This window comes from Lepidothrix coronata, unplaced genomic scaffold (genome assembly GCF_001604755.1).
Source record: "Lepidothrix coronata isolate B3197 unplaced genomic scaffold, Lepidothrix_coronata-1.0 Scaffold158, whole genome shotgun sequence".
In the NCBI taxonomy this organism is placed as follows: Eukaryota; Metazoa; Chordata; class Aves; order Passeriformes; family Pipridae; genus Lepidothrix; species Lepidothrix coronata.
In genome coordinates this window covers 9112-81200 of record NW_016690338.1, presented here as the reverse complement: position 1 = coordinate 81200, position 72089 = coordinate 9112, and the positions used below count along the sequence as shown (strand labels likewise).

The 72089-nt window shown below is 39.5% G+C and overlaps 1 protein-coding gene across 1 annotated transcript; it reads right to left on the bottom strand.

Annotated features, from left to right (window-relative positions):
* Nucleotides 1–17434: 17434 nt before the first annotated feature.
* On the bottom strand, nt 17435–46493 carry MARCH11 (membrane associated ring-CH-type finger 11). Its single transcript, XM_017829064.1, has 4 exons — nt 46203–46493; nt 45076–45231; nt 25012–25204; nt 17435–18142 (listed from the first exon to the last, which is right to left on the bottom strand). The coding sequence occupies exons 1-4, from the start codon at nt 46491–46493 to the stop codon at nt 17820–17822; spliced, it is 963 nt and encodes a 320-aa protein (XP_017684553.1). The 3' UTR covers nt 17435–17819.
* Between the last annotated feature and the right edge of the window lie 25596 nt (nt 46494–72089).

The window sequence follows — 72089 nt, the reverse complement described above, 5'->3', positions numbered from 1 at the left end:
AAAGGCTGAACTAGGAAAATTTCACTATAAAGCATTAACTGCATATATAAAAGAGGAGCTAGGGCCTTGCTTTCCATTATTTCAGACTATTAAATGCTGAAATTTATTCTCCAAATGTTTTGATTTTTTTTTCTGGTAGCTAAAACAGTTGATATATCCTTTGCAAGTAAAGGCTGGTTTGTGTGGAAAAATCTGGCAGCTGATGACAACATAAAATTAATTTACTTTTGTGCATAAATGTTTTACTGCAGAAGAGTCATCCTGGATCATTAACCAAGCTGAACGATTTATGTGAAAATGATAAATGTTCGTGCTGAATTGGGGTGTTTAGGATAGTCGTTGAAGGCAAGACCAGTTATCATTGCTAAGCAACACTACCTATTAAAATAAAAGGTAGGGATGCCTTTTCTATCCTTAAAATATGAAGAAGGATTATCCTCGTTTATTTTGTAAGAAAAAGGTGCTAATGGGCTTATTCTGAAGAGAAAATTTCACATCTCTCCTTCTTCATCCTTTCTAATAAGATTAAATTCTCTTAATGAACAAAGTGGTCAAATTTATATTTCACTTAAATAGTAGATATTACCCTAAATAAAGCCACATGTTGTCACAGCAGTGTTAGATTAAAAGCTATGGTTCCTATGACAGTCCATTCTCATATTGGGAAGTTTAAATCAGTAGGAAAAATTATATCAGTTATTTTGATATAATAATTATTTACATTAATACAAAAAGTATCAATGAAAAGATATTTTATATTTAAAATACCAAATTTTACAAGTGTCAAATAGCAAATATAATAGATATAAGAAGTCTTCTGGTTGCATGGCTCCTAAGTGTTCATGACAATTTTGAAAATTAGATTCTACTGTTTATATTTCTTTTATCTTGGTCTGTGGACCTTCTGCTGCCTGTGTCTTGCTGAGAAAGACAGCACCTCTGAGTGCAAAGGAGAATTCTTCCAAAGACCTGCTGTCTGGAGGCAGTGGTCCTTGAGCAGATCCTTGGAGTCTGAACAACCTTTTCCCTGCTGCAGATGGCATACAATGGTTCGTTTGAATTTGTCAGGTTTTGAAGGAAAGGAGTACATGGATTTTGTCAGATTGATTCAAGACAATGTTTGGGTGAGAACTTGGGAGGTTTAGTTCCAAATGATTTCACAGATTGCACAGAATATTCTGAGTTGGAAGGGACCCACAAGGATCATTGAGTCCAACTCTTAAGGGTATGGCCCATACCGGGATTGAACCCGCAACCTTGGTGTTATTAACACCATGCTCTAACCGACTGAGATTGTGGTTCTGTATTGTAAATAACTAAATATTTTTGTAGTAGCACACAAAGTTTTACAGTTGGGGGGGCTTGGACTTCATTGCTCACCCCGTGTGAAAGCAGCACATTCAGTACATGCATTTACCTTCATCACGTTTTCTGAGTATTGACATTAGTTAATGTAACAGCTCTTGATTTTCCTGGAATGCTCCTCTGTTTCCTCGTACCCTGACCAGATTCAGAATACTGATGACTCTCTTATACTGAGACATGTAGTTACTTCTTGGCCCACTATTATTGATAACATATGTCTCAGTACTATAATCTAGTTCTCTGCTGCACTGGCAGCCAAGAAATGTGGTGCTTCAAGATCAAAAATATTGCTGGATTTGCTTTTGAAAAAGTTTTTTTCGGATGAAACTATTTAATTCCCCATGAATTGTGAAATGAGATCAGTTTCACTGACACAAAACTAAAATATTTTCAAAATTATTTTAAAACTTTTAAATGCTGGACTTTCCATTTTGGCTTGGATAAAACCTGTGTTATGTTCCTTTCCTTCCAAGTCTGACCTTTTTCTGACCAGCCTGACCAGCTTCCCTTCAAAAACATCTCCATTCACTGTTCGAACAAAACCACTTAAAAACAATTCAATGAAATGACAGCAGCTTCCAAATAAAACATTTGGAGTTCATCAACATGTATCACATTACTGGGTTTAGTATGATTCATTTGGATGTATAGCTCTACTCTGCAAACACTTTTAAAAATTGTTTTCTCCTAATTCAGGTTAAAACAAAATTCGAAATCTGCAGTGTTTTAGGGAAAATGGCATTAGCAGATTCATGTTGGCTCTTTCCAGGAGACATGGCTTGCTGTGCTCAACCACTCAGTGCTCCTCTTTCATGAATGGCATACACACACACACACCCACACACACACACCGCGCACACACACGCACACGCACATCCCTCACCTGGGCGAGCACAGAGTGATCCATAAATGAATCTTGCAGAAAGGTCGGGGCAAATCACAGGCAACTATAGGAAAGGGGATCAAGCCGCTGTCAGATTTTACAGGTTCCTGCAGAATGGGATCTTTTCATGGCAAAACAAAACCCAACAAACAGCCATGGCTACTTGACAACTGTGCCTTCATACTTCTGATATCTTTTCAGTTTCCTTTGTGATCCTGACCCCCTGTTAGGCTAACACTGAGTTCCTAGTCCCTCTCTACAATTGCCCACCATCCTGGCTTCTCCTGGAACTAGCTCATAAAACCAGCTCATTTAATACAAATGTCCCAAAGTGAAAATAAAATCCCAGTCTGATAAAACTGAGAGAAGGAGCAGCTGAAACCTGCCTCTGCCACAGCCCGGACTTACTTGGGCCGGGGCTCAACCAAGGCAGTGCTGCTCACTGGGGCAAGGGCTCCATCTGCGGGATGGACCCGCATCCATTCCTGTATCTTACCTGCTTGTGAAAAAGAAGAGGAAAACCCTCAGGTTTATTTCTTTCTCCGAATGCACTGTGACTTACTGTTGGGCTAAAACACATTGCCTACAAAACCCACATAGAAAAATTAACTCTGAATTCATGTTCCAGTAGTGAGCTAAGCAAGCCAGGCGCTGCCACAGCGGTGATGCTGGTGGGGAAGGATTTTCCTTTCTCTGATGTTGAGTTACTACATCTTTAGGGCTTGCCTTAAACCAGTACCTGTACAGGTTATCTGAGCATTTCATGTGTAAGAGCAAACTAGGAATGCTCCTGTTCTTGTTCTCCCCTTCTATCTGTATTCCTACTCTTTTTTTGTTTGTTTGTTTGTTTGCTGTTGCCATACATGCAAAACATGGGCATTTGGTATTGTACCTGTCAGAAGGAACATGTCTTCTGTATATGACCCCTACCATGGCTGAATCTGTCCAATGTCACTCAGCGGCAGTGGCAGCTGGCATTCCTAGATAGTTTTACAGTGGGAGAGCAGCTGAATGTTGATGCTCCTGGAAATGCCTAGCAGGGTGAACATCTTCTCACAGCAATTCTTCATAACAATCCAGCAGGCAGTTCCCTGTTACTTTTTTTTTTTACTACCTTATGCAATTTTTCTGAGAGTTGTCATCTTCTAAGTTAACATATGGCCAAGTGCAATCCCGCTGTTCAGCAGAGAAGAAATGTAGCTCACTGATAGCTGGAGTATCTTCTGCCATTATGAAAACAATGGTGTTTCATTTCTAGGGACAGAAACCTCCACTCCATAGCTGTTTTCTGTTATTTCTCTCATCAGCTAGTGAAGGGACCCATCCATTACCATCTTGGATGATCTTAATGGGCTTTTTTTTATTCTGTCAAAGATCTGAGCTCAGCTCCTTGTTGATAAGAGGATGTTTTGTTCAAGGCCCCCACACAAGGACCTGCATTTTGCAGTCTAGGCTTCACGGAATCCCCACTTTTAGTTTGTAAAAATGATTCCTTTGGGCTTTAGAGGCTATAAATCCAGTGATCTCTTTACATAGGAGTCCTCCTATAACTTGGTAAATGGTTTAGCATGAGCCCAAGGTCCAGTGACTCTGGGTGAAACATGAAACAGTGCTGTAATTTGCTGTCTCAGTCTGCAAAACAAAAAACTAAAAAAAAAAAAAAAAACCAAGCCTATGAAGTCAGTGTCCTTATAGCCACAGGCAGCAAAATCCAGAGCTATCACAACTGATTACACACAGGATATTCAGTTTTCAAACCATATTCTCCTAGCTGGTGCTGTGCCAGCTGAGTAGAGCAAGCCCTTAAAAGCCCAGACAGACTCCCTGTCCCTTTTCTAGGAGGCTGTGCTGCTCTTCGTCGTCATTCAGCTAGTTGCTGGCTGATCTGCTGATGCTGCACATGGCCTCCTGCCAGCCACTGGTCGGTCCAGGAGCAGGGTTCCACGTGTACACAGAGGGACCAAGCCAGTGTTTGCTTTTGGGGGTGTGTAAAGGGCTGCAGCATGTCTTGCATTTCCATCCAGATATTTCTCTGAGTGCATTGGTGACTTAGTCAAGAGATGGATACTGAAATGAGGTTTCCCAGGCCATTCTTCCAAGAGGATTTTTATTCCTTCAAGTAGATAATGTATTTCTACCAAAAATAAAGGTAAAAACCTGGTAAGTAGCCATGGCTGATGCATAAAAGTTGTAGCTTTTTACCTGAAGTATTAATAGGAATCTCTTGTGCCTTAACAGCCATCCTTTTAACTCCATGTATTATTGCAGCTGACCAAAAGATGTCTCCTAATTATTAAGCACAATGCAATTCACTCTGAGTTTTAATAGGAAAAGGCCTTTCCTTGCTATAGCAGGTCAGTTTATGAATTATACTGTGTATTCTTTTCTGGTTTAAGGTTTCTTATGAGACCCATCACAGAAAAGGTAGGAAATCCTTTTGCCGCTGTCCCTCAGTGTAGGTAACTGCTTGCTTCCCCTGTAAAACGTCAAGGCTATAACCATTAGCAGCGTCACTGCACCATTTCCCCCCTAGTGTTACCGAAGTAAACATTTCCATAATAGGTATCCCGAAAGCTCTCTAGGGAAGAAAAGTATGTATTGTAATGTGGGAGGGTTTCCTTTGGTTGCTTTCAGCACTGTTAACAGCATGTCCTTGCCATGCTCTGATTAATTGCCCCGCTTTTATCATGATTAGCACATTTACCATTAGGCTGGCCAGCTGTCAAGCTAAGCTCAGTCACAGCAGACAAGCACTAAATGCCTTTGTGATTTTACAGCTCTAACTGATCATCTCAAGATATAAGGTCCAAGTCTTCCAGCCTTGCTTATTCGGAACACAAAATATCACATCCCCTTGCAACTAATGGTACTGGCTTAATTAACCTAACTTAAAGAGGCCATTGCACAAAAGTAGAATTGAATAAATTTTCTTATTTTTAAAGAACGAATTGTATGCAATTTAGATAGCGGGCTTGCTTATGCATCCAATATTCAATTACATCTGGTTCTAGAGGAGAAAACACCTATCACACAAATTGGGTATCACTTTGCCTACTTCTGAAATGCAAGAGGAATTGGGGACACAGGGGAAAGGGGAGCAGTTTTTCTTACAGGTCTTTGCATCACTATTTATCACTGCTCTCACAATGGAGAGAGCAGACACTGCTGCCATCCAGAAGCATCATTTGAAAAAATCCAAAACTTACCCTTTCCTTTTCTTGGTGACGGGAAATGAATTCTGTGTCTTACCTGAGATGATCCTGCTGTGATTTGAGAAAGTCTAAATCTACATTAGGTTCCAGTCCCTGTATTATGCAGAAGCTTGGCTTTATGGACCACCTCACCTGGTGCTGCTTGTCCATGTTTTTTGTCACTGCCAGTAATGATAGAATTCTTCTTTTCAGGCAAAATGACTGTAGAATGTGTAATTATCAAGGTTAGATTCTTTTTCAGATTTCAGGGAAAAACAGATGTGGGCATAGACACTGGGAGCCCAGTCCAGATTTCATAAGGAACCTCTTAGTCATCAGGTAACTCAATCTGCTTGCAGACTGCAGAGCCTGAGCTTGGATTCGGAAATAACATCAATGAAGGGAGCTCCTTTGTGGCAAATTACCCATTTTCCTGTCATCTGTAGCAAACCTCCTGTCTACACTACCTAGAGCTCAAATGTCTCTTTGAAACACTTGGTTTATGGGGGCAGGGAAGGAAGGCTGCAGCGCATCACTTAGCACATTATCTTCTGTTGCTGTCTACTGGTTTGTCTCTTCCTCTCCTGAAATGTGAGCTCTGTTGGACAAAGTGGTCTCTGACCACTTTGAAAGAATACATGAAAGAATAGATTTTCGATACCAGAAAAGCAGTTACAGTCTAGGTGTAATAATTCCAACTTCTAGAGATTTAATATATATAGGTTGAAACAGCCTAAAAAGCGTAATATAGTTGATGTAGCACAAGTATTTCACTGTCCCAAAGTAGCTGGTATGCAGGTGGTTCAAGTTTCACAGTTGTTGCTTGGTAAAACTTGTTAAGACCCAAGCTCATTTCAAGAGGGACAACAGATGCTTTCTCTGATTAGAGAGAGGTGACTGACACGGTTTTTACTAAGTAAGGAACATGGGAGCCTTTTCTGGGTTAATTAAGCGAGAGTTAAGCCCTGGTTGTCACTATTGAAAGTCACTTTTTTCCTTTTTGGTACATGCCACCATTCAGGCTTTTTAATCTTCTATCTTCCTTCAGAAATGATGGCCAGCAATTACTGGTGGATCTGGAGTGCACACATAGGGAGACTTTCATGAGATGCTCCTGCTCTTCTTTTTTCATGGTCAGAGTCTGGCTCTGAGCTCAGGTTCCTACAGGTGGATTTCTGTATTTCTTGGTCCTCTTTAAATAAAACTTGCACTTAAATATACTGTGATTTAATGAATGCTCTCTAGAAAAATCAAACTTCTCCTTTGTAGTATTTCTCTCTTCTACTTTAATTTATCCTTTAAACAGCAGTATACAATTCACTGCAGTTAATCTGTAGACTTTATAGTGCAGAATAGGACAAATGACTGCTCACAAATAGATATAGTTATCCCCTTTTCCAGATACCATCGAGGCAGATTTATCTAACTCGCAGATGCGATCAAGGAAAGATTAGACCATAAGTGTGAATGGATTGCCCAGAAAAGCTGTGGATGCCCCATCCCTGGCAGTGTTCAAGGCCAGGTTGGATGGGTCTCTGAGCAAGCTAGTGAAAGTTGTCCCTGTCCATGGCAGGAGTGTTGGAACTAGATGATCTTTAAGGTCGCTTCCAACCCAAGCTATTCTATGATTTTTTTTTTATACAGGTGGAAAAAAAATGTAATCATAGCATGCTTCTGCTCTGTGTTCTGGGTTAAAATAGCATTATTGCTTGCTTTTGTATAACAGCAGCATCTCCGGCTTTAATTTTGCAGAGGAAACTTCTCCATCACTGCTGATGCTGAGATAGTAGGTACAATGTAAGTCCAAGACTAATAGCCCAGAGCAAACGTGAAAGGTTGCATAGAGGAGTCAAAGTGCTGATGTTTCTATGATTAATAATCACCTGCTGCCTGTTCCACTTTACCAAATGCTACTGAAAATAATGATGTACCTTCAGCATAATGAATTTCCCTCAGCTCATCTGAAAATCTCTTTATCTGAGTATTTTGGCTGTCTTCCACTTTGGCTGAGTAGAACTGTTTCGTCATTGTGAAATCACTTGAGAATTTGATTTGCATGGGGCAAAAGGAAAAAACAAAAATCAGAAAGAGCAAATGACAGCTCAGCTTGAAAGAGACTTCATGTAAGCAGAGAGGCCCAAACTGGTAAAAGCTAAAATGATACAGGGTCTAAAGTATCTTTGTAAAATCCTTTGTTCAGAAACATGCCTTTCTTTTATAAAGGAAGGCTCTATAAAAATGTTTAGGGTTTTCTCCTTACCAAATCCATCCTCAAAATTTTGATCACTGGCTTTATATTTTCTTTTTAAATTTCCTTCTTGATCAAAATTATTACATTTGAATGTGTGCAGTAGAACCAGAATTTCAATACACCTGTGTGTTACTATAAAATCTGTACTACTGAATCTGGTTATGTTTTTCTACACTGTATCTTTATTTATCAAATTAACTGTATTCAAGCCAGCATAAATTTCTGGATTGGTGTTTGGTACAAGTTTAGTATTATCCCAGAAATTTTAAGTGAGGATGCTGCTATATAACATTACATTATGTTACTTTCAGGTAGGCTTTAAAAGGCCCCGATTGAATACTCCTTGTGATATGCTATGTATGCAGAGAGAGGAAGCTGTATATTAAAATAAAAAGATCTAAGAATCTAAACTCTAATCTAACTACATAAAGGGTAGTACATCTGGCACAGAGGAGCAAAGTGAATAAAAAGTCCTCACTAGAACCAGGGTGAAAGCCTAGTTTCCTGTTTGCCATTGTCCCTTTCCATCAATAACTGTTTTTTTTGTGCTAACTTGGCTACTTCTCAGCTCAACTGAAGAGACTTTGAGCCTTATCTGTAATTTCTTCAGCTAGTTGATTCAAACTGTCAACTTACTGGCCTGTGCATGGAGAGAGTGAGGGAATATTTGGGTATCCTTAGGCTTGAAGTCACTAATGTGGTAAGAAAGCAGTCTGTCCATTGCCTGGGAGCTCAGTATGTCCTTCTTTGCAGAGCAAGCCTGTCTCTGGCTGGTGGCAGTGATCCCATCAGATCCAGCAACACCCTGAGGACTGGGCTTTCCATGCAGTCCCACTCCTGGTGAACATCATCCTCACAAGCTGTTTTTGAATCCCTGGAGTGCAGCAGTGAAAGGATGCAGCACTGCAGCCATCACAGCTCACTGCTGCTGCTGAAGGGCAGCACATAACAATGGTTCTGGGCAGGGGAGGGTACAACTTCTGTCTCCAAGAAATCTGTTACAAGTAACTTTTCTTTTTCCTTCTGGTGGGGCCACTACGTTTTTCCAAGATGAACGAGGTGTGCTGATGAGAAGGGAAAGGCAGAATGGAGAGATGTAGAAAAAGAACAAAGCCTGTTCAGCTGAACTGTGCAGCAGGTGGTCATGTTTTCAGTGCTTATGAGGGGACAGCTGCTGGCCTCTGATGGTGTTTGTAGGGCACAATGTGTCTCAGCTCTTGAGGTTGCTGTGGCATGAGTAGAGTCCATGTCAGCTGAGGAAACGGGACAATGCTGACATGCAGTTCCCTAACTACAGCATTTAGCCCATCTAGAGGGTGCTTAGGAAGAGACTGTCTGACCCCTACTACTTCCACTGGCAGGGTGACAGCACAAGAGCTGAGTGCTAAACAGTGAGTTGTCCTACCATGCTAAGAGTACACCTTTCAATAAGTGAAGCACAGGGTGTCTGGGGCTTTGCTTGAGCGATGGGTTAGAAACTGCCACAGAAAGCATGAGACTTTGGGAAAAGCACAGGAAAACTAATTAATCTTTATGAATGACTGGAAATGGTGGATAGGTCATTAGGGGCCGTTACTTGCAGAGACTGTTTGCATTGTTTAAAAAGTGTTTTAATTGATAAACAAAATGAAGCCCACTTTCTCCAGTGAAGTAAATGGGGGTTTTATTAAATATGTAACACCCAAATTAATATCTTACGAAGGTGATAAACAATTGATGTGAGGGTAAATGTTGAACAGGCCTCTCAGAAACTCTTGTTTCATGGACAAATGCCAAGTTGTCATTAGCAGCAAAGTGAAATGTGGATGTCTGGGAGTGAATGATAGCCCAGATGTGTTTAGTGGGAACGAATGTCCCACCTCAGTGTGTGCTGAATGTAGCTTGAAATGTATTGCTAATATCAGCCCATGTACAGAAGACTTTCCATTTCAAAGTGTAAATTCTCATTCTAAAGTTCATGAATAGAAGCTGATTCTGCCTGGGGTGGGAGACAGCAAAGTCTAACAGGTAACACTACCCAGATGCAGCCAGTCTGTGCCTAGATGATAGATTTCCTTGTCTTGTTAGATCAGTAGATCAGGGACCTATTGCACAAAACATATTATATTAAAATTATTTGTACCTTTTTTAGATTTAATTGCTTTCTTTGTAAGAGACATGAAAGAGTTTTATTCAGGGATGCTCCTGGATAGGAGAAATGCAGCTGATACTGAATTTCTGTCCCTGCCCCAGACTCTTGCTACTATTCATTTTGACTGGTTGCATTAGAAAAAACAAATCCAAGTGCGTCTGTGCATCTACACAGAGGAGTTCATACATTTGTGCCCTATGTTAAAACTGTTTTTCTTATTCAGGTTACTGTGCAGTGTATGGGTTGTGGTGGGCAGGAGGGAGGATGGCTGCCTGTTTGTCAAGCCCTGACCACAGCTCTCTGGCTGACCTGACCCTAGGAGAAGGAAGGGACACACCTTCCTCAGGGGCAGCTCAGCTGACAGGGATGTGTGAAATGGAGCAGAAAGGTGAAGAGGGGCTGAGACCTGCTGCAGGCATGCCAGCAAGGACTTACCAGAGGCCCCTGCCTGCAGCAGAGAGCAGAGCCAAAGTCACCCCCAGCAATGACAGTGCCTGCTGAGGCTTCTGAGGCTTCCAAGGCTTCCACAGACTGAGTTGGTTCCCAGGCAGCTGAGCTGAGAGTCAGTGCTGCCAGGTGAAGCCTCACTTCATGGGCATGGCAAGGGGAAACATCATTTACATTCAGTTTGTCTCCTACAGTGCAGTTCAGTTTTCCCCTCTTCAAAGACTTAGCTGCTCCAGCTCAACATTTTGAATTCTAGCACGATTTGGATGAGGTACATGTGGTTGCTTTGATATGCTCCCTTAGAAAAACAGTTTCCTGGTTTTGGTTGTATTTTTCCCCTCATTTTTTTTCAAATAGGAGACATTAATTAACTCAAATTAATTAATTTGAAATTTTTTTTCAATACTGGCAGGGCAAAAGTTAAAAACAAGGGAAGGCAGAAATACTCTTTCCTCAAGAACTAGTGGTCAGGCCTAGAAAATAGGACTCTTGGATTAATTATTCAACATAGTTTTTGCTTTCAGAAGTTTGGCTGATCTTTTCCAGTGTCATGTGTAAGACAAAGTGAAGTTTCGGGCTGGGAAGGAGCAGTGGATGCTGAAGGAAGTTCTCTGGGTCACCATGCCATCATTGTCCAAGCCCCATTCTTTCACCGTAACTCTTGCTCCTCTGGTGACGTCTTGCAGTGGAGAGTCCAAGTTGCAACGCAATTCCTGAGGAGGTAACAACAGTTTACTTTGCAGTCATGATGATTCCGTGATACCTTATGAAGGGATTAAAAAAATTCCTGTCCAACTGCTGTGGCTTGGTCTGGAGTGTCATCAGACTGGCAGAGTTCAATAAACATGCTTCTTGTTTCTTCACAGTGCTTTTTGAATTGCTGAATTTGATTTACACACCAGACCAGGATAATGCCGATGATGCCTAGTTTCAAGATGAGAATATGTGAAAAGTTTTATTTAATATTACATGATTTGTTTTAAGAATAAGTTGAATTTTAAATATAATTCCAAAGGAAAGAAATGAGAACCCAGGGAGCTGTTCTGCAGAGCTCCCATCATATCAGCTTTCTGTTGTCAAAAAACTGTTTATGAAGCAGACTTTTTTTGTTTCTATTGGTTTTCTTATTGATATTCAAAAGAATTGTTGAATGTGTCTAGTCCAGGGACTTCTGCTGAGTTTGTCTCCCCAAACTGTATACCTCTACTATTAATCTATTTGTTTTAAGGTTATTTGTTATAAGGTATGTTGTATGTTATAAGGTAAATCTATTTGTTATAAGGTATGGGTTGTTTGGTTTGTTTTTTACTTTAAACATTTTTGAACCTTATATGTACAGTAGTGACTGGAAATGGTTTTTCCTGGAGAGTCTTGGAAAAACTGTGTTTCAGCACTTAGAGTTTTGAGGTAGTGATCTTTAGTTTAAGCAACCAACATACTTCACTGAATGAGCAGAATTGGATTCCTCCTTGCTTTCAAGGTGATGTGAAGGCGGCCTGTTCCATGTACAATTCTTGCTATTTCTACTGTGTCCCAAAACAGAAAGTCAAAAGTTGCCCTTATGCTGCCTGTGGTCTGTTGTCTTACTGTCAATGGGGACTAATGCAAGGGAAATGGAAAAAAACTGACTTTCCAGGATGGTGATGCAAGCCTTCAGCTTGTGCTACATCTTGATTCTCTCTGACTTGTGGTTTTAATATTCAAACAGGATGGTGACTGAAATGCAGGTCTGACATGAGGTAAGGGCAGCAGCATGGGATGGACCACATTACTGACCATGAGGTCAGGGTGAGGGAGGGGACTTAACTGAAATACCTCAGGGGAGTTTGGGGAGGGCAGAGCCTGTTGCTGCTTGGGGCTGTGAACCTCCCTGTCACCTGCTGGAAGGGCAGCATGTCAGGATGTCAGGACAGATGCAGGAGGATGTTTCTGGAGGGTATCAAGGAAAACTTGATACAAGGCCTGATTGGGCCATCCCATGGAGTCACACTGATGGATCCGCTATCCCTTCCAAGGAGGCACCACCAAGGGAGGTGGTGACCCATGGCAGCCATGGCCCAGGAAATGAAGATCCTAAAGGGGAGGGAGAGAAGGAGGGAGGGAGGAGTCTTGCAGAGCCCAGACATGGGACAACCAGGTGAGCAGCTGGAAGCCTGTGCAGGAAGTGGGCAGCTGAGATGACACAAGAGTAGCTCTGAAGGGTGAAGGAGATGAGGGGAACCGCTGGTACCTTGGAAAACAACCAGGTGTATCAGCAGCCCAGCTCAGCTAAGCCAAGGACTCATGACAGACCTCCGCTGGAAAATGACCACATAGAGGAGGCAGAAGACCCTGAGATTAGCTCAGTTGGTTAGAGCATGGTGCTAATAACACAAAGGTCATGGGTTTGGTGACTGTATGGGCCATCCACTTAACAGTTGGACTCAATGATCATTTTGGGTCCCTTACAACTCAGAATATTCAGTGATCATTCTGAAAGGAGGACATTAGAAATATCGCCCAGACTTGCAGGGTTGGGGTTAGGAAAGCCAAATATCAGCTGGAACTGGAAGGGACATCAAGGGCAAGACAAACAGCTTCAGCCTCTGCATGAGCAGTAAAAGGCCAAACAAGGAGCTGTGTGCTCACTACTTAGTGTGGTGAGTGCTTTTGTGCCAGTGGACACAGAGAAGGCCAGTGTCCCTAATGCCTTCTTTGTCTTCACCACCAAGTTCTTACATCCTTTGGTGCTTTCCAGTGCCCTGGGCTATCTGGGCAACCCAGTACAGGAAAGACATGAAGCAGCTGGAAAAAATTCATTAGAAGCACTTGCTCTGTGAGGGGAGACCGAGGGTTGAGGTTTTGGTTGGCCTTGGAGAAAGCTGCTTCAGGGCAGCCTGCCAAGACCCCTCACAAGGGGTTATCAAGAAGACAGAGCCACGCACTTCCCAGTGGCATTTTATGGGAGAATGAGAAACAGTGGATGTAAGCTGTAACAGGAAAAGAGGTGGGATAGAGGGAAATACTTTTTCACTCTGGGGACAGGCCAGAACTGGAGCTGGCTGCCCAGAGAAGCTGTGCAATTTCCATCCTTGGAGATTTTTAAAACCTGACAGCTTAAATTCCTGAGCAGCCTGGTCTGACCTCAGAGCTGACTCTGCAGCTTGGACTAGATGTCCTCCCATGGGTCCTTCCAACTCGAATTGTTGTCTGTGATTCATTCCATGAATATTTTAAAACTACCTTGAACTTCTAGCTAAATTTATTTCTGATCTATTTGTGTCCTTGAGTTCTTCTGCTGTCTTAGGCTTGTCCTTTGCCTAAAATAAGTTTTATTCTGCAATGTATTAACTGAGAACAAAAACATTCGCTCTCAACTTCTGTTGATCAGAACAAGCTCTTCTAATTCCTCGCACCCCCCACCTTCCCCAGTAGGGACTGGAATAGAGTCTCTGCTCCTTTTTCATCCTAATATCCCCGCTCTGCACCTGTTCTGATTTGAATTCATCTTCTTGCATTTAGGTGATAACAGCACTACATAAATCCAAATACAAGGTTAATGAAGTGTTCATATCCTGCAGTAGGCACTCTTACTACTGAAAACATTTTGCAGGACAACACAATTTCATTATTTTTTAACAACTGCACCCTGCCCATACTAATCCTGTCACTGTTTATAATTTCCTGGTCTTTGTTTCTACATACAGAAATACATAAATGCAGACATATGCAAAATTATTGTGCCATAGAAATTAACGATGAGTAATCCTACTGTTAAAAAGGCTTTTCTGATATTAACCATGAACATTTCTCTTACTAGCAATTTTCATTACTCTTACTTAGACTATTTTTTTCCCCTCAGAAGCTGTTAAGTGTTCTAGACCCAGGTGTCTTTCAAATATTTGTACACAAAAACTTTGTCCTCTCTTAAATTACATCTTTTGATCTTTTCTGGTGAGTCTTTTTTCCCCCCAGCACCCCACTTATGTAAATGAAAAGATTTCTTTGCAACAAAACATTTTCATTTAGTTTTTAATTTTGTTTTTAGGATCCTGTAAAAGGACCACTGAAATGTTCTTTAAATCCCAGAGATCACAAGTAGCTAAAATGTATGAAACATAACCTTTAAGTATATTGATCACAGAATATCTTATTATACTTGTATTAAAAGTGCTTTTTGAGATACTAACTCTGATCTCAATTTGGTCAAGTGGAACTGTGGTCCTTCTGGGAAAGCAGCCCTCATTTAAGTAGTAATAATTCCCAGTGATATAGCAGGTTTCCCAAGTCATAGTTTCATCTGCTATTTCTCCACAAATTCCTCCTTTGGGAAATTGTTTAAAGATAATCTAGAACTTAATTCTCATAGTTTCTCAAGGAGATTGCCTGTCGTACACTGGTAATTTGCCATGCACGAGACAAACTGGCTTTTTTGAGATAACATTTTGCTGTTCATGTCTTATGTACTGCTTTTCACATGAATTGTGAGAGCAGTAAGGCATCTGTAGATTTAGTAAGTCTAAATTAGAGTTTGTGAGACTATAACACAGAATGCTGAGGCCTGTGTGGAGTTCATTGGATAAATATTTATGAATATATAAGGAGCTTTTAGCGCCAATGCTTAAATTATTTCTAACTACTCCCTTCCGAGTGTAGTTACAGAGGCCTCCTGTGTCTGATCTTGGCACGTAAGCCTCTTATAAAGGCAAGGCATGCACTGGTTGCAGCACCATCCTGTTGATCCATGACAGGGAATTTTCCAACCTCAGCGCTCCATCTCTTGCACAAAATAAAATTCTTCAACCATTGGATAAAGTTATTTTGGAGCAGAAAGATGTTTACCTGTATACTGGGGAGACATGTGGGGGTGGGAGGTGGAGGGGTGACCTCTGTGAGGATAGCCTGGGACTACGCCAGACACAGCCTATCCCAAGCAGAGATTTCCCTGTGACCCTGGAGAGATCCTGGTGCAGCAGCCCATGGGGAGGACCCTGCTGGAGCAGACATCCACACCAAAGCCCCTGAAGGACACACCACAGCAGGTGGGCATGCCCTGAAGGAACTGTTGCCTATGGAGAACCCATGCTAGAGGAGGTTCCTACTGACGGACTGCAGCCCCCGGAGAGGCCCCAGACTGGAGCAGAGAAGTGTGGGGAGGAGGAAGGAGAGGCATAGAGAAGCTGTTATAGACAGAATGCAGACTGCTGTTCCTCATCCCCCTGCGCTGCTCAGTGGGGAGGAGGTAGAGGAGCTGAGAGTGAGGGGAGGAAGCTGAGCCTGGGAAGAAGAGGGGTGGATGAAAGTAAGGTGTTTTAGGTTTTTTATTTGTTTCTCACCATCCAATTTTTTTCTAGTTGGCAATAAATGAAAGTCATTTTCCCCTTGCTGTCTCTTTTTTTTGCTTGAGGCAATAATTGGTAAGTGATGCCCTTGTCTTTTTCTAGACTTACAAGATTTTTCATCATATTTTCCCCCTCCCTTCTGTTGAGAAGGGGGAGAGAGAAACTGCATGGGGATCTAACAGCCGGACAAGGTCAACCCACCACTCCATCCTTGACCCAGTTCTCTTCAACATCTTCATTAACAACTTGGGCGCAGGACTCAAAGGAATACTGAGTAAGTTTGCCAATGACACTAAATTGGGAGGAGCTGTTGATTCCCTTAAGGGCAGAGAGGCCCTGCAGAGAGACTTCAACAAATTAGAGAGATGGGCAGTCACCAACCCATGAAGTTTAATCAGGGCAAGTTCTGAATTCTGCACATGGGATGGGGCAGCCCTGGATGTGTGGTACAGACTGGGGAACCAGAGCTTGGAGAGCAGCACTGTGGAAAGGGACCTGCAGTGCCCTGGCAGCCAGGAGGGCCAGCCATGTCCTGGGGGGCATCAGGCAAAGCATCGCCAGCCAGTCGAGGGAGGGGATTGTCCTGCTCTGCTCTGCACTGGTGTGGCCTCACCTTGACTATTGTGTGCAGTTTTGGGCACTGCAAAGTAAGAAAGCCCTTAGAGAGCATCCAAAGGATGGCCACAAGGATGGTAAAGGGTTTGAAGGGTAAGCTGTATGAGGAGTGGCTGAGGTCACTTGGTCTGTTCAGCCTGGAGAGAAGAGGAGACTGAGCAGAGACCACACTGCAGTCTACAACTTCCTCATGAGGGGAAGCAGAGGGGCAGGGCAGGCACTGATCTCTTCACTCTCATGACCAGTGACAGGACTCAAGGAAATGGCACAAAGCTGAACCAGGGGAAGTTTAGGTTGGATATCAGGAAAAGGTTTATCACCAAGAGGGTGGTTGGGCAGTGGCACAGGCTCCCTGGGGAAGTGGTCCCAGCACCAAGCCTGTCTGAAGTCAGAAAGTATTTGGACAAAACTTTCAGGCACAAGGTGTGATTTTTGGGGAGTCCTGTGCAGGGCCAAGAGTTGGATTCGATGATCCTTGTGGGTCCCTTCCAACTCAGCATGTTCTGTGATTCTATGATTCTATGAAACTGTTTTAAATAAGCTAGTGCTCTCAGAGTAATTTCAGCTCTACTTTTCTGTCTCAGTCTTCTACAGGCTTAATTAACTTGAAAATTATTTCCATTTCAATTTGATTAAATTATATTGGAATTTATGCCATGGAACAGAAACAAGAGAAGCACACTTCACAGTGTTGATTATCTATCATGATATTGGCTCATTTTAGTATGATTTGTTACCTGCATTATTTCTACTTCAGTTTCTATTTGGATTTATTATTATTCCAGAAGCTGTAATGCACTTTTTTTTTAATTTTTAAAAATGGATATCAATGACCTAGAGTCAGAATGGTACTAAAAATTCACAGGTTGCTAATTTCAGCACCACTGCTTGGAAGGTAACATCATTTCTGTGCACAGACACAGCACCAGCACTCTGCAGGTCTTAGAGACTCAAGAGGCAGTGCAAGACTCTTCCTCTGTCTGTGTCATACTTGTGCCTGACATCTTGCATGGACATCTGGGAGAGCTAAAAGAAAAGAAGACTTCCCATCTTCCCTTAGGTTTTGTAAAGCAGCCACTGGACTTCCTTCTTAAAGGCAAAGGACAATATATCCCTTACTTACTTTCACACACCTGAACTGTGCTACAAACAACAAAAAAATAAAGACAGAAAAGGAAGAATACTTGACTTGTGTCAACATTCTCCTTCTTTTTGGAAGAACATTGTCCAGTTTAATCCTCGTGAAAGTGGAAAAAATAACAGTAGTGGATTGAAGCCAGAGTTTAAGAAAATACATTTAAATATATCTTTTTACTTAAAAATTAATTTCTTCATCATTCAAAGACCTAAGAGTTATGTTATATACACCTCAGGTACAAAGTGAGAAAAGATCCAATAAAAAGCAAGAGACTTGTATAAAAAGCAAGAGACTTTTTTTTCCCCAGAAAAATGTATTTGTGTTTTATCTGATCATATAAAAAGCATTAAATTTTTTAAAAAAGTGTATATATTTTTTCAAGTGTTAATGGTTTCCCCATTCATCATAACTACATTCCAAAGTCCTGTAACACCAGGGCACATTATCCTTATCTGTGTAGCACAGTGAGCATAATCTTTACACTGAGGTGACTCTCATCACTACTTCCCCAGAGCAGTTATCCTCCGATGAATCTTCCTGAGGTCTCATGCGGTTGAACAGATGTAACAACACATAGCCACACTGAAATCTTGGTGAGGTTAACTGTGTTGGATGAACTAAACTTCTGTTTCTAAACGCAGTCAGTGGTAACCACAATGTCCTTCCTGCTGAGGATTCTCCTCTATTGCTCTCCTCTATGTCCGTGGCTTTATCATAATTTAACACATCCCAGTGTAGATTCACAGCCCTCCAGCGCTTAAACACTCGATAAACAGATGCACCTTCATGTACTATCAGTCCTGAAATTAAGGAAAGGGAAAAAAAAGAGTTTGTACAAAATATTTTGAGAGTAAATAGAGAACTAACACATTGTAACAACTGGTAATTTCCAAAGGCTATTAAATTACTTGTAACATTAATAATTCAAACAAACTGTATATATGCAATGTAACTGGTTATTTATGTTTTTGGGAGGCAGGAACATGCAGAGGAAATAAAATTGTTCTGAATAAAAGCTCAACATAATCAATACTAGAATAATCTGAGCATGCCTAACTAAATAAATTATTTCGATTTAAGTAAACCCATGCAAAACTGGCAGATTTGGAAATTGACTGTTTATGCTACTGCTGCCCTTGTTCATGGTAAGTACTATTTATTTACTGAGATTTATACTGGTTTAAGTATATCTTTAAGTAGGTTAGACCTTCTGTAAGAAACAGGATGGTCTTCAATTTGCTTGAGTGTATTGTAGAATTCAGTACAGATACAGAGAAATTTAAATGCTTTCAGATTCTTATTTCAACTCAGGAGCACAGAAGATTTGTGAAAACCTGAAATAGCTGTAAGCAGAAAGACTTTCCTGTCTTGCTTCAGTAGAACAAGAAGAGATTAAATTTTATTATTAACTATGATGAGCATGGTAAGGATGATAAGCTTTCTTCTTTCTCTTCGATATTCAGCAGGAAAAAGTTGAGAATCATCTTTTTGTTGAGACCCAGGAAATCTTTTAAAAGGTTCTTCAAGGAAAATACAGATTTTCTGGAGTCCTCAACAGACCAATCCAATTATGAATTTCCATGTAGCTAATATTTATGCCTATTGTATGCATTCTGGCAATTTATTTAAAGAAGTGAAGCTCTTCATTTTTTGTATGTATGTATATATTTATACTCTTTATGTGTAAGTAGTTCATATATGGATTTACTGGAGAGACACATAGGGCTTCGGCCTTCTTACTAGTTTTTTCCTCAATCAGTCTGGTAACTTATATGGTTCTGAGCAATGTCTCATGTTTTCTCTGGCTCCCTGCTTTGGGAGGAGAGCAATCTGCCTAGCCAAAAACATTTATAAATCTTTTGTCCACTGTGATTCTTGTCTAAAATTTTTCTATACGTGGCCACATCTATATGATTGGTGAGGTCACAGGCTATAGTCCTTTATGCCAAGAGATTGTCTGTTACCTCTTTCTGCACAACAAAATTGTGATCTAAGTGTCTGAGGTCCTTTAGCTTGGTTAACCAACACCAGAAGGGAGTTGTTCAAAGAAAGATGACACAGGCAGAAAGGATGATAAAAATATTTACATGAACAGGAAACCTCAGATTCAAGTGCAATGATTTTCAGATAGCAATGCCTATTCTAATACGTTTAAAGATCATTACACTACAAGATGGAGAAACACAAAAATTTCTTTCAGAAGGACATGATAGCAAATGCAGCATCTCTGTAAGGCTTTCAACTTGCCCAGAATTCATTGAAGCATCCAATGCAGAAAAAGTAACACAATATAAGCTTAATTAAATAGCAAACATTCTAAATGTATTTTGTAACAGCATAGCCTTTTAGTGGAATTTTTTCTTGATTGCAAGATTTCTATCTTCATCTTCTCAGATACAGATAAAGCAACCTGTCCTAAAAATTTAACATATCAATAATAATCTATTAAATACATAAATGTACCTTCAAGACTGGCTAGATTGTCTTAAAAAGAATAAATGTGTTTGATCATGTACAGAATCTACAAACCAAATAAGCCATGGCTTTACCACTGTGACGAAGATACACCCTTTTTTTTTCCTGTTGGATTTCCTATAAAATGATAAAGGAGATGAGAATAAGGAGATGAGAATAATCCTCCTCTGCCTGTCAGTGTAACATAGCATTATTTGGCCCAATTTCTCTCAACACTATGATAAAGGAAAACTAAAAGAATCTATTTACTCCAGTGTGAAGATACATGCCTGCACTCCATTGGAACCTGAACAAGATATTTCAGAATAGAGAGCGAAGCATTTGAAAAAGCATCATTGAGGTACATGAAGTACATTGAAACAGTCAAAAGTATCCTCCCAAAATTACAACAGAAAAAGTCATAGGACAACTTCTTTCAGAGAGATCTTTTTTACTGGTTTGGATCTTTCAGGATTTATTGAAATTATGTTTTCAAAGTTTTTCAACTTTTGCAAGGAAAAGAAATTTTCCGTACAATGGAAGCTGTCAGTCACATATACTTTAAAAAGTTACCGAACAAAGGATCAACTATTGCAAGGCTTGAAATAAAGTTGTCAGATTTGGCAATGCTAAAGGAGAAAAGGAGCACTTTCATAATTCCTCTCATAAAAGGTTTTATTTCCCTTCTGATAGAACTAGAGATTGAAAAAGACCTATGTAGAAGAGGCAAAAGAACTGGGGGTGAGGTGGGGAAGAAAGCTCTCAGCAACAACAGTTCCAAGACCACAAACAAGAAGAAATCTGGATAAGGTTTAAATGCTGGAGATTTTCCAGGTCCAGAGAAGGTCTGATGCTCAAAATATAAGTATTTAGTCACTGAAGTGGAGCTGTAAGAAAACGGCAAAGAATCTCCTTTCTTCCTGTAGAAGTTCCACAGCAAGGATAAATTCATAAAAAATACTGGTGTGTTCCAAATACCATGATTTCAACAGCGCAGAGAACATATTGCATAATTGTAGGAAAAAAATTTACTTCTTTGACTCAGATGATCCCAAGAAGAAGTGTCAGAATTCACTACTATTAGCTGTTCTGATGTTCTGTCCTATTAATATCTACAAGGAACAGAATTTTAGGATGATGGACCCATCAAAATATCCACAGATTCTAAGACGACTTTAGGTTTTATCTCTAAGATGTAGAGACTGTAGTGGGATCCAGACAATAGGATTATGGAGAATCATAATTTTATTTTCTTTCCAAGTACTGTGAGATTCACTCTATTTAAAGAATTTCTTACCCTGAGTTACAAGATCACTTGAAATTTTTCATACTAAATGGCTTTACAAGTAGGCTACTTGTCTTACATCATTCAGTTTTGATGGTATTAGGTTACAACTTTATCTTATTTATCACACTAATCTTACTTAGAGTCATTTAGGAATGGTCCTCCCAGAAACATCACAAGATCTTACCAGGGAATAAAAGACCCTTTTCAGAAATAGACTATCTCTGGACAAAATGCCACGTCTTAACACTATCCAAGGGCCCACAGACATATTAAAAAAAAGTCATCAATTGCTCAAAGCATTAAAGTGAAACATGTCCTCTCTAAAAATAGTAATATAACTCTTTATAAACTATTTAGAATTAGATTGGGGGGCGGGGGGAAGACTTTCTGAGTAAAGATACATAAAGTGCAGCTAGATGTGTTCATTGTAAGGAACTTCAGCCTGCACATTTTTACAACTAAGGAGCTACATAAACGTTGCTAGGCATCAGGTTCCTTGGTGGGGAATAAAGAGGCTTTCAGAGGGCTACTCACACCTTGCATTGGCTCCCATCTCTTAACTCCCTTGCCATAGTCATGTTTCCAGTGCAATGTTACAATCTCTTTTCATGCTGTAAAGGAACTGCACTGTTTTTCTGTGATTGGAAGTTAGCCGTTATTATTTGTGAGGTATTTTGTTCATGGCAGAACCATTTATAACTAGTAGTTGTGACTATTTTCCAGTGAAAATGTATAAAGTTCTATGACTTTTCTGTTATGAGAAATAATTTTTAGGTCTACAAAGTAGAATGACAAAGGCTTGATATCCTGTCCTTTGGTGGCTAGATAAGGGATTTATATTATTCATTCCTTTCATATTAACCCATGAATTCACTCCCTTTGGTAATCCCTACATGGATGGTCTGATCCTAGGACTATCACTGCAATAGCTCTGGGTTTCACAGGCAGTAATTCTACTTGATTAGGGTGTTCAAGGTCTGCTGTGGGAAAACTTCTACCACCAGCAGATTTCAAAGAGAACAGCTTTAAACCCAGCTTAGATGCAGAAAAGTACAAGCTAATGACTTGTAGGGTTAAAACCAACACTGAAAAGTAAAAACAATCCTGTTTGTTAGGAAGAATTCTGGAAAAATTTAGAGTAGAACAAGGAGAACAATGGGTACCAATAAAATATGTACACTGGGATGAATAGAACATATTATACTGGTGATCTGTAATCTTTGGGACTTTTCTTTTGGTGAAAAGTAAAACAAAATTAAGAAGTAAAATAGAAGTTACGTGTCGTTTGCTTAATAAGAAAGTGACTGGTCTGCTACATATGATGTAGAAGTCAGTCACTGGGAAAATGAATCATTATGTGCAAGTTTTCAAAGGTGTCATGTAAATATGTCAGTACCTTTAGGCAAACTGCCTTTAAAAATTATAGCAAAACATTTTAAAAGTGCTTCACACTTTCTGTGTGAAGATATTTACACTTCACAAATGACCAAAAATATTCATATTGTTTCTGCAAAGCCATAGGGAGGCATAACTGGAGGCAGGGAGAATAAATCTTGGTCATACCACCAAGCATTGTCTTGAAATATGTGCTGCACAGGAAAACCTGTATATCTGCATAGATTTTTCATTGAAATAAAGATGGATATCAGTGGGAGTATAGGCACTCACTCACTGTAAGTCCAGTTGAAAACTCAGAGAATGCAATGGATGACTAAACACAAATGAGAGAAGAGGAGATGCTAAGTGAGAACTGTGGCTGGTTGTAAGCATAACAAGCTTTATGATATAAGAGATAACATATAATAATGGTAAAATCATAAGTTAATGCCGTTGGAAGTCATCAGCATAACGAAAAGTGTTTGTTTTTTTAAAAACATTCATGAGTAATAGTTATATACATTTATTAGAGAACTTTATTTGAATGTTTTAAATTAAAAGTATCAATCTAAGCCCCTTCACTTTATGCTGAAATAAAATTGAATAAAGCTGACTATATTAATAAATGTTTTCAAGAATTACAAGAACTCCTGATCTTACAAGCTTACAGTATGCAGATGACTTGAAATTATACGCAGAATAAATGAATGAATGAATCTGGATCATCGGAATTCCGCAATTACCAAACCTCCTTTATACAGTTTTCTGAATTTTCAGATACAGTCTAATAAACTGTTAAGTTGTATCTGCACTGAACTTCATAACTACAAAACAGTGTTGAAATACATTTAATTATAGTTGGTTTTCCATTAAAATTGTTGTATATTATTTATGATAGGATTATAAAATATGTATTTATTTAATTAGAGGCAAGTCAGTTTATCTTGTGGGGGCAGACAACAGCATGTTTGCTTTGCTCCTGCATGAAGCCAGTTAGGCCAGAAGCTCCATAGCCATGTGAGGTCCATAGCATGTTAATTCCGTAGCTTCCAGTTCAGTGATGGCTTGAGCCTGGCTGGCTTGAAAGGCAGCTACATAACTGCATGTACCAATCTATGGAAAGCTCACCTTCCAACAGTTTACTTCTATAGATAAATGCAGTAACATTTCTGATCACCCACAGACATTCAGAGTGTCTGAAGCACATTTTATCTTCACTTAGTGTTTTTTTAAACAAAAGCAAACCCTTCAATATTGAGTGTTAAGCTGGAAGAGGTGGTATTCAGAAACCAGCATGTAAGAGGATATGTAGCTGAGCCTTTTTATTAATTTAAAAGCTGAGCACTTGTCCAAAGTATAAGATTCTGCTCGCTTTTCTGTCAGAGAAGATCTGAATTCACAGATGAAAGCCTGTGTTCCAAAATATTCCAGAGTGGGCTTCTCTAATAAAAATTACAGAATGAAACTGCTGATCTAGCTGAAATATAAAATACTTTTACAGTAATTGGATGGTTTCAATACAAGATGGTATGGCTTTACAGTTGAAGCAAAAGCCTTGATATTAGGAATCACTCTGTTTCTTTGTCCCTTATTGAGCAGAATTCAGCACTGTCCTGAATTCCCGTATATGAGACTGGGATAACATTATCTCTCAGAAATCTCAAAGCAAACATCAGATGGCATTTGACTTCTGGATTTCCAATTCTAAGCATGGGATTTAATGTAAACTAATGTTGTTAATTATGTAGATTTAATTATGCAAATTATTTAATTGTGCAATATTTAATGTAAATTTTCTCTGCAGATAATTTTAGTTATTCTAATAATCAATTCAAGGTTGTAACCAAGTACTAAAGGGATATCTATTTAAATACTTCTGGGTCCAGTGCATTTTCAGAAAATTCAAGAGTGGTCAAAAGAGCTTTACAGTAAACCACATTTTCTTTTACATCTAGAGTTAAATGACTTGAGACTTCTTAACAGTAAAGGAAGTTACTATAGTTAGAGATATGTGAGTGTTTCATAACTGTTTATGATGTACAAAGAACTCATGCCTGTCTTCTCTGTTCTCCTCTATTACTAGCACAGTGACCTATATAAGTCTGTACAACTTAATTTTGGGTGTGCAGTTTGATGACATCCTTAAGGGCTTCTTCTGAGCTTCATGATGGTACAATCTAATGCAAAGTGGCAACAGTAGAAGACTTGACAATGCATAATTTTACTAATTATTTTAATAATGTCTTTGTTATTTTCATGTGTTTAACTTCCTGAATTTTGCTAGTCATCTATTTTTTCAAAAAATGTAAACTGATCCTGTTCTCACCGCTAAGATTTTGGGAAGACACTTTGATGAACCTGAGAGTAAAACTTTGATTCTTTTCTCTTTGCTGTATTTGTAACACTGTAAAAAGCAGCAGTTGCTAAAGGTATCAGCTGAGAATAGATCTGCAAAGAACTGGAGTGATCGATTAGCGTGACCAATTAGAAAAATAGATATAGTCACAGTCTTAAACCACAGTCTGTGCTGTTTAAAGATTTTGAGCTTACCTATGCATACTAGATCCATAAAACCATACATTCCATAGCAGATTTGAAAAAGGATGTCCTTTCTTTGCCATACTGCATAAGGGCTGAAGGCTGACCATAGAAGCCAAGTCACACTTGCTACTAAGAACAGAGATCCTAGGATTACAGCAACCATCTGCACTTTCTCAACCAGTGTTATAGTAATGCTTTGCCACTAAAAGAGAAACAAAGTAGTATGAGATAAAAATGTTATTTTCCACGACTGTACATTCAACTCCACTTTTTGTTTCCTGAAATCAGAAATTATTTTAATATTTATACATATCTTCATAGATATTTATTAGTATCCTTGATGCTGACATTTTATATCTTTTTTTTCTATTTCACTTTCAGTTAAAGTGAAGATAAATAGTTGCTTCCCCATCTCCTCCAGCATCACTATCAATACCATCTAGCTGCAAACTTTGGAAGAGTTAATAGTCTTAATTCTATTTTGAATACATAGGCAAAAAAACAGATTAGGTCTTAGGAATGAAACTCAGTCTTTCATCTTTGTAGGGTAAGGAACAGAATAAAAAAAACGTTGGGAAGGGTTTTTCAAGTATGTTTTCTGTAAGTGTGACAAGTTTCCTTCTCATCCCACCCTCCAGAAGTGTGAAAGCATTTTTCACTTTCCTGCTTCTCATCAAAGAAGTTCCAGACATACCAAGGGAGTTGTCTTTCTCTGCATAAACCAGAGTTAACAGTACAAAAAGACACCTGCAACCTAGTGTGGAAGCAACCTGAAGACTCAGGAGGAGCCCTGAATACAGATAGCAAAAACATTTCTTTTCAGTGAACCCCCATTATGTCCACCTTTCCAGGGAAGGTTGTATCTTCCGTATGTGAGGTGACTGATTTATGGTGTGACAAGATTTAAATATAACAGAGTATGCTTACTGTCTTCTGTCAGGGTAAGAATAGAAGTAAAATTCTGTTAAAACAGAGTTACAAAAGGAAAACACAGCATAAGGAAAGAATCATTCTAGATTACCCCTACTGTATATGGTCTTTCTTGGCCATAATTATCTAAATTACTTTGGCAGATTCTTCACTTCATCACTCGTTACAAAGCCAGTGTGCAGACTTTGTGGACTGACATCTTTCCTGTTCCTAATTTTGGATGTACATGCTCTCTTCTACAGTTGCAGTAGGGAGCAAGTGGAGAAAGCTACTCCAGTAAGAGCTTTCTGACCTCTTTTCCCATCTACAATAATGTTTCCTTTTTCCTATTATTTTAAGAAAGCCTTCTCTTTTTTTACAGCAGTTGGGTACCCAGTACTGTATAATTATAGGATAATAGAATAATTCAGGTTGCAAGGGGCTGTGGGAGGTCTCTAGTTCAACTTCCTGCTCAAAACATGATCAGTGATGAGATCAGACCAGGTTGCTCAGGGGTTTATTCAGTAACACCTTGAAAACCTCCAAATATGGAGACTGTTCAGCCTCTCGGTGCAACCTGTTCCACTTCTTGACTGTAATCAGGTTGAAAAATGTTTTTCTTAAAAACTATTTTTTCTTATATCCAGTCTGATCCTCTTTTGATCCTCTTATGCTCTCTTTCTCCTATCAAGTACCACTGTGAAGAGTGTGGGTAAGCAATGGAGTCCTCACCCCTTTTCTTTTCTTCTCTTTCAGCTTTTTCCATAAACTTTTCTACTGTAGCCTAATTTGCACATCGGGTGCTACATGCTTTCTCTTATTGCAACCTCCTGAATATAATAGTACAAAAAGATAGATGTATAGCAATTTGTAAATTGTCTATCTTGAAATGCTAACCTTTTTATAATGAACTCAATTAAACTCATACTAGATAATTCATGGAACTGCAGGGTTTGGAATGGGGCTATTCATGTTAAATACCACCTTTTTATGGTAAAGCAACTATAGATATGCATTTTCTTTGTTAAAAGTTTTTTTATGAGGTCAAGAAAGGTCATTAATAAGTGATGCATGACAGAATGGTGTGAGCGCTCCATGACTCAGATATTACTTGTTTACAGGATTTAAAGTTCAGGATTGAAATTCACAGAACTCTCTTTAGAATCTATGATGTCGTGTTCAACAAAATTAGTTTTCATTTCTCAGCTGAAGCTACACAGTGTGACTTGGCAGAAAACCATCAAAACCGCTATTGGTTATGTATCTCTATCTACTTTCTTTATCACTGTGAAACAGACCTGTAATAAATTTGTTCAGAATGCCTGAAATCAAAGTACATTTATATGAAGTAAAGCTTTAACTGTCACAAAATATTAAACTGTCAAATTCATGGAAGACACTGGTAATACATTTAAACATCACTGAAATAAACAGCAGATCTTTCACAGTGCAATTTCTACAATGCAGAAGTTCCTAAACTCACTTAAGCTTATTTTGATTTTCTTTTCTTTTTTAAAACTTAGATTCCTCATAGTTATTCTGCAAAGATAGCACTGAACAAAAGGAAAAGTAATCCAAACATCTGAGATAAGTAATGTAGCATGCAGTCTATATATAAAACTCATCCCTTATTCTGGTGTTGTCTGACAACCAATATCTCTTTCTCAGAGACAACTATTCCTACCTATTTTTCTGTTTCATGAGGGCTTTTTTGGAGTTTTCCCAAATGTTTTCTTTCTAGAGAAGCTTTACCCTGAAAAGTTCTAAGACTCATAGGTATTATCGTTACCTTTTTCTAGCTTCTTCTAAAGAATATATTCTTGTTATTTTGCTTTTCTCCTAATCAGATAATTACTGAGAAAATGCATGAGCTGTAGTTCCTAACGCCTCAGCCTTTAAAAATCAAAGAACAGTTAAAAAAAAAAAAAATCCCAATCCCCAGCAAAATAAAACAACCAAGAACCCCAAAATAGGGTTTGATATTTTCTTCTGTTACCCATTTACTTTAGCCTTTGTGGCATTCACTGTCTTTCTTCTACAGAATAGACTGTAGTCCTCCACCTCCCTCAGCATGAAGGTCAGCAATAACCAAGCAATTAAAATTTTTATGAAATTTTCACCTCTTTTAGTGTAATCTACAAGTTAAACTAACTGATGACATTCCACAGTAGATGCAGGAGGAAGGACTATATCTGTAAGACAGAAGACATTGAAGAGGCCTAGAAAGTTTTATGTGAAACTGCTAACTTGCCTCCTAGTGCTAGGCAGTCTGCCACAAGAATCCAACACCCAAAGAGTGATGGGATGGGATGGACTGGTATTAAGCTCTAACGTGATCAGCTTGGGGACCCCATCTTCAGTGTATGCTGGTTCTTAGTGCTAATGGAAAGAAGATTGTGGATGCTCCTGATGGGTAACTTACCCTAACTGGAATTTCCTCCTCCTTGCCCCTCTCCAATCAGTTTTGATTCAAAGAGTCTGAGATTGGTTCTTGGGAAATTATTGCCTTGATTTTTTTTCTTCCCATAAATTGACTGTGTTTGGGTACAAATTATAAAAAGCGAACAGACGTTGCTGAGACAGGCACATTTTTTACATAATGAAGGTAGTACTCTGTAGTTACGACGTTATTCGCATGGAAATAAGTTTGGAAGGTTCAGTCCTTTTTTGCTTAGACATGGGCAGCATTAGCCATTAGGCAATGAGATAAACTGCACAGTCCTGTATTGTTCAGTTGCTTTGCATTTCATTTGCTTGTGAAAAGGAACTGGAGTTGTGGTCACACTGTTTTCTTCTACCTGAAGTCTTACTCACAGCATAGCTAATATGTGTGAGTATACATGTTGACAGACATCTGGGCAATGAAAACTCTTTTTCTAAGAGTAAGATTCTTTTTATAGTATCAAAAGCCAGTTAAACTTCCTTTGATTTCTCACAATCATTTACCTTATTGTATTCCCTGTTATGTTTTTATAATCACATCACCTTTTAATGTCAAATTAATGGCTTACAATAGAGGTTACAAAAATAATATAGTAAAAATAATTCAGTGATATTTAATGTTGAGGAACTGCATTTAGAATATAATAGACTGAATTATTTAACATTGTAAATTGAATTATCTCATTATGAATGTGTCATGATTTAAATCTATTATTTCCATTAATGTTTTTCTCATTTTCTTCATAGAGTTTGTCTCAAAAATCTTAATTGCTTATGATTATAAATTATATTATGACTTTCTAATTTATTTTTGTTATTTGCTGACTATACATCCCATAATCAGTAACAGTTATTTTAGCTAAGTATTTTGCCAAGTGAGAAAATATCTACATGGGCTTTTAGTGTCAGCTTCTCTAAAGTACATGACCCTAAAAAATAAATATTATGAGAAAGATTACCATTTTTGCTTAAGAACTAGAAGTTGAAAGAAAATGCTAAATATTTTGTATCTAAATAACTACAATAACACTCTAGGTTTTTAGACATAATCATTAAAAAAACCTCATTTAAATTTCTGTGAAATAAGATCCCATTTTATATTCCTTTCCATCATATCTGTAGTTATGAGGTACCATGCCATCTCCGTTGCCCATGAAAATAATGAATTTTACTTTAGTATACAATGATAGTGAAAACTTCCTTTGAAAATGGTGCTTTAAACAAAATATAATTAATGCTTCTGATTTTAATGTAATACTGTCTCACCCTTGAAAGCTTTCTAGACTTCTACTGGCACTTCATTATGTTTGGTTCTTATAATCTTCTATTTACCACTAGTCTTCCTTTCATAAATCATTTGGGAGTCTCGTACACTAACGGTACATTAGAGTTCAAATGCTGACCCCAGAAACATTGCTTCTCTTTTCTTCTAAGGGCTCTGTCAAACAGAAATACTGCATCATTTCTTATTTTTGAGGTTGAGACTTTACAAAATTGAAGGAAACATATTGCTTTCAGGGACTAATTTTTAAAGAATAAAGTTAGTACAGTTATATGCATGTCCCTACTATGATAAAGATGGATAAAATATTCAAAGGTCTGTCACCTTTGGGATAAATCAATATTAACTTGACTTTTTTTTGATAATGCCTTATAAAAACCCATTGATTATTGTAAAATACACAGCAGAAAAGTGATCTAAAAAGTACTGAGACTGTGTTTGTACTTAGAAGACATTGCATGAAAAGTGGCTGCAAAGAACATATAGGTTTTCCTACATCCTTAATAAAGAACATATGAAATTTCCTTTTGGCTTCCCAAGTGCATACCAGCTTCAACTGTACCAATTTATAATCCACCAAAATTTCTTAAGCCAAACCACTGTAATAGGGTTACCACTCTATTCTCTCAGAAACCAGCTTATCCTGAAACCTCGCATTCCCTCCAGTCATTCTGGAACACGTATTTTACATAAAATTAAATAAAAATACCTGGCAGTGACCTATTATAACATAACATGATTAACCTGAAGCCATATCAATTATGTGGCTTCGAAAACTTTTTGTCAGATTGCTCTAATTGCTAGAATAAACTCTGACAAGAAAAAGTTCTTTCCTACTGTCATTCATTATACATTGTAGGATTTGTAATCTGTGTACATATGAACAAAACATAGAAGCAAAAGAACACAATGATTTAGGTCCAACAAACCATTTTTTTTATTTGTCTGTTCCTTGCTTTATCTTGTTAGTGGTCTATGTGATTAGATAATTAGGGTTTCTAACATATTTTTCAGTAAGCACATATTGACTACATGATTCAATATGCAGTGATATTGTTAACTGATTGACCAGCCTGGATGAGAAAATGCATATTTTTGACTACGCACATACACAAACATTTGAAATGTTATTTTCTGCTCTAGGCTTCTGTTTTTATGTCTTTTTCTTAAAAGAATCAATACCACAAAAATTGCAGCTCACCATTAATGCCTGCGTATTTTGATACATTATTAACACATAGAGTGCCTGTAGTCATAGTGTCCATTATTTTTTCTTGTGTCAGAGAGCTCATCAATACAAATGGTTTGGGCTGTATGTAATTCCTCAGTGTGCTTGGATGGCTTCTTGGGACATTCTGAAAGCATAACATTTACTGTGGAGATCCTGTCCACCTGTGCACCACATATGCAATTCAGTTGACAGTTCCTGGAAGTGTTGGCTTACTGCATGTATACAACTAAGCTGAACATCTACACCTACAGTGGATGCATCTTGGATTTCTGACTGCCTAGAAGCCTGGTAATCCTAGTCAATGTACAAAATCTTTACATTCACCTTTCAAAATCTTACTACTTATTAGGCAGAACAGCTTAACGTTTTATCTTATGATTTTTTTAAATGTGTTAGAATCAAGGTCTGAGACCACAGGCAGACCTGTGGTGACAACTGCATTAGTCTTACATTATCCTTTCTCTGGGAAATTATCAGTGGTTATCTTTCGCTGCTGGCCAAAAAATAAAAAGAACGAGGCAAGGCTGCAGGACTGTGTGACCAGTTGAGGCAGCTGCCGAGGCACAGCTCCGGCTGGAATAATTTGACAGCCCAGTGGGTGGGATCGATAGCCCAACTGAAGTGCATTTACACCAATGCACCCAGCATGGGCAATGAACAGGAGCTGGAAGCCATTGGGCAGCAGGAAAGCTATGACATAGTTGCCATCATGGAAACATGGTGGTCTAGCTTGCACAACCAGAGTGCTGCCATGGATGGCTGTAAACCTTTCAGAAGGGGTAGGCAAGGAAGGAGAGTCAGTGGGGTAGTCCTGTATGTTAGGAGAGTTATGATTGTCTAGAGCTTAGTGTGACAATGCCAATAAAATTGAGTGTTTATGAGTAAGAATCAGGGAGAAGGCCAACAAGGCAGATATCGTGGTGAGAGTTTGTTACAGGCCACCCAACCAGGATGAAAATACAGATGAAATTCTATAAGAAGCCAGGAGAAGTCTCATGCTTGCTAGCCCTTATTCTCATGCAGGACTTCAACAAGCAAGAACAGATGTCTGCTGACACACAGCGCAGCAGAGAGGAAACAGTCTAGGAGGTTCCTGGAGTGCTTGGAAGATAACTTCCTGACACAGCTGGTGAGTGAGCCAAATAGGGGAGGTGCTTCACTGAACCTACTGTTTGCAAACAGAGAAGAACTGGTAGGTGATGTGATGGCTGGAGGCCATTTTGGGCATAGTGATCATGAAATGATAGTTTTTGATTCTTGGAGAATCCAGGGTTGGGGTCAGCAGAACTGCTACCTTGGAGTTCTGGAGGGCAGACTTTGGCCTTTTTAGGAGACAGGTTGGAAGATTCCCTTGGGAGACAGTCTGGAAGGGCAGAGGAATCCAGGAAGGCTCGACATTCCTCAAGAAGGAAATACACAGAATACTTAAACATCATGGTGTGTTGTAAAGGTGTATGTGTGAGAAATTTGTGAGGTTAAAGTGAACTATTCTCAAGTTAGCTTCTAATTCCTATCAGACTCTAACTATTTAAGTTTAGCTTAGTGGCTTAGTTTATTGGTATTTTGAACATTCCATGGATGTGTATATTTGGTGAAAATGAAATTACCATTCTATGTGAATAATTGCTATTCCTACTGTAAAGTAGGAAGTACTCAATTTCTGTTTCAGCTTTACTGGAAATACTGAGTTTCATTGCAACCTAGGTGTACTCTTGATAGCATTATCTGAAAATTAAATATTAATGAATGGAGGCAGTTAAAGCCTACTATGGTTGTTGCATTCTCTGCAACTTAAAGATGATCTGCAAAATTAAAATGAAAACTTAGCTCGAGCATAGACTATCATGTTATGGTCAGGTACACATTCCTGGAAGAACACTAAGAAAAAAAACTTCATTCTAATTGCAGAGAGTAAGTAAGCCTCACCAAAGTTATAAATGAGCTAAATGAAGGACGTTTTAACAATTTTCATGCCATCTAGTTACTTAGGAAGCTTAACCATGTTTTGCCTATACAACTCTGTACTTCTCTTTGAACACAGACAGTATCAAAAACGGTTCTGGAGTTGCTTTTTCTTTCTCTCCAGGGAAAGGAACTGTTTGTAAATTCCAACTAAAACTGTTGACAACTTTTAAATGAAAAAAAATGCTGAGCATAAGGCTAAGATTGTGCATTCATTATGATATTGATGCACTCATCAAATGTATGTAAAAAATTGGTGAGCATGGAGGGACAGAACAAGCCCCTTCCACAAAATGCCCTGGACACTAGTCACTATATAGAGGGATCATCTGCTCTTGATCATTTCTATTGATACCTTCTTGTCTGTCATGTTGAAAATATTCAAGAATTAATTACAGTTCATTTACGAAAACTTATATTTCATCTGCTAGCTGAACTTTCCAAAAGTGCTGGCTTCTCTTTCCCTGTCTTTTTGACTCTATGAATAATTTAATAACTTTTACAACCCCTGCAAGAGGAAGCACAGAGGGTTTATCTGAGACTATTCAACAACCTAATGGTTGGTGCATTCCCTTGTGAGAGACCTTGACTCAAACCCATTGTTTGCCTGAGTTTAAGCAAGGTTTGAAACTTTTACCTCTAAAGACGCTATTTTAATACCTGAGATTTATGAGTTATTCAGGATATTCAATAGTAGAACTCCTTCCAAGTAATTTATTGGAACACTTCCAGTTCCCATACAATACAGAGATGTTCACTGAACCAAAGGGAAAACAAATGAAATTGATAATTTTATTCACATAATCTCCATAGGGATGAGTAGGGAGATGATTTTCGTATAGTACAAAGCAGCAGGAACTTTTTCTCACACTGACATATTTCAGTGGGTTCTGGATGCAGAAAAAGAGGCCGTGGAAAGGCCTTTGGTGGAAAAGAACCATAGAAATTAGATAGAAGGTGGAAGAAAGGCCAGGTAACTGGAATTTTAAGGTTCAAATTTTCCAGTTCGCTGAAAGAAGACTGAAAGAGAACCCAAAGAAGGTAGCTGTACAAACAAATTGAATTGTATAAGCACAGTTTAGAAGTTGTTAAAGCAGCATAAAGTACACACTAATTGCTGCTTTGCACTATCTGCTTCTAGGCAGTCTATGAATCCAAAGACATGCTATCAAGTAGTACATCACCATCTATTGTCACCAGATTCCTCTGCATCCTGTAGCAACATTATTCACAGGTGAAGAATAGTTCTGGCACAATGCAACTCCCCACCTTTGGTTAGGAAGATGCACCTTCACTGTGCAGTCTTCTTTAGCCCTGAACAAACACTAATTCATAAACTGTGATCAGAATTTTCATGTGAAAATCTGGAAGATGCTCAACATGAGGGAAGAGGCAATCCTGATTTCATGTGCTTCTTTGTAAGATATAAAACAAAGGAAACTTAAGATTTTAAGGACAGTAAAAAGGATGAAGAAAGGAAACATATTCTGAGTTCAGATGTAAAGGATCTAAAGCTGTGGCCTTGTCTAATCCCTAAGCAACATAACATTTATCTTGGACAAAGGTTAAAAGGCAGGATGATAAGAATACCAAGGTATTATATACTAGCATATAATCAGGAAGAAGGCTTGTATGAAATCTGAGAGGGTCTGGTCTAAAATTAATTTTGGATTTAATTTATTAGATTAGTAAATGAATTACTAATTGATACTGTAGTCAATTAAATTTGTGATAAATCTTCACTCGAAGACAATTTAGTCATAATTATAAAATTTTAGACTGTGCAAATGAATATGGTAAATAATGTACCGCTTGAAAATTTGGCCTAATGGAATATTAACTTATTTATTTATAATTGTTTTATATACTACACATTAGGTATAATAATTAGAAGGCTTTAAAACATTTATAGGAATTATTATAATATATTCATATTAAAATTATTAACAATATTTTTATTCTTAAGTTATTAATTGAACATATATTAAACAGCAAAATTTTAAAAGTAAGTTGCATTAGTTTTTTCAGGTACTGCTAGATAATCACAACTATACACTAATAGGTACTGTTGTTTGAGTCAATATTAACACTTTTTCTAGTAGTTTGAGTAGCCATGGTTTTGATCACCCGCATAAGACTCCATCTTTATGGAAACATAGAAGATGTAGTGCTTAATTACAGAGTGGCTATTACTAGGTATCTTCAAATATGATAGCTCTATCTGTAAAAAAAGGAAATAGTTGCCTCTATAGTCTACACTACACCAGAAACTCTGTATTTCCTCTAACTATATCATAAATATGTCTGAAATCCCTTGGAGTAATTACATTAAATAGCACAATATGCTTTTTAAGACTGAAAATACCCGTCTTTCTGACTTGTTACATTGTGCATCAGCATTCATAGTGCTGCAAAAAGCAATGGTTATAATGTCAAAAACTGCAATATCCATTTGTATAATTGTGTTTGAAAGTTCCTAAACTATAAATTGTTCTTGGCTTAATGGTGCTTATACAACTTACACATAACATATGTACCATCTCTTGCAGTACAAATACAAGTACAAACACAGACACAAAATAAAAGTACCCTCAGTTTCTCTCAAATACCTAAAGAATGAAAGGTAAGAAAGTGCATGCTGTTCATATGGAAAACACAATTGTCAAAGAACCACTTACTGTTCTGCAAATTGTCACTTTTAAGTTTATGACTATAAACACAGTCATGTTTCGTTGTTACTAGACAATAGATCCCTCTTTACATTCACTAATTACATAAAATTGCTCTATCCTACAGTCAGTACTGTTTCTGGATTCTTTAGCAAAATTAGCAGTGACACTTGAGCTCTGATGAAACTGGTTTAGTGCACTCTTGGAAAAACAGCTTAATGGTCTGATTAGGATATAAGCCGTGAAATAACTTGCTACCTACTTGAAAAATTTTTTGCACATACACTGCTGCTCTTCTTAGGAAGAAATTCCTTACTATTGGTGGTGAAGCACTGGTACAGGTTGCCCAGGGGCATTATGGATGCCCCATCCCTGGAAGTGTTCAAGGCCAGATTAGACAGGGCCCTGAGCAACCTGATCTAGTGATCAGGTTGGCAGGGAGGTTGGAACTAGGGGATCTTTAAGGTTCCTTCCAACCCGAACCATTCTATGATCCTATGATTGTTTGTGACCTCTCTGGAATGGATAGAAACAGGCCCTGGCTCTGCCACTGTAATTAGAGAAAAATTTTTTGGTATCCAAAGTTTATGAGCAACTTACCCTTACAAGGATGATGGCTAATGTAAAAAAGCAGGGAAGGTTTTTCCACCTAAGATGAAATTCTCACTTACTCGTTAGGCTCTGGGAAACATCTAGGCTGCAGGATGGGAAAGCGCAGAGGATCTAAGATTGGTGAGTGCAGACAGAGCTCATGGAACATGTCTCAGGACTGTGAAATAGTGTAGGATCTCATGGCCCAAAGCACTCAAAGAGATAAGTGGCTCAGACATCTGGTAATGGGAGGGCCTTTTCTTCAGGTAGGTTTGCCCAGTCAGACCGGGCTGACTGTTAATAACTTATCCAGGATCCAACTGTGAAGTAGAGAATACTGACTATGAATCAATATGACAGAAAACTATATGAAATAAAAAGAAGTCAGTAAAATGACCAGTATACTGACACCAGCTTTTTGCTATGCTGTACTGAACTGTTTCTGCTGTATTGGCCTTAACTCGTAGAGGATTCTGAGGGAAAAGACAGATCAAAGGAAGGAGAGCATCATTTCTCCAATCAGGGAACTTGGAATGAGTGGGCAGCCTGTGCTGAAGGAGAAAGGTTTGTATTTTCTTGTGACTATGAAAACAGCTTTTCGAATGGCATTTGTGATTGCCTGCTCCTGGTCCACCAAAATGAAGCAGCCCAGGCTCTGAACCAACAAGATAATTGAGTCCAGTGATGGAATTCTCCAGGAGGAAGCTAAGTAGCTGCTACTTTGGACTCACAACATCCTGCAGAGATGCTGAGTGCCTCAAAGAGCCTAAGCAGTAGGACTGTGGTCTTCCAGCACATACAGAAATTTTCAGAAAGTGCTTTTGCTTTATTAATGAAAATAAAGATGATATGTGCAAATTAATCATCCTTTGGAGCAATGCAAATTCCCACTTACATTTGAGTTTGTAAATAAAATTTAACTTTCTAAAGTAATTTACCTTTCATAAAACTTTTTCTGCACAACCCTCTTCCCCCTTAAGAGGGCCTACAGAAAAGATGGGGAGGGAGCCTTTATCAGAGAGTGTAGTGATTGGATGAGGTTTAGCAGCCTTAAATTGTAAGAGGGCAGATTTAGATTAGATATTAGGAAAAAATTCTTTACAGTGAGAAGGGTGAGGCCCTGGAACAGGTGGCCCAGAGAAATGTTCAAGGCCAGGCTGGATGGGGCTCTGAGCAACCTGGTCTAGTGGAATGTGTCTCTGCCCACAGCAGGGGCGTTGGAACTAGATGATCTTTAAGGTCCCAACTCAAACCATTCCATTATTCTGTGATTCCCCTAAAGTAAATGGAATTAGGGCTTCATTACCAGAAGAAAAAAAAAGGCAGTGTAACTCCTGCTGAAGCACATCTCTGCCCCAGCAATCTTTCTGACTTCTGTCACAACAATAGAAAAGGAGTCATCAGCATAGTTACTGAGGGGAGTAGAGACACAGTCACAAATTTATGTCACAACCAAGGGTCACATCCTTAGGGATTCATATGTCAGAGGCAACAGTGGTTCAGTACTTAGTTAACCTGGCCAATTCATCAGCAAAGTTAGAGAAAGATGAAAAAGAAAGAGAAAGTGACACTTGGACAAAGATGTGGCTTCTTATCCACATTTCAGATATGCTAATGCAGGGTCATAGGGCATAATACTGTGGAAATTTGAGATAATTTTTAAGTAAATGGGTTGGAAGCCTGTACCTTTCAACCCAGACAAGGAAGAAAGAAACCTTTTGGATGTTATCATGAGGACCTAACACATGAAAGTTGTACAATGAAGACAAAGATTCATTTGTGTCACATGATGAACACCAAGACATCTCGGAGTAACTTTAAACTACTGAAGCTGCTTTCTATTCTAAAACAATCTATATTAGGAGACAAAAGTCCTCAGATCTTGTAGGTGTTAATTACCAGGACCTAGGTTCACAGCAATTATATCAGTGAGATCTAAAAAAGCATGAGGGAAAGGCCAAAGGGAAAGGTAAGTTTTAAAAATTCCGACAGCCATAGACGATAAACTCTTCCCATTGAATGCACAGCAGATTTTCCACAAATTTCCAAATACATTCAAGTACATGACATCAACTGTCAGTGGAGAAACTCTGAAGTAGGCACATTTCCCTAGAATAACCAGCAATTTCATGTATTTTCTAGATTCTTAACCCATGGTTATAGGAAGAAAAGGACAGGCTGAAGAAGAGGATTTTGAAATTCCAGAGATCATAGACTCAATAATTAAGGTTGGAAAAGATGTCTACGATCATCGACTCCAACCATTAACTTAGCACTCTTGCATTCACCACTAAACCAAATCCCCAAGTGCCACACCCACACACCATTTGAACACTTCCAGAGATGGGGATCACTTCCAGAGATTCCCTGGCCAGCCTGTTTCAATGCCTGACCACCCATTTGATGAAGCAGTCTTTGCTAATATCCAATCTAAACCTCCCCAGGCACAACTTTAGACCACTTCCTCTTGTCCTATCGCTTGTTAGTTACTTAGGAGAAGAGGCTGAATCCACCTCACTAAAACTTCCTTTCAGGCAGTTGCAGAGAGCAATGAGGTCCCCCCAAGAATGCATTTCTACAAGATGTATTTGAAGGTTCCTCTGCTTATACGGAGTAGTGAAGGATATGCAGATCTTTTCCATAAGTTTGACAGATGTCAGAAAAGCTTTGGTAATTAATCAAATTTCTGTTTGGTACAAGCATCCAGAAAGCAATGAGATGATATGCAATACTCTGTAAGTGGTGCTTGAGAAGGAAGCAACCCTCTTTATTAGGTCTCAGGAGGATTTTAGGTCAGCATTGTACAAATACCAGCAAAGTGTCCTTTTTGGAAGGTGACATCAAATGATTGGAGCTTACGATGATTCTTGTGGTCACTGAAGGAAGTGGTTATGGGGAGGACAGTGTTGCAGGTGCAGGAAAAGGCTGCAATTGCAGGACACTTATATTCTATTTGTGTTATTCTGATGTGAACCAGTGAGCTCACATCAGCTGTTATGCCCATTCCTTCAAGTAAAATATGCCATATTGCTCTGCTCGTATGAAAGAGCAGCCTTGAAACTGAGATGCAGAATTTAGTCATTCAAGGAGGAGCATAATGTGCTGGGAGTAACCACAAGCCATAATAGATTGTAAAGTGCAGATTGCTCAGAAAAAGCAATGAGAGATACATAAAGTATTCCATTAAGAAGTAGACTCTCTGTCTGTCTGTTCTTGCCCAGTGGGCAGAGGAAACTTCCTTATGAAAAAAGAGAAGGCATACTGAAGTTTACTCTCATTTTCTCTAGATACAGTTTCCTGAAAGTCAGTTTTATGGAATTTTCCTTTTTCAAGATCCCTGTAGTGCTTGGAATAATATTCTTCCAGTGTTAGCAAAGTAGCTAAATACACATGAAGATAGCAAGTATTTCATCATGATGGTAAGGTTCATGACTTTGTGAAACTACTAAGGAATTATTTTGTTTTATTGTATCTGTTCCTTGGCCATAAAAGACGACAAAAATGAGCCTTAGCTCAAGAAATAGCCTCCATCCAGCAATATGGTTTGTGAGGGTAACAGTATGATGTATTCCTGTGCTGGGAATTCGCTCGTCACAGAAATGGCAAAGTTTAATACTGCTCTGGAGGGAAGACACTGCCAAAAAAATATGCAAAACTGGCACACATACACACATACAGGGTAGAGGGAAAGGAAACAGCATGTGGCTAAGACTGGAATACTCATTCTCCATGAGCTTCATTGAAATGTAAACAAAAGTAGCAGAAAAAAAGAAATTAAGAAATAAAAGTATATAAAAAGGAAAGGTGAAATAAATTTAAACAAAAAGCTAAGAACCCCTTTGAAACAGTGTCATGCAGGCAAAACTCACAATGAGGGTTCTCTGACTCAGACAAGTACTTCCAAAGAACTGAGGTCAAATTGTTCTTTCACTGTTGCACTGTAGGCATGAAAGGAGGTAGGGGCTATGCTCTGCACATTGCTGAAGCAGTAAGAAAGAATCTTCAGAATGAATACCAAGCATCCAGTTTGAATCTATGTATGGATGGGACAAAAATTTTAAAAACCCAAGTGCAATAGGTGCAATAGGTGCAAAATCTGTCTCCCCAGTGGAGAAAATTAAGAAAGAAGTAAGTTGGCACGACTGTCAGTCATTTCAATGCAAATGGACCGACATTCAAAACCAGTAAGTATTAAAAGGCAGTTTCAAAATTAATTTAATAAAACTTTCTTTGACAAATGTCATTTGTGGAAAAAAATACAGGGGGACACTTCAGAGTTAACACAGCATGAGTGGTAGAGAAGTCAGGAAGTTATGACAGTATTTGGTCCTCAAAGCAGGCTACTTGCATTGTAATATAGGCATGAACTAAGGAATTATAGACAAGAGGTATAAAAGCAGTACACTATCATTTATTAACAACTTTTCATATCAAAAAGTAGAAGAATCATGCTGAAAGAACCACTTCTTGGTTATCACCAGTCTCCGTTGACAGGAATTAAGGATCTGAATCCCAAAGATTGGGATTTTTGAAATAAGACAAAAAGACAAAAATTTGTATTGAGAGAACTCATAAATCTTTGATCACTATGTGAATTTCACCAATGTTAGGCTAGCAGTTTAAGCTATTGGGAAAAAAATCCAATCAAACAGACAGAAAAATACAAAACCCAGTAATTAAAAGGTTCCCAAATGCAGGTGCCACACTGTAACTTAAGCCTTGCATTTTTAGATATTCTAAGCATTTCAAATGGCAGCAACTAAGTATATGTAACAAACTTGATTCCCATTCACACTGCCTTTTACTTTTGGATTTTTTTTCTAAGGAAGTCTGTTGTAAATGTGCAATTTATGATTATAATTCCAGCAATAACTCTTATTCAATGTATTTCCTCTGAAAAACAACCTGGCATCATGTCAGGTTGCTAGTCAAATGCTAGTCATTTCACCCCATGAAAATCTTAGGCTAAAGGAATCCACCTTTTCCCTTGAAGTATTTAACCCACCTATTTAATACACCAAGATAATTCTGCTCTTCATATCTGTATTATGTATCTTAACAGTAGATCAGGAAGGCACCTGTAATTAAAAATTAATTTCCAATTATCGTTCAGTTTACACTGCTCTGGTGTTTCCCACCATTCTAGCAGTCAAACTGCCTTAAGCACAATCTATGCATTTCACAAAATAAAACCAGAAAGCAATTGCTTTTTTAATAAGCTACAGGAAATAAAAGAGTAACGTACGAGGGGCACACACCCACATACCTTTAATGCTATTCTTTTTTTGAAGTATTCTCTGCCTTTTTTTTTTATCTACTTGATTAATTCGGTACACACTTTAGAAGTCCAACTGAACTGCTGAATTGCGTGACTCTCTCTATAATTCCCCACATTCCTTCTTGATGGTTTCAGCTCCCATTTGATGAGCTCACCTCTTAGATGAATTTCATTTCTCCTCATCACTTACAAATATGCTTTGGTACTTGTAGTCAATATCTAGTATTTTGGTTTTAGTTCTTCTCTATCCCCCCTATACTCTCACTGTGATATAATCAGTTCATTTATTCACCTATTATCCTTCATTATTTCATGGCTTTCAGATCATTGGTACTTATTCCCCTGTTCCCTTCTCACCTGTCATTAGTTATCAATTATATCCATCCTTCTAAAGCTTCTGCAGCTTTGTTCCTCCTTTCCACTGTAATGTCCACCTTGCACTCCTTCAGCTCTGTATGCTAACAGCCAAATATTTAGCTCCTAGCATGGTGGCAGGGCAGCAGTGGCCTGCTCACTTGTTCCATGAAAAATTTGCTCTTTTATCTGAATGGCTAACCAAATGTATTTCTCAAGCTTAACTGACTTCTGGCTCCACACCTTTTTGCTGCCTTTATTTTCCAATTCCCAACTCCTTTTTTTTTTTTCCAAGTCTCTCTATGCATTAGTTACAAGGAAACAATGAAAACACAACATGGAATTCATTATCCCATTAGAATTTTCTCTCTGATGCCTTCTATTTTTTGCATTTCTGTGCTTTACTTTTACTGTCCTCTCTTCTTGTATAATCTCTATAATTTGTACCACTGACACTTGCTTTCCACAATTCTTTTTTTCAGTCTCTCATTTACCTTCAGATCTTTCCCAGAAAGCACACAGGAAATGTATTTTGCCTTTCCCTCCACAGAAAAAAACCCCACAACTGCCCTCTCCAACAGTTCTGCTATGCTTTTGTTTCTAAATTCATTAAGCACACTACTTAGAACTGATCATAATCACCATTTACCTGATGCAGTCACTGAGAGGACTCTGAGTGTATCAGAACAAAAGGTCTATCTCGTCTAGCAAAGTCTCCCTAGAAGTGGCCAAAAGCAGACACTTGGGAAAAGAATGAGTGAGAGATATACAACTACTATATCTATGCTGATGACTGACATTTTTTTTTCTGTTTCTGTTTTTTTCTGTTTCTCTCTCTGGTGTCAAAACGAAAGTGTTAGTCTGTTTCTACTACTTTTTGTACAGATCTTACCATACACCTAAGTTCATTAAAATTTTTTCATGTCCCAGCCTTCCTCAAACAGTATAGATTTATCCTCCTAACCATGAATCTGTTCTATAACCCAGGAATTATCTTAAATTTAAATATCTATTTGGATCCTCCTGTTCTCAATATTTCTAAAACTTGCATGGGCTTTCTACGTAGCATATCTAAGACTGTTCATAGAAAAAAAATTGATTTCTCATCATTGCTTTTATCTTATGTCTCAATTACTGTAACACATCTTTTATGTTCATGACAAAAGTCATTTTCTCAGCAAGTACAAGACTGCTTCAAATACAATTTTTTTAGTCCACTATTTTGACCACATTACTGGCTTTCTTTCTCCACCATGATGGTTCCTCTCTTCCCCATCACATAAAACAGAAAAGACCTGATTTGATTTTTCAAGTCCTTCTAGGCGTTTATTGACATATTAATTACCTTCTAATGACTACTCAGACATTGAATCTCATCTCCATTCAGTTCATGAAACTCACCCCATTTGAGATGTCAAAAACTCAATGATAGTTAGCAATGGTCAGTATACCAAGACCACTGGTTTTATATATACCCATAGATTTTTCCCTTATCTCTTGTTCAAACTGCTTTGTAAATTGTCCAAGGTTGAGACAATTCTTTCTGTTCCTAGTGTGTGCCTACACACTGAAGTGTGTCCTCCTGGATCCTCATTACAGGCAGTGACATCTAAGTTCATTGTGCAGTTTAGAATGCATAACTGGAGATTTGAGCCCTCTCTCTTCTTAGTCATGCTGACAAAAATTAAATGTTTTCATCCAGCTGAGCATAGTCATTAGCAAAACTTTTACTGAAACTTTATTACACTTCCATATTGAAGTGTATGAAGAGCTTGACTTTGTACTTTTTAATATAACATGCATACCCATATATGCAGAAGAGTCTTGCTCATGCTTATCTAGTTGATGCCAGTGAGGCTACTCAAATGAATGAGGATTAACCACATTAACAAGATTTGAAAAACTGGAACTGTAATGCAAGAAAACTGTTGAGCGTAGTAATTTTTTAGCTCAAATGTAATAAATACCATTCAGGACACTGAAAACCACTGAACTCATGAGGCACATTTCACCTCCATTAACTACATACTTGCTTAAATAATACTAAGTACAACCTTAATTTTTTTTCTATATTAAGAAATCAGGTCTACCAAGTAAGCATTTACTTTTTAAAATAACTGTTTTGCAATTTTCCTGATGTCAGAAAGTGCGTTGAATTGCCATGCACTTGGCTCTTAAATTAGCACATCAATCTACTGTATCACTTTCAGAACAGGTCCATTTCACCTAAGTACCAGAATATAATGTTTTAATGAACAGGATATATAAAATATCTAATGTAATACTATTTTATGGCAGACTACAGTGACAGTCTAGAAAAGGCTGTTCTCTAAATATCTTTATCAAAAAGTTTCCTTTGTGGATTTATAAAGAAAAAATTGAAGTCAACTGGCTCTGAAAGTACTTGAACGTAATCTGAACAGCTGTAAGCAAATACTCCAGATATCCTATATCCAAGGAATGCTTATCATGTTCACACAACTGCCATTACCATCCAAGCATGTCTTTTCTATAAAACTCCAGTCAAATGCAGGCACAGAAAATGACCTGAGCGCTCTGGCCTTTGAGAGCTCCATCATCTCCAAGCTCTTAGGATCAAAACTAAAAAAAGATACAATTATCTTACTAAATGTGTTCCTCAGATGTTATGAAATACAATTTCCAGGAGGGAATTTTAAGCCTCTAAAGAATTCTGATATGCAAAGTGGTATTAAGCCTTCCCTAACAGATCTGCTGAAGCTTTGCCTTTCTCCCCCACCACTCCCTGAACATGCTACCACTATAATTCTCTAACTTCCAGCTGCACGTTTTGATGCTGCTAAAACAGAGCTGTGAAAAATGTTACTGCACATTTCAGCTTCTGAAACAGCTACTGGTGGACAGAACTTTGTGTTCTACTACTCTGGATTGTGCCAAGACTGGAAAGTCACCTTCTTTTACATTTTTACAGGCAACAGAATTTTTCTTTGCCTCCCCCCTCTGCACTCCAAGCTTGAAAAGTGAGCAAAATCAACCTTTGACTGAGTCTTTAACAGACTATAGATAAAAGTTTAGAAAGTGAATCAGGGAGATCCAAGTTGTTCTGTCACGTCTCAGGGTGATTTAACTACTTACAGAATTTATCAACCTCTGAAGACCACTTCTACGGCAAGCCAAAGACTAGAAGAACATAACAGGATCAAATGACTACACATTTTAATATGTAACTGGTCTTAAAAACTAACTTCAAGTGGGTGCAAGTGCTAGCTGGTGAAGCATACACGATGTTCTGCTGTACTTTCCAAAAACCTTGGAAGTAAAATCAAGAATAATTTTGTTTTTAAAAAGACATATTTTTTAAAAACAAACAAATTACCTGGCAAGGCCTTTTCATTTTAATGGCTATAACATGGTATCTGTAACAGCAGAGTTCACAGGTCCATGACCCTCTTTCACTTATCCACTTTAACAGGCAAAGCTGATGTGTGTATCGTACTGACCCATCGCAGCGGCAAGGGTTTAACAATTCGCCCTGAAAAGGTAACAGAGAAACATTAACTTTAAAAGAAATCTTCCGTGTACATGTACACTCAATACTAAAATATTTAGAGGTCTGTTACAATGACCTAGTCGCAATTTTAGTATCTGAAAAAGCATGTATTTTTGGCTATAAAAAACTCAGAAATGTAACTGTTTTAAAAATATCTAGCTGCTTCTTATGAGTCAAAAGCCAGAAGGCTGCCTACACATGTGTGTGTACCTATGTGAAACAACTGAAATAATACCACGCATCAAACAACAGTAGCATTAGCCCTTCCGAATAGCTCAAAAGGTACCAAAAGTGGTTGGATACATTTCTCTAGCAGTTCCTTGCAGTCATCACTCAAAAAGAAATGGGTGACATCACGGTTCCAAGAGAACCTTGCTCTTGGAGCAGGGCTCTGTGCTGCTCAGCCAGCCAGCTGTCAGGCAGGACCTCAAATAATGTAAATAAGCACTTCCCCCAGTAGTTCAAATATTTCTGTACTATATAAATCAGCTATTCTCTTCTTTCCAAAACAAGCTACAAAATGCTAGTTATGGATCAGTTGCTGATATTGTGCCCAGTAACGTCACAGCAGAGAAGATATTTGGAGGTCTTCTCAGCATTACTTGTAAGCTAACACTCTCATTTCAAAATCTGACGGAAACCGGAGAATTTCGTATTGTTTAAAGTCCCTGCGGAATGAGCCAGCGAGCGCAATGGCCAGAAGACACAGAGCGTGCAAGCCAGGCACGGCACAATCCCTGGATTTTCCCAGAGCTCTGCGCCGACTCAGGTTTGCCCCAGGCGTTCGCCAGCACCACCTCGTACAGCAGCAGCCGGGGCTCGCACTGCCGCCGACGCCGAGGAGGGCGATCCCTACCAGGGACGCCGGGATCAGCACCAGGGACAGGGCTCGGCCCCGGGCACGGGGGTTATGCGAGGTGCCGGCCCGCCCGCCCCCGGCCCGCTCTGCTCACCTGCTCGGGGCCCTGGAAGCAGATCTTGCAGATGGGGCCGGCCCCGCCGGCGTGGCCGCCGCTGCCGCTCTCGCTGCTGCTGCACACCGAGCGCCTCTCGGGCTTGTCGCCGCCGGCAGCCCCGGCCCCGCCGTGCCCGCTCTCAGAGCCGCCCCTCGGGCCCTCGCCCTCTCCTTCCTGCGAGCTGTCCCCGCTCGCCTCCCCCGCCCCGGCCGGCAGCTCCAGCGGGACGGCGGGGGCCCGCGGCGGCTCCCCGGCAGGGAGGACGACGCTCCCCCCGGTGCAGCTCATACCGCGGGGCACCCGCTCACCGGGGCGGGGACGGCCCGGAGCGGCGGATGGCGGCGGCGGGGGAGGAAGGAGCGGCGGGGGCGCCTCTCTGGCTGTCGGCGGCCGGGAAGGTGACCCGGCGCGGCCGCCTCCCTCCCGGGCCCGGCGCTGTGCGAGGGAGCGGGCAGGCGGCGTGCGGGGCCGGGGGCGGCGGGGCGGGGCGGGGGAGGGAGACAGAGAGCGAGGGAGGGAGGGGCAGGTCCGGCACCGGGCACCGCCGCCGCCTCCCCCGCACCGGCGCGGTCAGACCCGCTCCGGGGGAGCCACCGCCCCCGCCAGCGCCCCGGCGCTCGCTGGGCCGGGCGAAAACCCTGCCCCTTCCCGGGACGAAAAGCTCTGCCTGCCCGCCCGCCCCCTCCCCTCAGCGCCGGCTGCCCCCGCACCGCGGCGGCCGCGTCCCCTGGCCCGCCCCAGGGGCACTGCCCGCCCTTCCCTTCGCGGCACCTCCCGGCCCTGCTCCCGACCCGGCACCTCAGCGCTCACGGGGCTCCTCCACCCCGGTACCCCCGTGGAGGACGCGGCCCTTCGAGGGACTTCTTTCTACTTTATCAGAGGTTTGGCTGCAGAAGGTTGCACCTGGAAAAGCTCGACAGAACGAATATTCAACAGTTGTTCTTTGAGTGTGAAACAGTAGCTCTATCCAGTCTTTTGTGGCTGGCTTTTTTTTTTTTTTAATTCATTACATCATCTCATTTTCAAAATTAAATCTGCTAAAAACATCATGATCAAATACCTTCTAAAAAAAATCCTCAGCACTTAGAAATTCTTTAAAGTTTGGCTGGGGCTGCTGAAGGAAAGTAGGTGTGAATTTCGGCATCAAGTATGACACCAGCGCACATTTGATCTCGTGAAAATGACAGCAACTGTCTGCACGAGGAAAGAGAGAGAAATAAAACCTCAAAAAACAATTGTGAAGCCATATGCTCTTCCATGTCCACATTTAGATCCAAAGTGTGATGAAATCACACCTCTTCCTCATTGGCTGTTTCATATATAGTCTCAAGATGAGAGAGCACCAGGATGAGCTCAGCTACTGCCTTCGCCAGCTGTGTTGTGATAGTAGTGGTTTTCTTGGTGTGGACATGTTATTAGAAGACCAAAGCAGCAGACAGAACCAAACTAGCACTCCTCAGCCAACGATCACATGACATTGTGTGGCTCTTAAGCTCTCTGGGAAGGCTTGTAGAGCATATTCAAAACACCTGGTCCAGCTTTTTGGCCTGGCTGGAGGCCAGTCAGGCAATGTGCTGTCGGCAGAAAAGCATTAGCCTCATATGGCAAAAGCCATTTGAGTCCCTCTAGAGTCTACATCTTTTATGGAGACCATGCAATGGATACATTAAGGACAAAGAACACCAATGCTATTCACAGTATTGCACTAAAAAAGTGCATATTGGGAGATTGACTTCCTATAGTGGAATAAAAGGTAGCGTTATACTTTTTCTCATCATCCACTAGTTTCCATCTTCATGAAAATATTTGTTCTTCTGACTCTAGCTAAGCCAGTGCTCAGTATTAGGACAAGATGCTCCAAGCCTAAAATTATATTTGTTCACAAGGTGGTTGTTAAGTAGGTAGGTAACAGATTCATCCTGATTTGGCACTGTAAAGCAAAAAATGGCACATTGGCCGTGACATTTTGATGAACTACAGATGCTATGGAGTTAAGAAATTCTCTACATATAATTTTTTCATAAAAAGCAATGCCTGAAGGGGTTGTCAGAGAGGCTAAACAGAATTGAAGACAGAATTTATCAAATAGAGTAATTGTAAGGAAAGAAGAGGCAATCAACAAACAATGAGGAAAAAAAAAGAAAATGTCAGAACAAACAGATGAGTCCAAAATACTGCATAGAAAAGAACTAAAGCAAAACCAGGAGGAAAAGACAGTAAAACTAAAGTAGCGAAGTGAGAAATGAATACTAAAAAGTTACTCTGAGTAATACAGAAGGACTTTGCCATTTGCTATATGTGAAGGTTTATGCCATTTTTCTTTCTCTTTCTTCCTTTTGTTTGTCAGCAAAAGTTCAGTAAGTAACATGGTTTCTGGAAAGGCTATAAAGAGAAGATAAAAATGTCAACACAGAAATGGAATGACTTCCTAATGGCAGAAAAAGAATGAAAGATGTGACTGTAGGAATAATAGAGTGTGTTAAGAAGGTCAATCTCTTCTACATAATCTTTACCAAAATAAAAGTATAACATGACTCTTAAAAGGAAACACATCTGATAAGAATCAGAAGAATTTTTTTCACACATATGTAATTAACTTGGAGTGCTGATTGTGAGTGGGTATTTCACAGACATGAGTTTTTTAATACATCACCTGTTTGCATGTCTACCAACAGCTACTGGCATGCTAGCTAAAATGGAATTGCAATGGCTATTGATCCCTGCATTTCACAGTACATTAGAGTTGTTCAGCATGCTGGGGGTGGGAGGAGATGCCAATAAAAGAGCAGAAGGGGTGGAGAACATTCTGTAACACAACCTCCAACCGAAGCAGCATTCAACCTTCTGCTGAGCTGTAGAGGAGGCCTGGAGCCAAAATCAAAGATTGAAACATAAAGGAGAAAAATTTAAAGCAGGAAAGGATAATCTGCTTCACAACAGCAGTAGTGTAGGTGGTTGGGAGAAAGAAAAGAAGAGAAGCTGAAACCAGGAAGAATTAATTTGTGATTAGGACAGTGAACTGGAGCTTATGGGATTTATATTCAAGCACAGCTTTGCTACACACTTCTTGAACAACCTTGAGAAAGTGACCTCAAGTGGGCTGAACAGAGGCATCTGGTTACTTAAACATGGGCAGCTTTTTGTACTCCCAGACGTGTGTCCAACAGCCTCCACAGGACTGTGGCTATCACATCTGTCATCTCTTTTGGGAACAGTGGGACATTCAAACTGGCACTAGACTCCCAGATGCGAGCACAACTCCCTTAGTCTGTCTTATTCTCTACATAAAACTGAAACAATAATGTTTGCTTTCTCTGTTCTTATTTCTCCCTCTTCCATTAGAATATGCAATATTTTACTGACAGTTTCAGGCCATATTTGTACAGTCTTGATTTTGACAAAGGTATCTAGGCATTATAACAAGACAAATAATAAGGAACAGTGATACGGATAAAAATAACACCGAGGTAATAAGACTGCGGGACAGTGAAATGAATTGCATTTTCAGCAGGCAATGGAAAAGGCAGGAGAAGTGTAACCCCTGAGGAAATGAAGGCTGTTTCTCCTCTATTTTCCTCTCAGTTCTGCTCCAGGTACATTCTTTTCTCCACTATGCCAGCTCAGCATTGTGAAATATTTTCCTCCAAATAAAATAATGGAAACTCATACCAATTTTTTTACCTGAGAAGGATCAGCTGTAGGTAGAATATCCACAAAGAAAAAAAACAGAGGAAGGTATTTGAATGAATGAAGGGGAAATGTTCGGGGAGTGGACAGAAGAGTTTTTTGTTTGGTTAGGGGTTTTTTGTTTGTTTGTTTGTTTTAAATTATCCATCAAGATAAGCACTTTAAGTAAATCTTTATGTACAGAAGAGGTTGCACAAGAATAAGGTATGCAGGTAACAAGCTACTTGGGGGATGTTGTAGGAATGGAAGCATTGTGTTACTGCACATTGCAAAACCAACCATTGCTCTTCTTTTTTTTCCTCAAAAGGTTTCCATAATACATTGGCCTGTACCATAAACAGAGGAACAGAATAGCTCAATGATGAGCTTTTTCCTTTTTGCTTCTTCTTATATCTCTGACAAAAACAAAATTATGTAGTTCTAAAATATTAATAAGGGGAAAATTGCCAGTGTGTTACATTCGAAACAAAACACTACTGAGATAGTAGAAAGTTAAATCTATTAAAATGATAATACAGCCACATAATTCTATTTACTGAATACCATCTATATGTTCCTTTCACAATAAAACTCAGGTTGGTGGAGATCACCTGTAAACAAAAATAAGGCACTTTGGCTGTAAGTAAATGTTTCAGTTTAATTTGAATTGCATTTTACATGTTTAATGCAGCATAAAGCGCTCTTCTGAGTAACAAAGCCATTTGTCAAATTTCCTTGTTCAGCTTTATTACACTAAAAGATCCATGCAGATGGTTAATAACTGTGCTAGTGACAGGGTATTATTTGCCGGTTCACTGATTGTGCCTGATTTTTGTTATGAACACACACACTCATCCTGCAGTGGGAGCTTTTACTGTTATGTCAACCAATCAAAATCTCATGAGGATAAAAACCTTTTGTCTAATGAAAATCTTTATTTTCACACTGCTCTCTTGCTTTTTTGGAAACACATACCTAGTTTCCTCTCCAACTCAGTATTGCTCAACACTGATACATCTCTACATAGGCAGAAGTGCCCAATCTCTGCAGCTACTGATGTTTCTTCCTCAAACTTTCACAGGGATTTCTCATATAAGTTGGGGCATGTATGTGTGTGCATCCCCCTCACGAAGGAAATGTGAAAACATCCCCTTCCTCCTGTAATTGAGGATGCTGGGGAAGCCACATCTGGGGACACCCACTGCCTATGGGAGCTGTTTTTAAGCTGAGCCTCTGCTGTTTGGCCCCAACCTGAAACACAGCTCCTGCCATGTCTGATCACGGCCACACCAATTTGGTCCTACTCATGGAACCACATCCAGTCCTGGCCTCGCCCCAGGGCTCTGGCTGCCCCAGCGCTCCATGGATGGCCTGTCTGCCAGGTCCTGCCATCACCCACTGGGAGACCCTCAGCACTCCTGGCACAGGAGCCTGTGGTGCCCTGACAGATCTCTGTAGGGCCTTTTCTTTTGCATTTTTCAAAAAATGTTGATTGGCATCCTTTTCCTTTTACAGGAGATGCATGAAAACATGCATACATTAATTATTTTAATGTCCTTTCAGATGCTTACATGGATGATGATATAAAAGTTCCAAATTTCTCTTTTTATATATTTTTTCTTCAGGAAATGCTATCATACCATTCATAATTGCCATATTTTCCTGGTGGAATTTCTGTCTTACTTGCCAGTATGTTGTTTTTCTTCAGAGCTGCTGATTTATTTTTAAAAAATTTGAAGCTATCTATGATTAATTTTTCTCCACTATGATCTTCCTTTGAAATATAGTTTCCCTTTGATTTTTAACTGTTTTAAAGTACTTTTTTAACATTTTTCCTTGTACAAGTTGATGAGGGGGAAAAAAAGGCTTAGCATGGGTTCCAGAATGAGGTAATCTTTGTTTGAAAATAAATTTAGTTCCTTGGTTTATTTTGGAAATAGATCAGCTGTCACAGATTCTAGAGGGCGGCATCAGTGAGTTCAGTTTATTGAAACAGAAATGACAGAATGTCAATTAGCTTTTCCATTACATGTTATATGAACAAAAGCTACTGTATGAGGCCAAAGTGAATTTAGTTTAGTATCAGCTGTACAAATCCCTTTTTATATGTTTACGAAGAAAAGAAAAATAACCCTTTTTATTTTACTTTTTTTAAAGAATTTTCCTTGGATTTCCTTTTCTATAAGCACAAGAATGACTGTAATATGCAGTGCAGACAAGATCAAACCTTGAAAAGAAGTGGTGAGACATCAAAAATAATGTAACAGCTTCCCAAATCCTTACACATTTGCCTTCGGTCCATTCTGTCTGACAACTAAAAAGCTGCAAACATCTATATCTAGACAGTGAAATGCAGGTTCTTCTATGGAAACACCTTCTGGGGGATATCATCATGATCTGAACCCTGCTGTGGTCAGCTCCTCAGTACACACAGAACACGGGAGAGAACTTCACAACAGAGAGTTTGTGAAGTTCGGAACTGGAGCTTGTCATACTTGTATCATGGTGTCAAAGCTCAACTCAGATACACATTAAATACAAATGGATGTTTTTCTTGATAAACCAAACTACAAAGGGCAACAAAATAGGTATTTTGTTCACATAGTTTACTGCTATTTATGTGGTGAAAGGAAAAGATTTGAGAAGTTAATTCTTGGCTGAATAAGCACTGCTTTTCTTATTTCTCACACCATAGACAGATCTTGACTGTTTTGTCTTCAAGGGATCAATCTCATTCTGAAATTAAAAATACAAGCCCCTGTTATTTGAACTAAAGACCACATCTTCCACTCTTGATGTGCAGCAGCAGCAGTTGTAAAACTGTCTGTGTGGTCTAATCCACAGAACGTGTCACAGCTAAAACGAATCAGTGTAACTTACAGAATTACCTAATCTAGTAAGTGTTTTCTGAGAAACTGTGGCAAAAAAAACCACAGTTTTTTTGCCAGGTTTGACTCTCTTTGGACGGAGAGTTTTGCGGCTCTGCCAGAAGTGACCTGTGGAAGTTGTTATATACTGCTGAAAAAGAGACCAGCTCCTGCAGATATGAAACTTTCCTTCCTAAGTGATTCCAAAACATTAACGTGACTGGATAGTTATGGCTTTGTGATACTTTGAAAGCAAGGTAGGACAGGGCAAGGACAGAAAAGGAAACCATGGATATGCCTACAGTGCAGTAAGGTTACTGAGCTTACGGCAAACCTGATCCTGAACACTGAGTTGAATAAAATCTCCTGCAGACATGAAGGCATGTGCTAATTACCTGTGATCCTTTTGAAGAATGGCTGCTGGAAAAAGATAGACTGCAGGTTTGTCCTGCAACCTGTTTGAACATTCCTTGACTGCTAAAACTGCAAAATGAAAGTTGCCTGAATTACACTGGACATCATGGAGGCGCTGGGACAGGAGTGGCTTCAGACTCAGTGGCAGACACTTCAACAAAAATTTGAAGTGTGCACATCTGAAATCTGTGTCCTCTGGATGCAAGCTATCATTACATTCCCCTGAGACATTCACATCAAGCTTGCAGATATGCCATAAGACCTGTAGGAAATACATGCCCTTCTGGAGTAGCATCTGGAGGTCTGGAGATCAAGCAGGATATCTAAGGGCATTAAAAATGGCACCAAATACCTATGTGCATACTGCTAAATAAAAGCTGAGTCAATCAACTCTAGAGAAATAGGAATGAGGCAAAGCATTTAAGCACATCTCAGCCTCTCACTATTTCTCTAGACTTTTTAAGAACTAAAGTACTACCACTCCCACTTCTGTTTTGTCACAGTTCCTCTTCTCTCTCTGTCATTTGGGGTGGTGATGGTGGAGAAAGATATGTGAGAAATGCTAAACTGGATGAAGAGATCCTGGATACAACTTCAAAATGTTTCTAGATTAAGCCTATTGCTAATCATGAATATACAATTAGTGAACATGACCTTTGTTCTCCTGGTAACAAACACTTCTTTTGGAACAATTGCTTTGAACAGCAAGCAATTACCTTCTTCTGTACATTTGATTACTAATTTCTTATCAGAACAATAAAAAACAAGTCACTTCTCTTCCAGTCCTCACATTTTAATTTCATTTCTGCTGCCAAAGCATGCCTGGCTCCTGCTTTGTATATTTGATGTGCAGCTGCGGTAGGAAGCTGCAAATAGCAGTACAGCATCTTTAAGAGCTGTGCTGCCAAGGGTAAAAGGACCCTGCAGGGCAGCTGTTCTCAGGGATCCATCCTAACTGTTCAGTAAGTAGCAAATCATGTTGTGATAAGAAAGGTGCAGAATTAACTAGAAAAGTGTTCTTTTTCCAACTTTTCCCATCGCAAGAAAGAAAGTGACTTTTGGCCAACATAGACTGTAGAAATCGGTATCCTTTCTCACTAGTTTGAAAGGCAGCCACAGGCTGCTCTAGCTGAGTTCTATATTAATGGAAGCATGGCACAGTATGGAAGTATTCTACCATATATCACTGTTTGTTTTTTTTCACCTGCTGTAATAGATGAGGGATACTTACAAAGCAATCAATCTGTAGGATGTCTTAGGATTAACCAAAAGGGTTTTTTCATAATTTTCAGCAAGGATGTACCTTATACACTCAAGACAGGAAGGGAAGCATCCTTAATTTGTGCATACAATAAATTAATTGCTATCTCTTATTATGTACATTAGGGCAGCTTTTATAAAGCTTCCATGACTGGCTGTAAGCTTTTCAAATTCTGCACGTACCAGAGCCTCCTATATCTTTTTAGCCAAGAGCTGGAAGCATAGCAGTACTTGAAAGATAAGCCTGGGTGTTAATTAAAACCTGAAGGAAGATATTTGAATATGCTACCTTAAATTTCATCCCTCTATCTATTTTCTTCTCATGGATGCTTCTCCTGATAGAATCACCTCTTCTGAAATTGGTCTGTCCTTGCTTATTTATAATAAGCATTCCCAGCTCTCTCTTGATAATATTGCAGTGAGTCATTCAGAGTGCAGAGTGAGTTGGATAATTTCGTCCAGAGCAAATAGTAATACACAGTGTTTTTTATCTTTTTGTGTCTGGGCCATGTCCATCTGAATCACAGGGAAAAGGATTTTAGCATCTTTAATAAGAAACGTTCCCTTGCAATGTATACCCAGCTGATGAAGCTATGAGAAATAACCAGCTTGACTTAACCAGCACTTTAAAGCTGTAGATCCTAGGAACAAAATTCAGTAGCCCAGCTAATTGATCTTTCTGCCTGTTTATGTACTTTATCTTCTCATTCCCATATACATTCACTACTAACTTTCAAATCAAACAAAAACCATCATGCATACATTCTTATCCAATTGCCGTTACTGAATTTTTATCAATTTTGATATTGCATTCTGAATAAACATGAAACCGCAGCATAAAAATCTCTAGGGGATTCCAAGGCATGTACGTGAACAGGAGCCTGTGGTAACTTCAGATATTCATAGGAACGTATGTTTCAACAAGCCAGAAAAGATCAAGAGTCTAAATGATGAAATGTCCTGCCTCTGGCAATGATCTTTAATTATGTTTCAAAGAAAGCTGACATGGTGTATTTCCATAGTGGGTCAAGCCTATCTGAAATATGTTTAAATGCTAGTCACAGTGGCGATCAGCTTGCACCCTAAAGCATTAGACTTGCTTTCTGAAACCATTCTGAGTTTGCTCTTCTTATTGCTCTCAACTACCCATTCTTTAATCTCATCTTTGATACTTAGAAGAAAAGTCAATCCAAAAAATGAGATTCCTTCAACTAAGTGTTTTCATATGATTTTCCTGTATTTATTTATTCAGTTTTCATTAATACACTGGCTTTATTATAGGACATAGTGACATTCTAGTGTCATAGATTTTAATTACTATACTCTTTCTCAAGGGATCTTAATTGTAATCTGTATCACTACTATTATTGCCTTAAGTAATAACTAAAAGAGGTCATGTTCTAGGTTAATAGCCTGCAGCTGCAATGCCGAGAAGTTTGCAGTACTAAACATGGCTATATAAATAAACTAGATATAGCTAACAGTGTTATCCAATGATGGGAAGTATTTTCTCACAGATGTTGACATTAATCTCAAGTGCCAGTTCATTTCACTCTACTTGAATTTATTGTATTTGCAGCTACATTGAAAAAAGAAATCAGGTCTGGAAACAACAAGTTGATCAAATAATTCTTTCCAGCTGAGGAATTTTGGAAGGTGTCCAGCTGGAGAGGAAGATGTGCAAACCAATGATTTACAGGGGGTCTCAGTCATCTTGACAATCTTCACTTCAGATGCTTTTACACTCACTGTCAAAACTGACTTTGTGAAGACTTCTTCATCTGTGTATTTCATGGAAAATAAATCACAAATACTTCAACAATACTTTCAAATGTTTAACAGGGGCACTGACAGTGTCCAAAATTATGTTATACTCGGTATTTGTAGAGTACAGCAGTCAGTCTGCGTTTCCTTTCCTGTCAAACCTTATATCTGTACACATATACTCAGCTATCAGGGAGGGCTAATAGTGAGAACTTCATGGAATCAAAGAATTGTCTTCCTATATCTAACATGCTGAGTCCAAAAAGCTCTCACAGTACCTTGCTTGCACCTTCACAATTCGTCATTATAACAAAAAAATGGAGTCTTTGTTGTATAAACTGTACAGCATAACCACACTAATACCTCTTGAATTTGCATTTTATACACGACAAATGGCTGTGGGAAAGTGCTTGGACTAGAAACTGACTGGAAATTTCAATATAAAACTTCTATTCTCATTAGAGTTATCCTTCAAGGTGGGTAGGAGTTGTGTTGATTATTTTGGTTGATTGATTGATTAAGGGTTTTTGTTTCTTTTTTTCTTTGTTTGTTTGTTTGGTTTGGTTTTATTTAGCTGAAAGAGCTATAGGATTCTTAGTTTGCATATTTTTATGTTTTCATGTCTTCTGGGAAAGAACTGTTTCTTTTTTTATACAGGCATTTTGCAATCCACAGTTCCAGCCATTCTACCTGGTGGTGCTTTATCCAGAAAGTTACCGAGATGAAAATATAAGACTGGTAGAAATGTGCCAGAGGACGACACTGAACAAGACAAGAATGTAAAGAATGGGAACCATGTTGGCTGTGGAGAAGGAGTGGGATTTTCTTCACACTTATTAACAATGATTCTAAATGAGTGCTGACACTCAGCTGTGCCACAGTTCTGGACATCAGCTTTGATGATGATCCCCATGTAAGCACAAAAGCTTTGTTAATACAAGCCTCTCTGCAAGTGTCTAGCTGATACTAACTTTGTAGCTCACTGCTCAGCTACCACTTGTGTAGCCTGGTCAGAGTCTGGAACCATCTCCAGCTCTGTAGGGGAGACAACTTCACCAGCAGCTGGTGGGCAGACATAGACCTTACCTACTGAACAGTTCCCACTCCCCAGCAGAAGAAAAAGTATGAAATTAAAATAAGAAGGGCACTGCACCCCTTACTTTCCTTGTCTTCTCTTTCTGGTAGGTTTTACAGGTTGCATTTTTTTACGTGAAAAGCACAACTCATTACTGTTTGCAGGCAGCTGATTTGTCTGCCGTGTTTTTTCCTTTCCTTCCAAAAATTATTCAAGATACAAAAAACTATGATTGCCTTCTACCAACAGTTATACCAAAAATCCCCTTAAATTATTAAATTGGCATTATCCTCTTTGGCAAATGTCAGTAAAGAGCAAACAGTACAAGAGTTGGTGTCGTGGCATGCTAAGTAATCAATCAAGCAAGCATGGAGACTAACATAATAGAAGAGATTTTATTCAAGTACAGATTAGCATTCTCTTTGTCTGAGAAGTTCAGAAATGCAGCAGAAAGAATAAGATATCAAGAGTATCGTTTTCCTGCGCAAAGCGCATACAATTGCAGTGGATTATTCATTAAAATCATTATACCTGGCACAGAAATTAACACATTGCATTGCAAATTTCCCTTGCCCCCAAGATCCTAGTGTAATATTATTTCCATGAGTACTTCCTGCTTGTACAAATTAGCCTGTCATTTTCCAGAACTTTCACCATATGGAAAGTGTCACTCACAACTACAGATGTTGTACAGAGCACAAATGATCAGAATAGCAGAGTGCGCATTTTGGAAGTTAAAGGTGCAATGGTGGTGTTCCCAAATCACCCTCTGTTTGATATGCCCCAGTCTGTGAGTAAATGAACCTCAGTGTAGCTCTATAGACCTCCATCATCAGACAACTGATTGACTTACTACTATTAATTAGTTTCGTTAGTAGAGTGATCAGGACCACACAACAAGGTAGCACCTTTTTGTCCTAGGACACATACTGAACTGGCTGATCAAATTTCAGAGCTGTTAAAAACACTTTTTGACAATTTATGGAGAATGGGTGGCATTTCAGCTAATGGGAACAGTAAATATATTGAGAACTTTAAAAAGACAGGAAGAAAATGTGATCAGTCAGCAAAACCTCTGTTTCTGGAAACAGAAGTAATGGAACAAATAACTAGCAGGCTTCCTGGAGGATAACAAGGAGAGAGTAAAAAACAATGTAATTTTTTGGTAAGAATAGATTTTATCAGAATAATCCACTTTTATTCTATGATGGGTAACAGATGCTGCAGACAAAGGAAAAGCAATTGCTATTGTATTTTTTGACTTTGGAAAGGCTTTTGATGCTGTTGTTCATGGAATTCTTAGCAAATTAGAAAACATGATATAGATGAGTCTAGATGAGAACAGTCATAACCCATGCTGGAAAAGCAATTCTCAGAGACAGAGGCTTCTGAGAGGCATAGTGAACATGCATGTTTGTTTTGAACGGTTCCATGAGGGTCAAGTGGTATTCAAGTGATATTCTGCTGGGAGACACTGCAAATCAGTTCCTTGGGAAATCCTTCCTGCCAAGGGTAAGAATAAAGATACTAAATGCCTCTTGGGCCAATGACATTCTTATTAACTGAGATTTTAAATAGCAAACTAGGAAAAAAGCATGTTGAAAAAACTACGGGTAAGTAGCTGAGTTTTGTAAACTCTCTAAACATCCATTTTAACTGGCTGGTTTGGTACTCAGGGTCACGGGCAAATGCATCTCCGACAATCTTAAAGGTTCATTTAGGCTGATGCTCTGAGTCTAACCTTAAGAAACAAGGCAAATATAAACTGATGCATAGTCCTTGTATATGCCTCCGTTGCAGTTTCCCAATTTCTGGGAGCTGTTTAAGGCCTGTCTAAGGGTTTCTCAGGCTGGAGGTTAATTCTAGAGCTGACAGCTTCTAAGTCACTCATGGATTTTCCGAGGCTCTCATCAACCTGCTTGCAATTTGGAGCTGACTCCAAGCAGCATTATTGAAGTCTGCAGTGTAGTCATGTGTAAAAAAGTATTTCTTTTTGTTTAATTTTAAACCTTCTGCCTGATACTTTCACTGACATAATTTAAATCTCATACACAATGGGTAACAAGGCATGACTTACCTCTGACAGAGTTACTGTTACTTTACCCCAGACTGGCAAGGAGAGAACATGCTTTGTGTTGTGTTTGTTCAACCTTTCAAGAGACCTAAGTGCACACCTGATGGCAAATGTCATAGTATTGGCTAAAATTGTCCCTAATTTTTCAGTCTCATTGTTTGAATTTCTTACTCTTTTGTCTCACAGTTCTTGGTCCAGTGTTTGTTCAGACTGAGGTGTTGTGGCATCTGCCTGCCTAATTGCACCCCTGGGCCTTTGCAAACATACCGGATGGGAAAGATACGACCCACGGCTCATTCTGATAGGGGATCAGGCTACTCCTGAGAAGTTCACCTTGTATACTTGCCTCACATTGTCATCATCAGGCAGGTGATGTAACCACTGTTTCCTTTATACAGCATGGCCCAGCTGGTTAGAAGTCTTCCGTCAGCTACTGCAGCCAACCTGCAGTATAGACACAGACATAGCTTTTGCTTGTAACACACAGGTTTGCCATGTCTATGAGGGTGTCGTTTTTGCATTTTTTCTATCTTGACTCCATTGTACATTTAGATTAAACACAAGCAATGTATCGCACAGGGGCCTCTGGTGGTCTAGTGGTTAGGGTGCAGGACTCTCACCGCTGCGACCCGGGTTCGATTCCCAGCCCCCCGGGCAGATGGAGCTCGTCAGCCCTGTAAGGCAATCCATCTAAGAGAAGGTCACTCTAAACAAACCTACGTCCTGGGGACCTCACTGCCACTGTCCAAGTTTGCTTGGCCCTGGCAGACGAACCTCAGGATTAAAGGGTGGGCTCAGTTCAGCGCACGCTGGGTCTCACCTAAAAAATCCACTGCGCAGGCTCGAAGGGTTAATGACATTTCCCAAATCTTCGCTCGCGAAGACTGGCCATTATTATCGCACAGTTGCACAAATGCCTCTCTATATCCCCTGGAAATACACTGTCTTGCAATGCTAAGGTGGTGCACAAAAAAGTGACTGTGCTGATGCATATTATCATTTCTTGCAAATATTTTCAGCAGAGTTGTATAATGGGCCAAGCCTTAACCCAGTGTTTTGCTGCTGTGCCAGGCTATGTGAGACAGTCATTGACATCAGTAATGTTCTGCCAGAGGCAAATATCAATCAAGGTACTGTCATAAACTTTGAATTATGGCTATGTGTGGCAGATGTAGAACTGGTCCTGTTCGTATTTGCCATAGCTATTAGCTAAAGTACTAACAAAACACCATCATAATATCAAAATTCTACATGGCAGAAATTCCTTCCTTCCTGTAAGAATCCAGAGGAATAATAATTGTAACAACATTCAATAATGCATAAACAATATTTATTTCTTTTTGAAAAGCCAAATCTCCGCTATTTCAATGAGTAGATGTTTCTCTAAGAATGGTCCCCTTTGGGTTTTTTTCATTATTTTTTAGGTAATACTGACAGACAAAATTTGCCTCAACAGGCTTAGGAATATCAGAACCTGGATTGCTATAGTTGGTAAGAAATCTAAATTCATTAGAAAAAATATCAACCAAGAATTGGTATTAATGTAGAATCTCTCTAAAGTTAATATACACTGAAAATCTAAATGTGACTGACCTTAAGAAAAATTGCAGCTTTCATTGTTCCTACATTCTTAGACACTGTAGTTTTTTTGGAAGAGTCCCTTATAGATAGAAGAGGCTTACCTGCACATATGTTACATGGCTGCCTGGAAAGCTGTAGAATCTGTGTTGTCTGATGAACACCTACCTCTTAGGCATTACACCAGTGAGTTTAAAAACATCATGTATTTCAGCCTAGTATCCTGAAATCATTAAAAGACATTACATGACTTTAATAATTTTGGATCAGCTTTCCTTGTTAATCATCATCTGACTAAAAGAGGACTATCCATGTAAGAGTTTGTAGAATCTCCTTTACACAGCTCCTGCAGTACTAAACCTTTGAAGACTGCTTTTGTCAAACGTTGTTTCCAGACAACACGGAATAATTCAGTGAGAAATAATGGATGAATGCCAGATGACATAGACATAAAATATCAATGATTTTTTATTCCAGTCTTTGAACCATGTGTTAATTGCAAAAAGATGTGTAAGATTGGTGAAAAGGTGGAAAATGCAGTCTGATAGGCTATTCTGTACCCTGATAAAATCTGTACAGATCTAAGACATGTGTCTCCATTTAATCTTATAATTGCCAAAGGCAGTTCATAGGCCCTCTCCAATTCCCTTCACTTTTTTCCCAAAAGTCATGGACTTCAAAATCTGGCATGTTTTCTCTTCTGCCCATTAGAGAAAGACTTGCAGAACCTTCATGTTGTGACTAGCAGTATCATCTCACGTAACAGCAAAGGTACAACAATTATTAATGCTAAAAGAATGTTCTACCGTTAAATTACATCCTAATTGAAATGTGGATTTTAGTATGTCAAAGTTCAAGGATTAATTCTTCACATTTGTCACATGTATATCAAAAGAATTGAATGTAAAATCTACCATTTTACACGGGCAGTAAAGACTGTGATAAGCTTGGTCTGTCATTCATTCATTCATTCATTCATTGCTAGGCTTCGTGAACAAAGATTTAGGAAGGCTCTATCCACATTCGTTATAAACACACTGGTGGCTAATGAGGCCAATATGAGATAGACATGTCCGATTGCAAAAGGCACAGCAGAAAGACTCCTTAGATGGTATAGTCAGCAAGACATGGTTCTTTCTGCATTGTCTTTTCTCCTCGAGAGTGATCCTGCATGTGTTCTCAAAGGAAACAGCAGCGTTATAGATGGTGTGTCTCCAGGCCTCCCGATTTGAGGCCAGAGTAGACCAGTTATGATGATCAATATGGCCAAGGCTGAGATGTTGTTTCAGGGAGTCCTTGTATCTTCTCTTCAGGGCTCCTCTCTTGTGGCAGCCGGTGGCAAGTTCACCATAGAGCAGGATCTTAGGGAGGCGGTGGTCCTTCATCCTGGAGACGTGCCCTGCCCAGCGCAGCTGCGTTCTCAGCAACATGGCCTCAATACTTGTGACTGCTGTTTGCTCTAGAACAGATGTATTGGTCACATAATCTGACCAGTGGATGTTTAGGATTGTATGGAGGCAGTGTTGATGGAAGCGTTCTAGGAGTCACAGGTGGTGGCGGTAGATAACCCATGACTCGGAACCATATAAAAGAGCAGACAACACAATGGCTTTGTAAACACTGATCTTGGTACTCTTCTTCAAGTGTTTATTACGCCATACTCTTTTGTGGAGTTTTCCAAAAGCACTGTATGCCTTTGCTAACCTGTTGTCTATCTCTCCATCAATCTTACCACCCAAGGAGATGAGGCTACCTAGGTAATTAAACTGCTGGACTGATTTGAGCTCTGATTGGCCAATGGTGATGTGGGGATGATGGAAGACTTCCTGAGGTGCAGGTTGATAGAGAACTTCTGTCTTCTTTAAGATGACTTCCAGCCCAAAGAGCTCAGCAACGTCAGCAAAGCAGGATGTTAAATGCTGCAGAGCTGCTTCTTGTGTGGGCAACAAGGGTGGTGTCATCAGCATAGAGCAGCTTGGTCTGTACTCTGCACTCATAGCTCTTTCACCAGAGAGGTTTCCTTCCAGTTGTAGGATAACTGGAAATTAGTGTGAAAATGAAAATCAAATGCTTTTACCAGTCATCTAAGCCTAACCTGAGTAGAAAAAGGTGTGCAGCACTGAAAATCTGCAGCAAAATTTCTTTTCACATTCCTGAAAGAATTAAAGAAAACTTTGTTTTTCTCCTCTCATTTTACTCCTCTTAATCATCTCACTGAAACAGATCTTCTCACATATTTGCAGAACTTTTTTCATGAAACCCCCCTTTGAAATCTGTTGTTAAATATGGTTTCAGATCATCATGAAGGGTTTTCCTAGGCAAACACTTAGTGTTTTTTAATCCAAAGAAAATCTTGTATCTCTCTCATCATGTGTTCAAGGGTTATGAGTTGCTGCCACCTCCTCCTTTAGTACAGCTTCTGCAGCATGACCCACAAGTCTTTCTTTGCTCTGGCACTTGCCGCTCCCTTTGTTATGCTTACTTAGTGGAGAATATAGTGAAGAGATGGCCAGCCTAAGGGCAGTGAGCCCCAGGAGATCACTCAAGCTTTCAGACAATGTTGTTTGGGAAGGTGTAGAGAAGAGGTGCCTGATCTCACAGAACAACCTGCATGAGAGAATGTGGTTTTTCAATAGGCCTTGTGGGCAGGCTCTACCCAGTTCTTTTTCTCTACTCTTTTGAGTTGCTGGGAGTAATGGTGATTTCTTCCAGGTTCCTACAATTTTCATTCTCACTCCAAGAGTAGGTCATTTAATGTCTTGAGCACAAAGATGTTCATGCAGCCTTCAATCTCCTCCTCCCTCCCATTCTGCCTCCATCCATAGGCCCTGAAGCAGAAGTCACCTGCTCAAATGAGATGGTAACAAAGGGCTGTTTTGGCATCCTCACTAGGCCAGTCTGTCCTGTGATCCTCAAAGAATCACTGAATGGCTAAGGTTGGAAGGGTCTTCTGGAGGTCATTTGGTACAACCCCTGGTGCTCCAGCAGGGACACCCAGTTGCTTATCACTAGGTCCAGATGGCTTTTGAACATCTCCAAGAACAAAGACTCCACATCCCCCCTGGGCAATCCGTGCCAGTGCTTGGTCACCCTCACAGTGAAAAGCTGTTTCCTGATGTTCAGAGGGAACCTCACGTATTTTAGTATGTGCCCGTTGCCTCTAGTTCTGTCGCTGGCCACCACTGAAGAGATAGTCTGGCATATTCTCTTTGCACCCTCCATTCGGGCACTTACAACATTGGTAAAATCCACCTGAGCCTTCTCTTTACCAGGATGAATAGGTCCAGCTTTCTCAGCTCTTCCTCATAGGAGAGATAGTCCAGTCCCGTCCCTTCATCACATTTGTGGCCCATCATTAGATTATCTCCAGTAGGTCTAAGGAACTCCTGTACTGAGGATCCCCAGACCTGAACACAGCACTCAAGGTGTGGCCTCACCAGTGCCAAGCAGAGGGGAAGGATCCCTCCCTTGACCTTTTGACAACACGGCCCAGAATGCCTAATGCAGCCCAGGATACAAGTGCACCTTAGCAGCCGGGGTGCACTGCTGGCTTGTGTTCAATCCAGGTCTTGCTCTGCAAAACTGCTTTCCAGGTGGGCATTCCCCAGCATATAGTGGTGCCTGGGGTTGCTCCTCACTGGGTGCAGGACTTTACACTTTCCCGTGTTGAAATTCCTGTCAGCCCATTTCTCCAGCCTATCCAGATCCCTCTGGATGGCAACATGACTTTCTGATGGGTCTGCCACTCTTTGCAGTTTGGGTCATCAGCAAACTGGCTGAGGGTGCTTTTGAGACTATGCCCTTCTGTGTACTCCTCAGCTTATACAGAGAGGACAAAAGAAGATGAAAAATATCAGAGACCTGGAAACTGTGTTTTCTGGCTTACATGCAATTTTGCAGCTGCTTTGATCAGTAGTTATCCTTTCCCATATTACAGCTCAGTAGGTCCTGTCCCTGTTCCCTCAAATGGAGAAAGAAATTGGGTCCTCTTTTACTACACTCAGATACTTTTATCTACAAAAATATGGACAGGAACATATATAAAACCACTGTGTAAGCAAACACTCCAAGACTTGCAAGAGTAGCTTCTAAAAGCTTAAGAGACAATATTAAGGACTCTGCTAAATCTCTGTAATTTCAGTATGTGTAAAATTAGAAGAATAATCACTGTAGTGATGATGAAAATCAGGAAACCATATTATTCCTATGTATTTGCTGTATGTTATCCTGCTTAATTCAGTCTAAGAGTAACATTAATACTTCTGCTAAGCACAGCTATAGGGATAGATTCATAATATTTTTCTCGGAACAATGCTTTGGAGAGGGGCTGTGTGTTCCAGAAAGGAAAATCGATATTATTAGTTTAAGATCTGTAACTCTCTCTGCTACCTGGCTTTAAATTGCTAGAATTTACTGAGGAAATAAAAGCATATGTGGCCTCCTCAGCTTTTCCTCCAAGTTTTCCTCATCCAAAGGGAGAAACAGCCGTCATGATCAGTTTAGCCACATCCCCAGACATGGCATCACCCTGCCAGGAAACAAACAATTTTGCATTAATTATAACTGATCCCATAGTTCATATAATAAAATCTCAAGTACTTTACAGCAACTACTCCAACAGCAATAGGAGGAAGGAAGAAGCAGTGCGATGAACAACTCTGAGTGTGACTCTGATGGAGCTGGTCACTCATAGCCATCCTCAAAGGTAGCTTTTCCGTGGTTAGCAATGGGACTGCTTACAAGGTAAGGTGAAACATCTCCATAGGGAAACCAATTGCTTTAAGAGAAATGAGACTAAATTAATCTAATTTGTAAGTATTCATTAGAAATAAATTTCTCAGCTCAAACTGTGATTTTTACTAGTGCCTCTTGTTAAATCTATTAGAATACTGAGTTGATGAGTGCAGCACAGAGAGGAAGCAGTATGCCTCATTTTGTTTGTAAAATAAATGCTTTCCAAAGTTCTCTATGTGAATCCTGGAAAAGAATGGTTTTGATTTTCCCTTGAGAAATGGGCTGATGCATTTTTGTCAATAGGCGTCCTTTTCAGATAGAAACCTAATTCATTCTGGCCCTGCTGAATGGTTTCAGAGCCATATACCCTGGCAGCAATAATACTGTTAGCTTTCTCTCATATTAAATTCGCACTTGAGGAGCCTGTAGATGATGAATTTCAGATTTCTTTAGCCCTTGAAGCTGCTTTCAGGTTTTGAGCAAACTAATGCAAAATCTGCTTGCTGAAAAAGTCTATATGGAGCCTGTAAATAAGAGTCTGAGACTTGTGGTCAAATAGTAAAACATTAAAAAAATTACATATAGATATATATTTCAGGCTATGCATGTTTATACAATGTCTTGAACTTTTAAAGAAGAAGATATGCCCATTCAAGATGCAAGCCTGATTGCTTTACAGAGTGGCCTTGAACTCTGCATTTAATTTTATGGAGAGAAAATCAGAATGGAAGCTCAACCGTCAAAGTCTTATGATCCAAGTAGGAACTGGCATGGGAAGCACAGCATTCGGCTCTGGTGAGGAGTCAGAAAAGTCAGGAAAGAGCAATTCTAGGAAAAAAAGAGCTCAAGCACAGTTCAGAAACAGAGATTTTCCGAAGAGGAATTTGTATCCTGTTTGATGTTTTTTTCTAGTGAGTACTGGTATGGCACTACTAGCCTGTATATAGTGTTCCTAGTTCAGCTGCCATAAATACTCTCTCTTGGGTGTAACTAAGTTATGAAGACAGATAAACCCATTCACCAAAGAAAACAGAAAGACACTCTGAGAACATATGGTTTCCTTAAGGTTCTGCACAGCAGTGTGTTTCTTGTCCATTCTTGATACATGCCACAAACATTTACCATGTCTGTTCAGCTCATCTGTCCACCAGAGATTTTTTTTAGAACTGAGCATTGCAATTTATCACCGGGGAACAAAATTCCCAGCCTTGCCTCACCACAGGAACATGGCTGGATCTCAAGCAGTTTCTACCTAAATGTTTTACTTTCTTCCTTAGGTCTCCTTCTTTTTCTACATCTATACTCTGTTCCTTATTTATTAGACCCAGAATTTAGGCAGAGTACACCTTAAAATCATTATGATCAATGGCAAAAAAATGGTAGGTTTTGGATTGACAATTAAGTTTAAATTAAATAACCTTACAATAGTCACTATTTAATATGGCTTGTACAAGAGAAGATAAAAATAAATATGACAACATCATTGCAGCATGATCATGGAGAGAGTTATATGATATGTTGCAGTATTGGGGAAATTAGACTCGGTGGGAGAAGAAAAAAATCCTCAGCCATAAGAACCAGCTGTAGCACTAAAACACAGACAATAAAATTAAATCCTTATTAAAAAAACATCTGAAGTACGTGGGAAGATGTTTCTTTGTAGTTCAAGAAGGGAGAGTTGTAGATATGTAGATATTTATTTGTACATAAGGAAGTCCTCTGAAACTATCCCCTTTGAACCTGAAATAAGCAGAGTGGATGCTTCACATCACCTTCTGGGCATCAATCTTTTACTTTTACTATCTTCCTTTTACTACACTCAGTCCAAGCTATGGTGCTACCTCCAGGCACCAGAGTCACAAATCCAACTTGTTTCTACTCATTTTAGCCCTAACATCATAGAACCTGGCTCCTAACCAGGGTGTCAGAAATATCTGCAAGTACTGTTGGAAGATAAAATGATTATTTGTATTACCCATTAAAATGGAAAACATTGCAATTCACTCAATAGAATGTAGAAAGTACACAAAGAAGACTTTCCTCAAAGCAACAGATTCAGGCAACCCCAAGCTAATCCCAAGCATTGAAGAAAGATAAAGTACACTCAGTTGCCTAAGCCTGTGTATTAAACCTGGTAGCAGCCAGGTTCTCTATCCACTGTAGATGTAAAGAAGCAAAGAGAGTAAACATTTCCTATTGTACTGCAGGATACAAGCAAGGGGAGCTCAGAACTAGGCACTCATGTACATGCTGCACTTGCCAATCCAATAGAAGCCTTTCCTGTGCCCAAAAAGGCAAAGGTTGCAAGGTAAAAGAAATCACAAAAAAACCAAAAAACTAGAACACGTTTCTGTATACTGTGATGGCCCCAAGCAGCACCAAATGCAGAGAACCTTCAAATCAATGTTCACACTTGAGCGCTCAGGCTTTTCACCAGTATTTGTAGTACTTACACATCAAAAAACCGAAAGAATTTCCTGCCACTGAAATAATTCTAATTCGTGTATGTTTAAGGTACTTTAAGGTACTCATAAAAAGCAGTGACATATAGGTATTCTAGACTAAACTGGTGAAATGCAGCATTCCAGGACCAACCATCACTGTTGCGCAGTAATAACAAGCACAAACCCACTGCATCGTAGCTCCTGCTGGGCATTTTACAACACGATTGCTCATTCACTCTTCTCAGTCTGACTAGAGACAGACACAGAGCAGTATCAGGACAATACTAACTCAAGAGTTGGCTCTTGTTTTGTGGTTTTCTCCCTCTCCACATTTTAACAGTATGTGGCCGTTTCTATTATTTCCCGATCTGAGTTCTCTCTGTGAAGATGTTGCTAATGGCTAATTGTATTCATGAAATTCTAGCAGGGAATGCATTTCAGCATGAAATACACTGTATATCCTGTATTTATTCTTAATCAGGAAGCTCAGCTTCTAAGGAAGTGTGCTGATACATCTTCTTTATTTTTATGTCTGGCACCTTACGAAAAAAAAAAAGGTTGGCAAGACCTCAGTCTTTGCTAGACTGAGATTTTAACTCCTTCAGAGCCTTGTGTTAAGGAAGGATGAATCAGTCTGAATAGGAAAGGCATCCTCATCCTTTATGCTGAACATATGGAGAAATCTGGTAGCTCTCTGATGGCAGAATTTCAGAGCAAAGTTATTCCTAATTTCAAATGCAAGCAGGAATTTGAAAATACAGATATCACCAGCCTACTCAAAACTGAAAGCCTATTTCTTAATGGGCCAGCTAGATTCCTGATCATGAGAACGTCAGTTGCTACACTGAAGTTGATTTGTATCTCTGCATCTCTTGGGGTTTATGCATCCCCAGAGAGATGTGCATGAAATCTATTGAGTTCCCTTCTCACATCATTGAATCTTAGGAATTCCACTGGAGCTATACCACTATATACCAATCTGGAGGCATCTGCTGAGAGGACCATATCAATACCAGTGGATATTGTTATGGATGACGACATTATGTGCCAGTGTTATCTAGTAAATTACTTCAAAACAAATGAAAAAATAGCTGGGCATATACAAAAATGTACCTTGTATCCACTGTTAAAACAAACACTTAATTCGTCCTGATCACAAAGAATGTTTCGTCAGACTGAATTTCTTAAGGCTACTGGTTACTAAGTGGTAACCAGTTTCTAAAGAGGGGCCAAGAGGTAAAAATATGCATTAGAATACAGGGTCACAAATATTATGCTGAAAAATCTGGAGAGTAATGTTAATGTTTCTCAGAGAGGAAAACTTATTCCGTGAAACATAGATAGTGGCAGCCAGAAGGGTTTCCAGGGAAAGGTACTAATAATATATGCTCTTTTTTTAAAGACTCTCTTAAAAAGTAATAGAAAATGCTCTTTTCAAAACTCGTATATAATACATTTAAATTCCAAGAAAAATGGTTTTGGGAACAGTAACATTCTGCAGAATGATACAGGTAGCTCCGGAAATAGCCTAGTTAGACCTGTAGTTCAAACTGTAAATCAGATCTGAACACATATTCAACTCTACATGTACACACAACTGTATATATTATGTCCTTCAGTGCTGATCCAGAAATGCAAGTTGACTGAAAATGTCTAGAAACTGAAAAGCGGGGAGCTGGAACACAGAGTGTTCCAGTGGAGGCCACTCATTCAGCTGAGAAAATGCAGGAAGAATATCAAGACTCAAGCTGCCCCAGAAAGACCCCACACAAGTTGTCCTGAGGTCTTCCAACATTTAGGAAAACATAATGGGAGATGTAGGAAGCAAAAGTTACTTCCGTTCCACTCACTTATGGCAGAAGAATATCTGAGCCATTGTCCCCTGATTTCCCAGTAGTGCCGTTTCCACTGGGTGATTTGTCATGCTTCAGTAACACAGTCACCTTGATAACACATGATGATGCTTTGTCATGAGCTCTTCTTGAGGGACAGATTTCAGGGGAGGGTAGGTTGGGGGGAACATATAGACTGTACAAGTGCTTGCACATGGTACAAACTGTTCTCATAGCTGCTCCAAAAACACAACCACAGCTCAAGATAATCTGTGCTTTGGCTGATAATCTTATTAGTATTTATGGGAATTGGCGTGTAAAGTTACACACGGTGTTCCTTGCCAAAGGATCAATTTAATGTTCTGCCCTTAAGGTGCATCAGTTGTCTGAATAGTTTCCTCTTTATGGATTTAGGCAATATGAGACTGCATTTTCAGATATTCCTGGCTGCGATCCAGTCCAAGATTCACAAATACATTGGTTCAGAGAAGGAAATGAAGGAGATGGGAAGTTACAGGGGGAAGTGCAGACCTTGATAGTCTGTGTCAGATAGACTGAATCAGTCTTCTGTTACCTGCATTGGAGGGACAGTATCAGTCAAAGATATATTTAAGAAATGGCTCTGAATCACTGAGATCTGTTTCTAAGTAACAAGGAAGCTTATATTTCTGTGATGTTTATTGACCTTTGCCACGGTCCGAGGGGGGATGGGGCCATGACATAGCACGGACGGATCCGGAGACAAGGTAGAGGTGCAAATGGAATACTTTATTGAGGTGTGCCTGGGGTTTTATGAGTTTAGGAGGGGAAAGGGCTAGAACATGGGGTGGAGCATGAGACAGACAAACGGGGGAGCAAATCGGGATAGGGACACAGGCAAAGGGGGAGGAACATGAGAGGAACCAGGGAAGGAAAGGGCAAATGGCAGCTTCTTCAGCCTATCAGAGAGGGGAGCGGGGAAGCAGGGAGCAGGCAAAACTCGTGGCAAGTCCGGGCGTGCCCAGGCTGTGCACTGTGTAATGTGGATACAATGCGATACGCATATCTGAAACCACATAATAAAGGTAAAGTCCATATGATAAAGTCCTGACAATTGCTGTATGTCTTTCTCCACGCCTGGAGCTGCTTCCATCCTGAATCTTGCTCCTTCACAGACCTTTTAAAATTCTTCTTTTGAAATATACTTACGATTGTGTCTACGACTCACCAGATTGGCACCTGTCAAAACAAAGCTAGCTTGGGTGCTGGAGCACCCTTCTCCCCATCCCATCGTTTTCAAGCATTGGTTTCATTCCTTAGTATTTAGATCAGTTAATCTACTTGTTGACTTCTTCCTCAGGATCTGTAATGCTGTTTTTTACAATTTCTCTACCTGAAGTGGTGCCCAGCTTGCATGCCCCCACTGAAGCTAATTTACCATCTTCACTTTTCTCCTGTAAATCTTTGTCTCAGCTAAGCCTGGGGAAGTCCTGATATCCAGTCTGATTTCCATCATTTGCACAGTGCCCACAGAGCTAAAACAAGAACAACAAAATAATTGACAAATTAATAAGACAGAAGATATGCTGATATGTGCAGGATAGTTGCGAGCAGGGGAGACAATTAAAAGCTGCTAGACAATAAATGACTCCAGCTAGATCCACTCAGAGACAGACATGCTTTCACCAGATTTGTCTATTCTTTCAGATAGAAATAATTCTGTGCGGGACATGATTTTACTGGAATTTGTCAGGAATTCTGCTAGAAACCTGTCTGCTTTGCCAGTGTTCATTCTGCTCAGCTCTGGGGTCACCCTTCTTGTTGATGGAAATGCCTGATTCTCAGTGTCTTGAAATATAAGATTGACTTATATGTTCATAAATCTAGGGGTTTTTTTCCTTTCACAAAAGGAGAAGTATAACTTAATGAAGAGATATTGTTGATGTTCATCTCTGCACAGGACCATCCCAGATGCCCATCAGATGCAGAAATTGATTCTCTCAACTCAGTCCCTACTGTATCTCAAGTCTAGCTCTTCAAAATGTGGGAAAAAAAAATCATAATTTGGTGCTTAACTGCTTAGAAAGATGGGAGTTCACAGCCAACCCACTCAAGAATTTTGTATTAGTAAGGGAGAAAAAAAGAAAAAAAAAACAAACATGCCAGCTGTTGCAAAATGGTATGTGGAAAAATGAAA

Coding starts and splice junctions, on each gene's coding strand:
- MARCH11 (XM_017829064.1), bottom strand. CDS start 46,493: ATGAGCTGCACCGGGGGGAGCGTCGTCCTCCCTGCCGGGGAGCCGCCG. Junction 45,232..46,202: donor GCTTCCAGGGCCCCGAGCAG/GTGAGCAGAGCG, acceptor TTACCTTTTCAG/GGCGAATTGTTAAACCCTTG. Junction 18,143..25,011: donor TATGGATCTAGTATGCATAG/GTAAGCTCAAAA, acceptor CCTTAATTTCAG/GACTGATAGTACATGAAGGT.